Source organism: Pan paniscus, chromosome 20 (genome assembly GCF_029289425.2).
Source record: "Pan paniscus chromosome 20, NHGRI_mPanPan1-v2.0_pri, whole genome shotgun sequence".
Classification (NCBI taxonomy): domain Eukaryota; kingdom Metazoa; phylum Chordata; class Mammalia; order Primates; family Hominidae; genus Pan; species Pan paniscus.
In genome coordinates, this window is record NC_073269.2 from 74,143 (window position 1) to 146,231 (window position 72,089).

Here is a 72,089-nt window from a genome sequence, read left to right on the forward strand (position 1 = left end):
ATTTTGTTCTTGCTCATCATCAACTTTTTCAACATCCAGTGCACCATTTAGAACTTAGATGTAGTCAATACAGGTTTGTGGAATGAAAGAGGAAAAGAAAGAATTAATATTCCTTTAAATTAGGATGGCAAAGATCGTATATAGAAAATTGGCTAAGTTGTGGTCCATTCATGTTTGCTCCCAATTAAGGAGCACAGCTATGAAAAGGAAGGCTTCAAATTAATAACCAATAGATTTTTAAAAAAAGAAAACTGGCCAGGTACTGTGGCTTATGTCTGTAATATCAGCATGTTGGGAGGCCAAGGCAGGATTACTTGAGCCCAGAAATTCCAGACCAGCCTGAGAATTTGGCAAAACTCTGTCTCTACAAAAAATACAAAAATTAGCCAAGTTTGGTGGCATGTGCCTGTAGTACCAGCTACTTGGGAGGCTGAGGTGGAAGAATAGCTTGAGTCTGGGAGGTCAAGGCTGCAATGAGCTGTGATCGCACCACTGCACTCAAGCCTGGGTGGTAGAGTAAGACCCTGTCTCAAAAAAAAAAAAAAAAAAAGAAAAATCACTAAGCAAAATAAGACATGTGAAGGATCATGTCAAAGGTAAGAAAAATTAGGGGAACATTAAAAGCTTTCTTCCCAAGCCACTAAATCAACTTGACTAACAAAATTACCACTTGATTTAGCATTAGAAAATTACATTACATATCAAACATAAACCCATTAATCAAATACTAAAGAAATTTCTGAGTTAAATGGTATAATGTTAGCTTATGCCAGAGCTGACCTTGAAAGATTGTTCAAATATGGCTCAGTGTGATTGAAAGTTCTGCGTGAATATGTTTTCGGAAAGATCCAACAGCAACACCTTAGTGTATGTTTTTGAAATAAAATGTATCTGAGTAGCAGCAACGTTATCCATTTCTTCTAGGTCCTCCAATTTGTTGGCACAAAATTGTTCATAATAATCCCTTATGACCATTTTTATTTCTGAGGTATCTATTGCAATGTCTCCACTTTCATTTCTGATTTTATTTATTTGAGTCTGCTTTTTTTAGTGAATCTAGCTAGGAGTTTGTAGATTTTATTTTTTCAAAGAACCAACTTTTGATTTTATTTATATTTTCTATAGTTTTACTATACTACATTTTATTTGCTTCTGTTCTGATCTTCATTATTTCCTTCCTTTTGCTCACTTTGGGTTTAGTTTGTTCTTTCTTTAGCTCCTTGGGGCATAGTGTTAGTCTACTTATTTAGATCTTTTTCCTTTTTTAATCTAGGCATTTATTGCTATAAACTTCTCTCTTAGAACTGACTTTGCTGCATACTGTAGGTTTTGGTACATTGTGTTTCCATTGTCATTAATCTCAAAATATTTTTTAATTTCCCTCTTGATTTCTTCTTCGACCCATTAGTTCATTATAAGCATGTTGTTTAATTTCCACATATTTGTAAATTTTCCAAGATTCCTCCTGTTATTGATTTTTAGCTTCACACCATTGTGGTTGGAAACAATACTAGACATGATTTCAATCTTTTTGAATTTGTTAAGGTTTATTTTGTGGCCTAACATATGGTCTATCCTGGAGAATGTTCTATGTATGCTAGAGAAGAATGTATATTCTGCTGTTGTTGGATGAACGTAGGTCTGGTAGGTCCATTTGGTCTGAAGTATAGTTCAAATTTAGTGTTGTCTTGTTAATTTTTTGTCTGGTTGATCTCTCCATTGTTGCAAGTGGAGTACTGAAGTCCCCTATTAGTGTTATATTGCTGTATATTTCTTCCTTCATGTCCACTAATATTTGCTTTACATATTTAAGTGCTTCAATTTTGGATGCATATATGTTTACAATTGTTATGTCCTCTTGATAAGATGACCTCTTTATCATTAAATCATGACCTTCTTTGTCTCTTGGAACAGCTTTTTACTGGAAGTCTGTTTTATCTGATATAAGTATAGGCATCCCTGCTCTCTTTTGGTAACTGTCTGTTTTCATGGAATATCTCCTTCTATCCCTTTACTTTCAATATATGCCTATTCTTAAAGTTTAAAAATGGGTCTCTTGTAGGCAGCATCTAGTTGGATCTTGTTGTTGATCCACTCAGCCATTCTATATCTTTTGATTGGACAGTTGAACCCATGTACCAGCAAGGTTATTATTGATAGTAAAAGACTTACTCCTGCCATTTTGCTAATTGTTTTCTGGTTACTTTGTAGATAATTTGTTCTCTTCTTCCTCTATTGTTGTCTACCTTTGTGGTTTGGTGGTTTAGTTTTCTGCTTTGTGGTTACAATATTGTTTTTTAAATATTCAACATGAATACACTTTCTTGTTTGGATAACGTGTAAAACGTCTACAAGGAGGGATAGATAATAAGTTTTCCCTTCAGAATGCACTGCTTTGCCTGGGATGAGGAATAATTTATAATGGTAACTGTTGCTGGTTAAAATTGGCTCCTACCCACATTCATGCAAACTCAGCGTTCTAGATTAAAAGAGATTTAAGAGACTTGCCAAGCAAATGCATGGCATCCTTAGATGTATCCTGATTTGAATAAAACAGCTATAAATAATAATATTTTGGGGATTATTGAAAAATTTGACTATAGATTAGTTTTCAGGTGATATTGGAGAATTAATGTTATTATTGTTAGGTATGTTAGCACGGTCATGCAGCAATGTGTCTTTCTTTTTAAGAGATGCATACAAAAATATTTGGGTGTGAAATGTTCTTGTGCTGTAATTTGCTTTAAAATTCTTCAGAAAAAAAGATAAGCAAAATAGAAAAACAAGATAATGGGTACATGTTATCTATTTCGTATTCTCCCTGTTTTTTTGTTCAATTTTTAAAAGAAATTTACTCCATACATATATCCCACCCCCTCCACTAAGGACCCCCAAACTATAAAGTGCTGTGAATATAAGAAAAAGTGAAAGAATTCTATGATTCTGAGAGAAAGTCAACACTGTAGGAAAAAGAGAGCCCAGGATTTGGGCTAAAAATCATTAATCTCACCCTGAACAACCCTGTGGCCTTCAGCAGTTACTCAGCCTCTCAGGCCTTTGATTTGTTCATGTGTAAAATGAGGGTCATTGTCATTTAGACAACGACCTTCAGGGTATATTTTAATGTTAAAATTCAGAGTCCTTCCATATCAGATAAGCATCAACTATTCAATAGTTTATGCTGAAGAGCACAGGGGACCAAGAGACCACCCAAATGGGTTCATGAGCCCATCATGCCACTTCTTTGTTGGTTCACTTTGGGCACCTCACTAAATTTTTCTGAGCTAGGTCCTCTGCACCTTGCTTGTCTATCATCAAAGGGTCACTGTGAGACTATAATAATATAAGAGGAAAGAAATCGTGATTATTAAGGCATATGCTGAACCACATACCTCCATTGGCAACATTAAACTTCACTCCAAACTCTCCCCCTGGTCCTCCAGGGCAGTGGCTGGCTGTTAGAATGATTCCACCAGCTGCCTTGATCTTCCTGATAATGCAGGAGACCGCAAGTGTAGACAAGATGCCACTCTGTCCAATAATCAGTCGTCCAATCTAAACCATCCAAAAAAAAAAAATCAATCCAGTTGCTTGGGATTAAAGGCATTTCAACAGGAAAGTGCCCCAGGCTCTGTTAACATACAGCCAATCACTTGATAAAAGAAACAGAGTAGGCTTTAGATTAGGGGAGGCAGGGTAGGGGGAGCACTGACATTGTCTCTCCTATCTAATGTCTCTAAGACCATTTGGTGCACCTGCATCTAGTAGTCAATTATTAACCTGTAAATAGGATATGCCTCACTGATCTTCGGTCGTTTGAAACATCTGTTTCTGATAATCGAGGGGTTAGCTTGAATCACACAAGAAGTTCTTAGTTTGCTACTGACTCAGAAACTATGCATATGAACATGCTAGAGATTACAAGAAAAAAGAAATGGAGTGCTTCTCTGCTTCTTCTGCTTCCTGTAACTTAGAACAAGCTCAGAGAGCAAGGGTACTGATTTACTACAACCTCATCATCTGAAGGCATATTTTAACTGTAATCTTCAGGAATGACTTTTCTCCTGAAAGTAGGAATTCTCTTTCTGCTGTTAAGTGACAGCATGTGCTGGAGACATTGGAGAAATTACCCAGTCATGCTAAGCAGAGATCTGGAGGTCATCCATGGATGCAGCCAGATTCTTTCTAGAGCTACAAAACTGACTTTCTAAAAAGTCAGCAACACAGCGCTGAAGAACATTTATTGCTACACCTTGGTTTAAAATTGGATTCAATATCATCCAATCTAGTAGTTCTCAATATTTCTACAAAATAGAATCACTTATGAAGCTTTTTAAAATCCTAGTACTCAAACTGCATTCTAGACTGATGATATTGCAATCTCTGGGGTTGAGAGCCCAGCATTAGTAGTTTTAAAGCTCCACAGATGATCCCAATGTTCAGCCAAGCTCGGTAATAAAGCCCCCTTGTTACTAAAAGGGCTGGCAGCATGGGCATCACCTGCAAGCTTGATAGAAATGCAGAACCTCAGCTGGGCATGGTGGCTCCACCTAAAATTCCAGCACTTTGGGAGGCTGAGGTGGGCAGATCACTTGAGCTCCAGAGTTCGAGACCAGCCTGGCCAATGTGGTGAAACCCTATTTCTACTAAAAATACAAAAATTAGCTGAGCATGGTGGTGCACGCCTGTAGTCCCAGCTACTCCGGAGGCTGAGGTGGGAGAATTGCTTGAACCTGGGAGGCAGAGGGTGCAGTGAGCTAAGATGGCAACACGGCACTCCAGCCTTGGCTACAGAGTGAGACTCTGTCTGAAGGAAGGAAGGAAGGAAGGAAGGAAAGGAAGGAAGGAAGGAAGGAAGGAAAGAAAGAAAGGAAGGAAGGAAAGAAAGAAAGGGAAAGAAAGAAAGAGAAAGAAAAAGAAAGAGAAAGAGAAAGAAAAAAGAAAGAGAAAGAAAGAAAGAGAAAGAAAGAAATGCAGAACCTCAAGGCCCACCCAAGGCCTACCGAATAAGAACCTGTATTTTAATAAGATCCTCTCCTCTCTTCCCAGATAATTCATTTGATAAGTACTGATATAACCAACAAGCCAAAACAAACCTTAACATACAGTTCAACAACAAAGTTTCCCTGGCACCATCATTGCTAGAGGTCAGTCACTGACCAAATATAACAGTCAGCGAGATCAGGGGAAAAAAATTACAGAAGAGATCAAAACACACACACACACACACACACACACACACACACACACACACACACACAGAGAAAGAGAGAGAGAGCTCAAAAGCAAAGTGGCCTTGGGATGATTTAGTATGGAAATCCACAAGATCCCCAGGCTACATATTTTCAAGTAGAGGAGACAGATTATAAACAAATAAGCAATAATAATAATAGTTACTAGTGAGGTACATATTAGAAAGGAATTAGACTGCTGTTATAAAGGACATCAATTTTAATAATAATATAATAATAATAGCTAAGGGAGCTTAGATTTTATTCTAAGTACAACCAGAATCCATTGAAAGGTTTTAAACAGTGGAAGTGACCTGATTGCATTTTTAAACATCATGGGCTGAGCAGCCCAAATGGTCCTATTAAAAAGTAAGTCACATCAAGTCACTAAAACATTCCAATAGCTTTCCTTGTCCCCCACCAACCCAAAACAAAGCCAAAGTCTTCATTGTAGTCTACAAGGCCCTACATAATCTGACCTCCATCATGTACCATTCTCCATCGCCCTCCCGCCCTCCTTCTTCTGTTCCAGCCACAACGGAACAGAACAGCTATTCCTCAAACATACCAAACATGATCCTGCCTCAGGGCCCTTGCATTTTCTTTTTCCTCTGCTTACAATACTTTCCCAGATATTAACATACCTGCCTTCTACTGTCTTTTGGGTTTCTGTTTCAATGTAAGCTAATCAGAGATAGCATCCTTGACAGCCCTATATAATACTATAGCCAGAAGTCCCTAACTTTTCTATTGTTTCCTATTTCCTTCACCCTGCTATAATTTTCTGGGTCACATATGTTGCCTTTAACATTTTCCATATTATTTATTTTCCCACTGTATGTAAAGCCCAAGGACTTTTCACTGCTATATCCCAAGAACCTAAAATAAATCTGGCATGTGGTAAGCGTACAATAAATATTTGTTGAATTAATGAATGGAGAATAATGAATGCATGATGAATGGCTTCTCTGGGAGAAATACCTTGAATGGGGGCAAGAGCAGAAAGAGGAATATCAGATGGGAGACTCTTCAAGTCGAGTGTTGATAGAGTCTTGGACTAGGCTAGAGCCAACAGAAATGAAAATTAGTCATTTGGTTTGAGATACATTTTTGGAAGGAGGATGAACAGAATATGCAGGTGGACTGGAATATGGAAGAGAGGGGCTGTGGTAAACAGCCTCCAAAATGGCCCCAATGGTCCTTGCCTTTTGGCATTTTTGCCTTTTTGTGGTCCCCTCCCACACTGAACGTTGCAGATCTGGGTAATCAGTATATATTGCAGAAGTGATTGTGTGTGACTTCCATGGTGAGGCCGTAAATGGCATGGACACTTCTGCCCTGCTCTCTTGGACAGCTTATTTTGGGAGAGGCCAGCCGCCAAGTCATAAAGACACTCAAGAAGCCCTGTGAAGAGGAAGCAAGGCCTGCCAACAACAGCCAGCACCAGCTTTCCAGCCAAGGGATTGAGCCATCTCACAGTGGATCCTCCAGCCCCCACCAAGCCTTCATATGACCAAACCAATACCAACATGTAACTGTGACCTCATGTGAGTCCCCAAGCCAGAATATCCATCTCCTGTCTCAGAAATGATGAGAAATAATAAATATATGTGCTCACACATATTACCATCTAATTTTCTACATTATATGTTTATTTCCCCACTGTATATAAGATCCAAGGACTGTTTTTTTTTCACTGCTATATTCCAAGAACCTAGAACAAATCTGGCATATGGTAAGTATACAATAAATATCTGTTGAATTAATTAATGGGAAAAAATAAATGAATGATGAATGGCTGCTCTGGAAAAAAATACCTTGAAGAGTGGCAGGAGTGGAAAGAGGAGGATCAGATGGGAGGCTAACAGCCAGCACCACCTTGCCATCCAAGTGACTGAGCCATCATGCAGTGGATCCTCCAGCCCCCATCAAGCGCCAACTAAGCCACTAAGTTACATGGTAATTTCTTACACTGCAATAAATAACTAATACTGGACCAGTGAGAACAGGAGTCAAGAATAATCTCAGCTTTCTACCTTTAATAACTTAATGGATAGTGGTGCTATTAATCAAGTCAGGAAAGAGAAAGGACAATAATTACACCTATAGTATTACTCAAAGTCATGATAAATTATTTTCCATATGCTCTTGCTAAAATTTATGTAGTCATTCAACTCATTTTATTGAGTATCTACCATGAAACCGGCAATATGGAAGAACCTTCTGATATAGAACTGAATATAATTTAGTCACTGCCCTCAAGTAATAAGTCTGGAGAATCAAGAATCTGAAAAATGTTTGTAGCTTTTGTTCAAAATTTTCTCTCAGCCATTTAAAGGGAAAATTATGAAGATTGTATAGTGGTGAGAGACTGGGATAGCAGTCCACAAAAACTTAGGAAGCCCTTCCATAGCACAGAGTCAATGCTGAGGAACAGCTGCCCAGCCAGGGGCTACATTTTCCAACCCACCCTTGCATCTAGGTGTGGCCACATGGTGCATTTGGACAATGGGTGATAAACTAGTATGAGAATAAGAACAGAAGTAATGTGTGTTTCTTCTAGGCTGAGGATATCAGAAAACAGACATATCATCTCTACACTGCTTATTTCTCTTTCTACAGATTCAGTACAGATAATCATGTGGCTCTAGGCAATGCCAGAGTCACAAGAGGGAAGGAATCTGAGTCCCCATCCCATTTGGTAGACAATAGTCTTTGCCCACCAGGGACATCCTCATTGGACTATTGTGTGAGTGAGAAATAACATTCTATTGTTTTTAAGGCAATAAAAATTGCCTACATTTCAGGTTTATTTATTACAACCACCCACATTTTCTTAAGCAGTAGCGAAAGAAACAAACAATAGTTTAATGCCAAATCAAAAATGTCAAATGCAAAATTATTTCATGCTATTACCGTATAAAATTATGTCCACTTTGGGGCAAGGACTTAGAAAAATGCAGAAATAAACATGTAAAGTTATTAAGTAGGAACGATTATAGATACATTTTTATCTTATTAAATTTCAGTTATTTTTGAAAAGGTAATATACATTCTGTTTAAGAAGGTTAAAGTGAGTAATTACACTTGAATAAAGTTTCAACCTGAAATACTTTAGTTATAATTGGAGAATTAACAGAAGATTAAATTCTAGATATCTGGAAATTTTACCTATGTGAGATCTGCTCATTAACCCATCAATACCAGAGAGAAGAGGTATTGCTGGACATGGTCCTATCATCTGGGGGATAAGTACTGGAGGAGATGTGAAAGAGAAGGTGATGGGGCTTCTGAGGTAAGACATGGAAAATCGTGAAGATATTTGTGTCCCTTATGGACACTCACCAAATGGTGACCTAGGCAGAGGAGGATTTTAATAACAGGATGACCAGTTCTGTGGATGTCAATGAGTGGCTTTCCCCCAGCCATTCCTGTCATTGTCCAATGGGCTCATGAGCCAAGTGGCTGTTATGGTTTAGATGTTTGTCTCCTCCGAATCTCATATTGAAATGTAATCCTCAGTGTTAGCGGTGGGGCCCAGTGAGAGGTGTTTGGATCATGGGGGCGAGTCCCTCATGAATGGTTTAGCACCATGCCCTTGATGATAAATGTGTTCTCGCTCTGAGTTTACATGAGATCTGCTTGTTTAAAAGTATGTGGCACCTTCTCTTTTGTTCTCTTGCTCCCACTCTTGCTGTGTGATATGCCTGCTCCCACTTTGTCATCCGCCATGTGTAAAAGCTCCTGAGGCCTCACCAGAAGCCAAGGAGATGCGGGCGCCAGGCTTGTACAGCCTTCAGAACCATGAGCTAAGGAAACTTCTTTTCTTTGTAAATTACCCAGCCTCAGGTATTTCTTTATAGCAATGCAAGAATGCTGTAATACCGTGGCCGTGATGGCAGGGATGAAGGCTATGCATGGGCTCAACAACATGGACATTCACTCACCAAGGCTGACATGGCTATGGCCACTGCAGAGTGCCTACTCTACCAGCAGCAGGGACCAACACTGAGTCTCCTTATGGTACCATTCCCCAAATGATCAGCCAGCTACCTGGTGGTAGATTGGTTAATTTGGGCCATTTCCATCATGGAAGATGCAGCACTTTGTACTTACTAGAATAGACACAAAGAAGAGGAGATATGAAGACAGATGCAAAGATTGGAGTGATGCAGCCACACCCGGGAAGCCAAGGAATGTATTCTGCTGCCAGAAGCTGGAAGAGGCAGGGAGCAGATTCTCCCTAGAGCATCTACAGAGTGTGGCCATGCCGATACCTTGATTTTGACTTCTGGCCTCCAGAACTGTAAGAGAATAAAATTCTGTGATTTTAAACCACCAAATATGTGGTAATTTGTTATGGGAGTCCTAGGAAATGAATACAAAGTTTGTAATCTAATACGAAGTTTGTATTAGCTTCACAAGGCTGCTATAACAAATTGCCATAAACTTGGTGGCTAAAAGCAATTAAAATTTATTCCCTAACAGTTCTGGAGGCCAGAAGTTCAAAATCAAGGTGTCACTGGGGGTCTGCCTCATCGAAAGGCTCTAGGGGAGGATCCTCCCTTGCTTCTTCCAGTTTCTGTTGCCTCCACATATTTCCGAGCTTGTGTTCACATCACTCCAATCTCTGCCTCTGTTTTCACGTCACTTTCTTCTCTGCGTGTCTATGTCTTCTCTTCTGTTCACCCTCTCTCTACCAATTAGCCCAGGATAAATGCCATCAGAAAAGGTATGGCTTTCAAGATCTAGTCATTGATAAAAAGAAATATAACTTTTGGAAGCCCTTTTGTATAAAGAAAAAGCACTCAACTTGAAGTTAAAAGGCATAGGTATGAGTCTTGACTCTACCCCCTGACATAGGATCAATCATTTAATTTCTCTGAGGCTCTGCGTCTTTATCTGAAAAGCCAAGGAAGAAGAGTGTTGTTAAAATCCACCGAAGATCAGATTCTATAAACAAAAACCCTTTGTTAAATTAACCATGACACAAATTATTCTATTGTCTTCCCTGAATCCCACAACCCCCTCCAACATTTAAAATTCATCTTTAGATAGCAGATTATCCCTTAAAGTACCATTTTACTCTCTGAAAAAGTCCTAGAAATACTACCCTCTGTCAATGCAGCAGACCGCTACCTTGCAAGGAAAAGATGGTCTACTTACATAATTATCCTTAGTTATGTTTACAGCATTGAAGCAGGCAATATCTGACTTTCATTCCTGAGTGAAATCCAGACCAAAGCCCAGGGAGGACCAAGCCATGGCATTCTGTTGCTCCCCGCTGAACGTCCCACACCATAAGGTCTGGCTTTGGCTGGAAGAAGGGCAACCTCACCCAGTCCTCCAGAAGGTGCACACACCCAAGCGGATGCTACTGCCATTAAGGGGCATTTCCTTCAACTCCCACGTGGAAAAGGGGGCAAAGTGGACCCTAGTCCACTGTCACTCACACACACGTACAGATCCCAGGGTCCACACAGATACAGATCCCAGGGTCCACATCTATCACATATATGAACATTATCACACAGACCCCTGCAGACACATCTGTGAGGCATATGCATTCCCAAACACACAGACAGACTCATGATAAATTTGTTCCTACCCAGCTGTGACTTCTAAATGCTTGGGGAAACCAAGACATAGTAGAAAGGAGTGTGCAATTATCATTTCCCATGATGCCGTTACTTAAGAACTCTTTGTGTCCGTCCTTCTAATGGCACCAATGCCTCCCATCAAGCCTTAAACCTCACCTAAATTATGTCATTGGGCTTTTTCATCCATAAATGAGCATACCAGGTGCCAAGGGAATCAATATGCCCTTTCACATGCCTTAGACCAGTGTCCAAAGAAAGATAAAATGTTATTCTATAAAAGCTTTCTCCCAGCATTTCTATTCCTTTACATTTTGTGCCATATACAACTATGGTTTTTTAATGATCTTATTTCTGACAGCTGTTTTTCTTCAGAACATCAACAGCTTCTTTCCTAAATTAGTTTTAGTATGAGTTCCATTTCTAATTAGCTCAAATTAAAGTCCTAGAGAGCAGCGAGGTATTATTTAAACCCTCAGGCTAAAATTTCGGAGTAGGTGCAGAATGTTGACTCTAAATGAGTTCTTCCTGTGACATAACACGCATGAAAGCAGGATTTTTTTCATGTGTGAAATGTCTTAAATCAGACTTACCCTTTGTGATTCTCTTTTAGCTTTAAATGTCATTTAAGAAAAAAAAAAGAAAAGAAAATTAAGCATGACATTCCCCAATATCCTCTGCTCACTGTGTTATAATCCCTATCACTCCCCAAGTGAACTGGAGAGAGTGAAGACACAATGAACAGAAACTTCCCTGATGCTTCACAGAGGAAGTGTTCTCCAGGACCACACAGCCTCCACCATGTCCATCTACGAAGGGCTGTGGCAAGCCATATACACAAAGATGCCTGTTTCCTGTCTTCTCGGTTAAAAACAAAAACAAAACACTGGAAGGAAACCCAAAGCCAAGCTGCCATGGGTTGCAGAGTGCCAGCCGTGAAGTAGTGTTGTCCATGGGTAAACAGGAGATGGATAAGGGCAATTTCAAGAAATAACAAACTCGAGGCATGAATGTGGTTATCCAAACATCAAGGGACTCCTTCATTTGCATTTGGATAATTGTGCAGTTATATGATTTGTTACATGGAGACCTGATGGAAGTAAGAGAGCTCATCCTCAACTTCCTGTACCTCTGGAAGTCTTTACACACATGCTGGAGAGATAGATGAGAGATCATTAGCATCAAACCACCATGGATTTCATAATCAATTCCTAATATCTGAATAAGTGCAGAAAAGTCACAGGCATCTAGAAGTGTGGCCCAAGTCCTGTTCTTCAATCGGCCCACCCATTTCTCAAGATTTCATTGAGAAGATCAAGAAATCTCATCTTCCTTGGATGCAAAATGGAGGTGGTGAAAATTGGAAGTACGTCCTTCCTGGTAATGAGGCAATTTCAGTACATAGGAAGTGCTCTGAAATCTTTAAGGTATACAGTCTGACTCACTAGAACAAGAAAAGGCCCCACTTGTTGCCATTTTATGAGGTGACCACCCCAGCTGGATAAGAACTACAAGTGCCCATTGGGTCTACCTGGGTGTGGGTCAAGAAAGCAGAGTTGAGTGCCCTGAGGTAAGCTGAGATTTTGGTTTTCAATGGGAAAGAATGTAAGAATTGACTTCGCCACCTACTGCCTGGGTGACTTTGCACAAGATCCCAAATCCCTATGTATCTCGATTTTGTTATCTAAAAGATCACATGATGGAGGATGTAAGCAAGTAACACAGCCAAGACCCAGTTTACAGTGTCTAGTACCTAACAGACTCTTGACACGTTTCACTTGCCCTTGAGTCAATCTTTCCATGTCACTGAATATTCTTTCACAACACGATTTTAATGGATATAGTCGTCCATTGTTTAAATGTACCATTATTGACCAATGTAAAAATGTTCTTTTACCTCAAATTTTTATATGTAAAACAAAAACATGTTTGAGGACTAAACCCACACTGTAGTATAAATTAAACTGGATGTAGGCCAGGCATGGTGAGTCACACCTATAGTCCCAGCACTTTGGGAAACCAAGACAGGAGGATGGCTTGAAGCCAGGAGCTCAAGAGCAGCCTGGGCAATACAGCAAGACCTCATCTCTACAAAAAAATAAGAAAAACTAGCTGGCCATGGTGGCGTGCACCTGTAGTCCCAGCTTCTTGGGAGGCTGAGGTGGGAGGATCCACGGAGCCCAGGAGTTTAAGGCTGCAGTGAGCTTGGATAACGACTGCACTCCAGCCTGGATGACAGAACAAGAACCTGTTTCAAAAAAGAAAAAAGAAAAAAACCTAAAAACTAAAAACTGGATGTAGTTTGCTAATAACTAAACAGCAAATTAATTGTAACATGCTTACATATCAACGATGTCTTTCTTCTTTGATCATAAACCTGCTCACTAAGAAGCTGCTGAAGTCCATGGTAGTGACAGGTACATGTCTGCATCCTTGTCCTGACCTGCATGTTCTTTGATTGTCCCCATCTGTGTCTCCGACTGGCACTGCCGAACCGGCTTGCTACCTTATCAATGTTGTACTGAACCGGACTGCTAACTGATCAATGTTGTTGAGCTCACTGCACAAAGCTGTTCTTACAAGGTAGATTTCTGCCTGGAATAGTCATACTTACACTGTTTATATTCCTTACTCCTGACCCATCCAACGCAGCACAAGTTCTATTTATTGCCATAGAAACATAGGTCATTTGGAAACACCTCCTTCATTTCTATGGAATGTTCAAACATTTTCGACATTTTGGACTCTGTTCTAGCCTCTTGTTAAATATATCCAGAAAAGAGACAAAGCTTTATGGGGGGGCTATATGCACACATATGCTATAGAATAAGCTATCTAAATGTTTAAAAATACTTTCCATCTGGCTCCGCACCTTAATAGGTAGACAGAAATTAAGTATGTGTATATCTATCTGTATAGATACGTATAAATATATATCCCCAAAACAAAAACTCATTCTCTTACTTATACATAGGTAGAATATAGGTGAATATACATATACATTTACAGGTAGACCAAAAAAAACCCCTCAGCCTCTTTAGGGCCATGTGTTTTCTCTGAGTAATTGTCACAATTAATTAAAATACATGTGTATGCCTTTTTAGATAAATTCCATCAGACCAGTTTCTGTCTGGTTGGAAAATAATAACTGCCTATTTGCTAAGTGCCCCTGCCCCCATACTATGTTCCAGTGAACTAAAGACCTCTGGCAATCATAGATTTACAACTCAGCAAGATTAAACAATCTATTGTTATTTATGACATCCAAGCTGGATCTTCTGTATTATGTTCCACATTAGCATCTATCACTTTACATTTGGGAGATCCTGTCCAAAAAATGATTATGCCTCCTAACCAAACATTCAGCAGGGCTGCAGGAACAGGCCCCCTGAACAAACATCCTGCCAAAGTACTTTAAAGCACCGTGAGCTCCCACAGATGTGCATTTTCAGATGACTCAGCAGATTAGCGTGGAGTCTCTTAGCCTCTGCTTGGTCTGTTCCTTTCAGTGATCTCTCACATGGCCCAGTCCATTCGGTTTGAAAATCCTCATGAAATGAGCAGATTATGATCTGGCTTCAGTAGAGGGCCATGGGGTGGGCATGGAGGGGAGAGGGTTTGCTCTTAACACAGCCTGAGCCTCAGAAAGGTTTCAGATGGAAAAGCATGCCACTGACTCAGCTCATGCTTAACAGGAAATAATGCACAGACCACACCAAAAAAGCCCTTTATGTTGTGTGAAAGTCTATGCCGGAGCAGCTGCTGCCACCTCATGTACTGTGATAGAGTGTGCATGTGTGTGTTTGTGTGTGCATGAGTGTGAGTATGCACACAAATGTGTGCTGGGAGGGGGAGGAGATCACAACTTCCACAGTCGCCACCTCAGCCTTAGCTAGCAGCGTGGAGAATTGCCAAAAGTCAACAGGAAGCTGCACCAAAGCAACTGTGATCACCACATCAGCAGGCGCTTTCTGGTTAGTAAAGCTACTGGGACTGAAAAACACACACGATCTCGTCCTTCTTTTATTTTAATCAGAGCAAAATATTTTTATAATAATTGTGTTATATGAATAAATAATTCATAACGCTGTAACCCATTATCACATTCAATCCTCCCAACAACCCTAGAAGATATGTAGACAAGTATTATTACTTTCCCTATTTTTATAAATGAGGAAATAAACCCCAGGAGGCTAGGCGACTTCCCCACGGTCATAGAAGTTGCAAACAGTAGTATCATAATTCAAATCCAAAGCTTCTCCTTTTGTCTTTATCATTTTAATTTTGAAGGTAATGCATATGCATGTATGATCTTTTAAATCCAGAGATGTATATGGAATAGATAGGAAAAGGGACTCTCCTTCCCCATTATACACCCCCTCCACCCAAGCTATATACACTGTTGACTAGAGTATGTCCTTTCAATCCTATTTTCTATGGCTACATCATATACAGAAAAGCAGGATTACGTTACACACAATATTCCAGTCATTGCTGTTTTTCACCAACAAGCTATCATTCACATCTTTTTCATACTACATATAAATTTATATCCTTTATTTTAGTGGTGTATATTGTGCAGTTGTGTCATAAATTATGTACCTGTTCTCTGTTGAACATATAGATTTTTTCTGAGTTTTTCCTTAGCAAAATGCTGCAGTGAGTACCCTTGTACACAGATGTTTGTACATTTGTTCTAGAAAAATCTACAGTAAAGATTCTTAGATTAAGAGATTCCCAGGTTATTAGAAAACTACTCTATTAATTTAGATATATACTTCCAAATTGCCTGACCAAAAAGTTATGTCAATTTAACTTCTATGAACAGTATACAAACATGACAATTTTCCATCACCTACACCAACTCTGGGTAATTTCATCTTTTTTACAAGTTGATGGATTGTTTTAATTTATATTTCTCTGGTTATTAATAAGGTTGGCCACCTGTTCATGTGTCATTATTGATGATATTTGTATTGAATTGTTTGAATTTTCTTGATTTCAAAAAACGTTTTACATGTCATAGATATTAAATATTTGTTGTAAAACTCTCCTTCCAGTATTGTGTATGTGTTTGGTCAAGTAGAATAAACTCTCGTCCTCTGATTTCAGATTCCTTTCTCTTTCCATTAGAAATCCCTAAATGTAAAACTACATATTGATAGCTAAAAACCAGGATGTTTACTAGAGAAAAAGAATACAAAGGCAATAATTAAATATTATATTTATACAAAATACCTACTAGTACAAACTTAAAAAGAGAAAGTAAAAGTCAAATGCTTCTACGACTTCAGACTAAGAAAAAGAACTTTTGAGGTTGAATGTTCCTGAAATTTTTCTTTTCATACAACTACGGACATGACTTCAAAAGTTGATGTGACTAAAAATGGAAGATATGAAAGATATTTGAAGACTCAGAGAAGGTGGATTTTCATTTTAACAAGTCACATATATATTCTAGATATCCTCTTATTCATAACTAAGAGAGTCAAATCAGATGAAAGAATCTGAAAATTTCCCTTTGACTGTGTTAAGTAGAAGTAGTAGAGGCATATTGGCCAAATCTTGAGTGTTTGCAAATTGACTCTTAAGGCTATAGGCTGGCACAGGTCATTGAAGCCCTAGCTTTTTATCTTTAATTTTAAAATCCCCAAACAATTTATACTAATTTTTCTTCTCCATTATTTCCAAATAATCTTGTTTAAATGTTATTACAGTGCTTGCTCATGTTACTGTTGTCTAAAAGAAGGGTATCCGGGGCCTTAAAACTGAGAGGGTTAGGATTAATGATTCCAATACCTATGCTTGGACATCTCCAAAAGTGGGTTCCAACTTCTTGTCCTCAAGTCTGTATAGAAACTAGCAAACTTCCAGAGTTCACAAAAGGCTCCAAGAGAACAGATGTTTTATAGAAAATTCTTAGAGCAAGTTTCACACATAATGTTGCTGATGTGTGTCTGCCTTTTCAATAAACATCACTATGCTTTATCACAAGATTTAATAAAGCAGCTTAGTTAAAAATGCCATCTGGGTCTCTGGACACATTAAACAAAGCTTAAAATAACCACCCCAGCAACTGGGAGGACCCAGCTGTTCTCATAATCTGTCCCACTCCTTTTACTTCCCCATAAAAAGAGTGAATGAAGACCACAGACTAAAAGCATCCAGAAGGAACTGACACAAACAGGGAGATAGATGGAGCCAAGGGCTCCTGTAAGTTTGCTATTGCTCACATAACAGATTTGCTAATTCCACAACCTGCGGATGGTGATTAAGAACTGGAAGCAGAAAGAGGGAAGAGAGAATCATAGAAGGGCTCATTCAAGTTTTCTAATGTATCACAAACCTGTCCTCCCTAATGTCTGGATCATAGCAGCCCATTCCATTCTCCTATTCTGTAGTGAACTCCAATAGAAAATACAAAGCCATCACCACCCAGTTCTTTCTCCCTTCTAGAGATGAGATATTAGCCACCCAATCCCAGATTCTCAGATCCATTCCAGGAAAGAAGCCCTAGGTATTGAAGCACAGCTTTCCCTCCCTCCCTTCTTTCTTCCACCCCAAGATTTGTTCCCCAGATAGTTCTAGTAAATGCAAAACCAAGTATATTCTCATTCTTTAGAGCAACCAGCTTTTCATGGCCAACTGGAATCAAATACAACCTGCACAAACATCTATCTGGAGGACACTCCCAAGGCTCCTACTGAGCCAGCCTTCTGCATACCACTGCATTTCAGCTTCCTAGTTCACAAGACACTGAGACATTCTTGAATTCTGCAAGGTGCACTGTGTGTTAATATCTTTGCTGCTCATCATGTGGCCAATAAAGGGCATGACTAGTCAACAAATAAATTTTCTCTTGGCTAAAACTTGCAACAAAACTGTAAGCTGTTTACCAAGGGGCCCAATACAGGTTATATTCAATATATACAGTCAAATCATAACTATCTGAGATATATTCAGTTGACCATACACCTTTATATTTCAGTAAAAGGTCTTTACATTTCCCAGTGCTATCGATGTTACGAAGTGCTTTCATAAGCAGTGCTTCATCTGATTTCCAGGATAATTAAATGATCCTGTCATACCTGATTTTTAGATGAGGAAACAAATGGTTTCTGGGTATTTCAAGAGGCTAACGCATCTGCCCTCCAACTTGTATGTGAAAACCAAAAACAAAATTCCAAGGCCCCTCAACCATCTGAATGGACTTTGACTCTTTTGGTCAATATATGGCAGAGCTAGGAAAAGAAGGTGAGTCTTCCAGCTACTGATACAGGGTTTTTTCTGCCATACTCCATTACCTCCAAGGCTAAAGTCAGAAGAGGGTGTGGTTATCACAAGAAAAAATCTGGTTTGGATTTCCCAAATGTGTATGTAGTATTTGGTGATTTACCTTAATTTAACCTACAGTTCTTTTGGGTTGTAACAGTCTGACTCCATTTTTGAAAACAAAACAAAATCGATTTTAAATGCTGAATTATAGATCTTTGCTGTCAAGTATGGTAGCTACTAACCACTTATGGTTATTTGCATTTCTATTTTAATTAATTAAAATTCAGTAAAATGCAAAATTCAGTTCTTCAGTTGCTCTAGCCACATTTCAAGTGTTACAGTAGTCACATATGGCTAGTGGCTGGGACAATGCAGATTATAGAACAGTTCCATCATCAAAGAAACTTCTATTGAACAGTGCTATTATATAATGTCATCTCCAGAGAAAGAAGACTTTAGAAAAAGTCAGAAACGGCCGGGCGCAGTGGCTCACACGTGTAATCCCAGCACTTTGGGAGGCCAAGGCAGGCAGATCCCTTGAGGTCAGGAGTTCAAGACCAGCCTGGCCGACATGGTGAAACCCCGTCTCTAGTAAAACTACAAAAAATTAGCTAGGCGTGGTGGTGCATGTCTGTAACCCCAGCTACTCAGGAGGCTGAGTTGGGAGAATCACTGGAACCCAGGAGGCAGAAGTTGTAGTGAGCCAAGATTGTGCCACTGCACTCTAGCCTGGGTGACAGAGCAAGACTCCATCTCAAAAAAAAAAAAAAAGAAAAAGAAAAAGTCAGAAACATCTTGAGGCAGGCATAGTGCTGTCATCTGTCCAATATTGAAGATGATTTAAGAATAAGAAAGAAGAAGAGAACAAAGAAGAGAAAAAGAAGTTGCCTTAGGTGTACCTACCCAGAAAAGGACAAAGGCATTCTTGTAGTCATTGTGTTGTATTTTAGCTCTTAAACTTTTTAAGAGATTAGAATAATTTGACACATAGAAGATCTAAACCACTGAAGAGGCTCTGAAGCAGATAAAAGTAGAAAGAAAATAAAAAACTAATTAGTTAGAAACTAAGCTTAACCACAATTCGTTTAAACGATACTATTTACTCTTCACATGATTGGTTTTTCTTTTGCTTTATAGTATGACATAGTTTATATCTTTAAAGGGGAATTAAAATATTTCTGGGAATTTTTAAAAGTAAGTTCACACAGCCACATAAAAACTACAGAAACAGATAAAACCTGTCTTCTCATTTATTCCCTAATCCATTCAAATTAAATATAAAAATCCAAGCAGCCACAGTGATATTCAAAAAAGCAAAAGTGAGACAAAACAAAATTCATTTGTCACCTGTGGAGGTAGTTAACTCACCTAATCTTCACTCCAAATACCAGTAATTTTTAAAAGACAGAAATAAACATGTTCTGCCTTCCCGGAAGGAACTATGTTTCAGGGTAGCCAAATAACCCAATTGTGAAGAAAATGGTCTGCTTATAGAAAAATGCCAGCTAAAACATGTAGATAGAATTAGAGAATTAGAAATTCACCATTTTGAAACCCCTAATGAAATAATCAACTCAAGCAAGGATCATTAATAAATGCTAAAACAATCAAGTAACTACCGATACAGAATATAACTGAGTATACACATGGTACAAAGTTCACGTCACAGACTACTGGCTTGACCCAAGGGGGAATATAGCAGAGGAGATAGGCAGTGATCATCCTAACCTTGCGATCATCTCACAATCACTAATGATGGGATGTGAATACACATTATTGCCTATGAAATAGTCTTTAAAAAAAGAAGTTGAACCTGAATCTAACTAAACCTTGCAATGGGCTGAACGTGTATGTCTTCCCAAAATTAATATGTTGACATCCTAACCCCAAAGGTGTTGGTATTAAAAGGTGGGGCCTTTACGGGGTCATTAGATCATAAGGACAGAGGCTTCATGATTGGATTTAGTGCCCTTACAAAAGAGGCCCCAGAGAGCTAGCTAGTCTCTCCCACTATGTGAGGGCCCAGCAAGAAGGCCAATCTATGAACCAGAAAGTTGGTCCTAACCAGATATCAAAACCACATGCTCCTTGATCTTAAACTTGCTAGCCTCTAGAACTGTGAGAAATAAATTTCTGTTCCTTATAAGTCATCCAGTTTTTGGTATTTTGTTATAGCAGGCCTAAAAGCCTTTAGAACTAACTTCCAGTTAACCAGGAAAAAACAGAGTGAAAAGTTAAATGACACCATAAAAAGCAACCAGAAAATTCCAGAAGGGGAAATATTCTACAGGACAACTGACTAGTTTTTCAACAAGTCAATTTCACTAAATAAATACATAAACAAAGAGTATGGGTATTTTCCAGGTTAAAAAAGTCTTGAGCTAAATAATCAAATGCAATGTGTGTCCCTTCATTAGAAGAAACTAATTTGAACAAACCAGCCACAAAAGATATTTCAGGGAGAACAAGCTGGAAGGATCACTTGAGGCCAGGAGTTTGAGACCAGCCTGGGCAACGTAGTAAGACCTCCATCTCTACAAAAACAATAAATTAGCTGGGCATGGTGGTGTGCACCTATAGTCCTAGCTACTCAGGAAGCTGAGGCAGGAAGATCACTTGAGCCCAGGAGTTTGAGGCTGCAATGAGCTATGATTGTTTCACTGCACTTTAGGCTGTGTGAAAGAGCAAGACTTTGTCTCAAAAAATAAAAGAACATTTCATAATAACTGAGGAAATCTGAATGTGGACTGGGTAATAAATGATATAAAAAAGCCATTTTTTATTTTGTTTGAAAAGATGATTTTGTAACTATACAGGAAAATGTTCTTATTTTTTTAGAAATCTGTACTAAAGAATTTAGGGGTAAAATATCATTTTCTTTAATATACTTTCAAACACAAGCAAAAATAGTCATGACACAAATATAGCAAAATGTTTACAATCTATGTTCTATGCTTGCCTGTGAGTGCCATTAATCTCATCTCTCTGCTTTTCTGAAAGTTTGAAAATTTCAAAGTTTTATAATAAATTTTTTTACATCCCATAATTTTATAATAATTTTTTTAAAGTTTGAAGCAAATCAACAACTATAGCTTCAAAAATATCCTGACCCACAATAAACATTGAACAGGGTATATTTCTCCCATTTCCTAAAAAAGTTGGCCCAGGAAGGAGCATGAGAGCTGCCATAGCTCTCCCAAGGCTCATTATTCTCCATCACTCCATGGGAAATCCCAAAATAAATTTTTTAGAAAGTTGTTTAAATTTATAATGTTTTTGATTCTATAATAATTTTATAATAAAATAATTGTAAAATGTTTTTGATTTTATATTTTTAATTTATAAAAATTTTTATACATGTTTATGTTTGAAATGTCTATTTCAAACTTTATGAGATATTAAAATATAAGTAATATAGTTCATCATTTTAGAAATGCCATGCTTTTCTTCTCCAGCAATTACATAATCAAAGAGTAACTGTAGTTTTTCCTAGAACATTGCTTTGTAGGATGGGCATGGTGGTTCATTACACTTTAGGAGGCCAAGGCAGACAGATGTCTTGAGATCAGGAGTTTGAGACTAGACTGGGCAACACAGAGAAACCCTATGAGTAGTAAAAACACAAAAATCAGCTGTGCGTAGTGGTGTGCACCTATATCCCCAGCTACTCAGGAAGCTGAGGTGGGAAGATCACCTGAATCTGGGGGGGTCAAGGCTACAGTGAGCCAAGACTGTACCATTGCACTCCAGCCTGGGCAACAAAGTGAGACCCTGTCTCAAAAAAAATGAAATTTAATTGAAAAAAAGAAAATTGCTTTGTAAAATTAACTTTTTCAATCAAAACCAAGATTTTTCAGATATAGAGAATGCAGCCCACTGGTCAGATTTGTCAGTTCAAAGAGAATAAATTCTAGTTTCCTATTTTTCTAGCCTGCTTATGATTATCCAATAGGATATCAAAAAAGACCAAAGCCTTTGGGATCCATGTTCAGTATTCCTGAGTCTAACTCAGGATGCCAAATCAGGAGACAAGCACATTCTCATCAATTTTCAATCATTCGAGACCAATTTTGCTTATAATTATCCAGTTCTTTTAGACCACCTTTCTCCTGAAGGCAGCCTTATGGCTATTCACTTCACTTTAGCATAAGCCCCCAAGAAGGTGAACAAAATGAGGAAACGATTGGTTAAAGTTGGCGTTTGAAATTCTGAAACATGTCCACCATTCCCTTCACCCATGCCCGCCCCTCTTAGAAGTAGTACTTTCAGATTATTTAAGAGTCGATGCTTCTATGTGGATTTTGTCATCTGTCCTTTATAACAGCTAGTAGGTTTAATTTGACTCTATTTTAAGCATATATTGACCTATGCTAATTATCTGTTAAAATAAATTCCACTCTTAGAATTAATAAAGTGTGTTTGTCATGGAAGACCCATTGAAGTAAGAAGCTGAGGAGCCCTTATGGTAAAGTGGGACAAGAAATAATAAGACATAATAATTTTCCCATGCAAATCAACAACCGTAGCTTCAAAAATATCCTGACCCACAACAAGTATTGGACAGGCCATGTTTCTCTCACTCCCTAAAAAATTGGCTCGAGAAGGAGTATGAGAGCTCCCATAGCTCTCCCAAGGCTCATTATTCTCCATCACTCCACAGGAACAGCCTGTCAGAGAAGACTGAAAGACCATTTGTCAACCTCTCGTCAACTCCCTGATTCTAGCCAAACTTCATCAATCTCAAGTGAGGAGACAGAGAGAAATCAAACCCCATATATCCAGCATCATTGTCTACTGGAGTCAAAAATCACAATTCTACTACCCACCCCAACACCACTGGCCCTGTTTCTCCCAATTGCTTTTTATTGTGTTTTTTAAAAAATCCTCTTTCCCCATCCCTGCAACACTGAGAAGGAGGAATTATAGTAGATAAATATGAAGCATGGAGATCCTTTAAAAATGTTTTTAATAATAAATGAGAAAATGAAAAGGAGAGGGTTGGGAAGGAAGGAGGGAATTCAAATGCCAGGGAAATGTTCAGTTTCGCCTTTAAAGATGTTAACACTCATTTATACATCTGCAAGACACTCCCCTTAAAGAAAAGTTCTATGAGTGTGGGTCTGGTTGCATGAATAAGGATAAAATTACTTTTTTAAACGATGTTTCCCACATATCATTCAGAGACCCCTGAAGTTAGGTATCCCTCTTGTAGATGTCCTTGAGATGCTGCTGGACCTGGGAAAGAGGAAACTGGGATACGGGTCTATGCCAAAACTATGTCTAGTTATAGGACAGAGAGGAAAGGGGCAGAGGGAGAAAAACCCGAAGTCTGAGAATCTGGATTGCAGAACACTACCGAGGTCGTGGGAGAAGGGAGAGAAAACAAGGATGAAAAGCGAAAGGGGAAGAGGCATGAAATGTTATCAAATGTCACAAGGCATTTGGAGAGAAGTTGGGAATTGCATTAAGAAAACCACTGCAAATCTCGTTTCAGACCATTTAGAGATATGCCCCCTGGGAACTGCGAGCTCAGGCTGTTTAGCATCAAACAAATGGATCCACTCCATCCCTACCCTAATTAAATAAATCATTCAGTAATTCCACTGGGTTAAAGAACCAAAATATTAAAAACCTTCAGGGCCTACTCTTGCCAAATATGTCAGGGATCGTGTTTGTGTGTGTGTGTGTGTGTGTGTGTGTGTGTGTGTTCTGAGACACCACTACTGTTAAATAGGCAGAGCTAAGACTTAGGGGACTGGCAGATTATTGCAAAAAGGGAACGGGGCAGAGGGACTATGTTGTGAGCCTGGGAAAGAAGTTTGTGTGGGGACTGTGGGCAGTGAACGCGTTGGGAACAATACGGAAAACTGGGAGCTGCCTTGGAATCTACAGGGCCGGGTAGGAGAATGTCCGAAAGAAAAATGAGCAGGTGTGGGATGTGTGCAGAGTCGGAGAAGAGTCCAGGGCGCCCAGAGTGGCTCCAGGAACGACGGACACCCCTCAAGGCTTTTGGGGGCGGTGGGTACTAATAGAACCCAGTGTCCGGGGTATGCCGGGGAGGCTGCGAGCACGGCGGGAGTGGGGCGCTGGAGGGTGAGGACGCGGGAGTGAGGAAGCAAAGCCGGGGCCGGGCAGGGGCCTCCCAGCTGGGCCCGGAGGCAGCAGGGGGACAAGGGCTAGGAGAGGGCATGGCGGCGGCGCGGCTGGAAGCGAGGGGCATCCGGACACTCACCCTGTTGGCCGTGGCCATCTGCACCATGATCTCGATGGCCGTCCTGCTAAAGTACCTGCCGTCGCTTCCCACCACCGTGGTGCAGCCCCGACGGTCGCGCAGGTCGATGGACGACAGCACGCTCTGGATGAAGTTGGGCAGGTAGTTGCGCTGGCCCTCCAAGAGGCCGGTAGGTCGCTGCAGACCCCCGCCGCCAGCCGGCCGCCGGTCCTCGTAGGGCGCGGTGGGCACTGTCAGCACCGGGATGGGGCTCCCCTCCGTGGCGCATCCTGGCCGGTCCTGCTGTGGCTCCCAGGGCCGGAGGGAATCTGCAGCCTACCGGGGGCCTCCGCCAGCCTGGCCGCGCGCTGGGACTCTGCCTCTAGTCTGGGCCCCCTCTCCGGCAGGTCGGCACCCTGCGCCCTGTGCCCGCCCGCCTGGGGACCGCCCGCCCCTCCTCTCCGTGCGGCCGCTCGCTGACTCCCTCGGCGGAGATTGCTTCTGCCTTCCTGTAAACTTTTCTCCCGCCCACCTTCTCCGCTGCCAGACCGCCCGAGGTGCCCTCAGTTTCTCCCCAATTTGGACTCACTTTCGGGGTGTCTCAAAAGCCTGATTCCAGGGCCTGCTAGCCCGACCCCGGTGACGCCTGCACCCGCGCCTGGCCCCAGCCTTCACGCGCGATCGCCGCCCTCCGGGGCACACCCTCCGTCAGAAAACAGCCGGCGTGCGGCGAGACTTTGGGCAGAGTCCGGGTTCCTCTCCGGCGCCAGGCCCGTCTCCCTGTCTCCCTGGGAGTGCGCAGCCTACACGCACCAGTTTCTCTTTAGAACAAGCACGGGGAGGGATTTGGGAGGGGGCTGAAACCTTTTGCCATCAGTGAACAGCCTCAGCCAAAAATAACCCTGGAAAGGCGAGCTAAGAATGGTTATCTCCTGCCAGCGCTGAAATCGGAGGCTGGGCGCTGCGTGTGGGGTGTGTGTGTGTGTGTGTGTGTACCCTCCCACCCCGACCTTTGTTGAAGGGAATCAGCACTGTCAGACTTCAATCCAACAGGACCCACTCGAGCCATCCACACTTTCCCCAGCCTCCTCCAAAACAGCACACTTGCCGGTATGGACAATTCTTTTTTTTTTTTTTTTCACTTGTTTGTTTGTTGTGGTGGTTGCAACAGCAGCAACACAGACGACACATATTTCCCTATTCTTCTCGCCCTTCTCACCCTCCCTACCCAGCTCCTGCCTTAGAAACAGGCTTGGCCTACACTGTATCTGTCCACACTGCCTGAACTCTTCCCTGAATTAATCGTTTTCAATAGGAGGGGGCTAAATCCCTTATTAATGCCCTACCAGGAGTGAATGAATAAAGCCAAGTTAAAGGGGAACTGGGTACCACATACTGTGCTAGGTTCCTTTGCATGTATCCTTTCATTCTGCTGCAGCTAAAGATGTTCTGCCTCCTCTCCATAAAACGCACCCAAACTCCAAAACCAGGAAATTCTCCATAGAAAATAGGAGTGAAGAGAGAAAAGACTAACAGGATAAACCCCAAAGCAGGAAGAAAGTTTTGTCTCCCACTTCGCTCAAGGAATTTTTGGACCCACCAAGGCTACTGTCCTGAAAGACCCTGCTGCTTCTCCTTCCCCAAATATTGTCCACTTCCTGAGAGTAAGGCTGACTTGCCGCAGGCTTATAAAGTGTTTGGTCACAGTAAGACAACTGTGAGTAATAACACACATTGTATACTGTTTTGCAATTGATAAAAGGCTTTGCATCTGTTTTTTCTTTGGAGGCTGAAGAAAAGAAGAATGGTATTCACGCAGTTCCCATTTTACAGATGAAAACAAGAGGACTTTTTCTGTGAAGTCAGGAAAGTGGTTACAATGGTACTTTCCGCCTGTCCGAATTATGTATTGCCCCTCCCCTTTCTATCAATAACATTGAAGTGTGATGGGACAACCACTGAAGCCGTCAGTTGAAACCTGCTGGGACTTTTTAGCCATTCTCTTCAACATAAAGAATGGGTGTTTTTGGAGGGGGTGAGAGGAATGGGGAAATGTTGTCAAAGAGTACAATGTTTTAGTTGAGACAGGAAGAATACATTTTGTTGAGATCTACAGCACAGCATGGTGACTGTAGTTAACAATGAAGTATTGTGTATTTCAAAATTGCTAAGACAATAAATTTCAAATGTTCTCACCACAAAAAAGATAGGTTTTGAGGTGATGAATCTATTAATTCTCTGGATTTAATTATTCCACAATGTATACATATATCATAACATCACATTATACCTCCGTAAATACATACAATTTTAATTTGTCAATTAACATTTTTTTAAAAGAATAGTGTGGCCAATTGGGGAGGTAGTTTTTTTTTTTTTTTTTCCTCTAGTCTCTACTCAGTCTCCAAGATCCCATTCCCCATAAAGTTCCTGTCACCCAGGTGGAGTGCAGTGGCACAATCATGGCTTACTGCACCCTCTCCCTCTTGGGCTCAAGCGATCCTCCCGCCTACAGGTACATGCCACCACGCCCAGCTAATTTTTGTAGTTTTTGTAGACATGGGGTTTCACCATGTTGCCTAGGCTGGTCTTGAACTCCTCAGCTCAATCAATCTGCCCACTTTAGCCTCCCACAGTGCTGGGATTACAGGTGGGAGCCACCAAGCCCAACCCATAAAGTTTCTAACTTTTTATCTCCCTGGGAGTGCACAGCCTACACACACCAGTTTCTCTTTAGAACATACTTAAGAGTCTTGGCTTAGCATCCAACAGACAGAACTTTAACACTTCTACGGATCTGTGCACCTGTCTATGGTGTGGGGTTTTTAAGATCTCTTTCTAATGACACTTTACTTTGCAAAGCAGGACAGTTTCATTCCCAGAAGAGCAGGTATGGTAAATCCTTTGTTCCAGTAACGAAGACAATGATCCAAACCCTAAGCCTCAGAGAAGCCCAGAAACCCTCCAGGCCTCCATCTCAATGCTCCTAGCACCTGCCCCTCCCTTGACATCAACATCATTCTCCCCTCTCACAGCCCAGCTCCTTCCACAGACCCAGGGATTAGGCACCAGCACCTCAGACTAGATTTTAGAGAATTACCATTCAAGAGGCAATCCTCTTCCCTTGGTTCCAATTTCAATGTTCTCAAAGACTGGAACAGGGCTAGTTGGAGGCAATGTGCCCCATCGCATAGCCAGAAAGAAACTTACAGTGAAAAGGAGAACAATTCTTCCAAAGTAAGGGGGTGCTGATCCCCAGAGGGAGGACAGATGGGCAACCAAACAGTAACCGGGCCAAAACATGCTTCACACTCACTGATCAAGGATTTCTAAAACCACTTTTCTTTTCTCTGAATTTATATAGGACTTTGTATCACTCATAAAGGAATGTCTTATAGGCTGATAACACCTTTCTATTCATGCTTATACTTAACATTTAGGCTAGGATAATTTCCTGACCTCAGTGTCCTCACTATAAGATGGGAATTATTATAATCCCTACCTCATAAATTGTTGGGAGGATTAAAATACTTAGTAAAGTGCCTGACTAATAGAAAGACATTCAATAAATGTTAGCTATTCATGGTGTCATCATCATTATATTTACCATTATTACTAATCTCCTGTATTGCAAGAATTACAGTTTATATTTTTGTAGACCATCACTGTAGCTAAAGGGTCTTTGGGCCATAGGTGATATTCCATAAAGGTTGGTTAAATTGATCTGTGGTTTTTGACTATGGAAACTCAGAACTCCCTCAAAATGTACAAAACAGATTTACCTGCTAAATAAATCTCTTCAAAGCTGACCCCAGGTTTAATTGAATTAATTCCAATGAATTTGTCACAATGATGGAGAAAGGAAACTTAGAGGGCCCCACAGTGGTTTGCTGGTAAAATGAGAAGTTTGGATTAGATCAATGTTTCCCAAAATATTTTCCTCAGAATGTTAGTGCCCCTCGAATCCTGCACAAAGGAACAGTTGCATGACCAAGTAGCTTTTAAAACTCCTGTACACTCTACTCCCATTCTTCACAATGCACACTTTCATATTAAAAGTTCTGAGAGGTCCTCAACAGAAGACATCACTTAACTTTTTTTTTTCTTTAAGACAGATTCTCACTCTGTCACCCAGGCTGGAGTACAGTGGCCACCACTCCTGGCCTAAACATTTTTTAACCTGGTGCTTCCCAATCTAAACTCACAGGGACCAGTTTTCTTAATGAAAGAGAATCAGACTAGCTTGTAACCATAGCTGGTGACACTCCCCTGCCCCATTCCTTGTATGTCCTCAGTGGACTAGGTCAGGAATAAATAAATTTTCCTGATTCTCAAGGGCTGGTCACTCCTTTGCACTGAGCTCAAAGCTTCTCTGTAGCATGGGTCACAATGAATGGTAGCCCTGATAGCCTAGAGTAGCCTTTCAGCCTTCTCTGAGCCTCTAAAGACTGAGGATCCTTGGCATGAAATAGGAGCAACTGATACACCCTTGCTTCCCCTGGGAACTCTCTTGCTCTCAAAAAGGCATCAGCCATCATCTCCATCTAGAGAATATACTAGCTGACTCAGCTTGACCAGCCTGTCCCAAAATGAGAATCTGGGTAAAATAAGCATTGAAATACTTCATTCCTTGTAGATTCACAAAACATATTAGCATATTAAAGACTATGAAGTTCTGCAGGAAAAAAAAAACCTATTTAACTTTAATCCAACATTGCCAAGTTTTATTTGACCATGGAAGATTTTTCCAAAACACTTACAAACAGATCAAGGACATTAATCTTTCATGAAACACTAGATCCCCAGGGTCCTCTCCAGCTACATCATTCTGTGATTTTCTTTTTTATTTATGATGCATTAAAAGATTAATCTCTATCAGACTTCCATTTAGAAATTCACCAGAATGTGCAAAGGCAGCAGGTAAAATTGCTGAAGGGTATTATAAAAATACCCTCCAGTGATTTTTGAAACTTAAACGGAAATATTTATATAACTATATATTTCAGTTTGTATATTATATATATATGTATATACAAACATATATATGTGTGTATATATATTGGTGTATGTATATCTATATCTATGTATATATGGCATTATATCCATTTTACAGATGCAGAAACTGAGCTTTAGAGGGGGTGAGCAATTGGTCCAAAGCCACACAGCACACAGGTAGTCATTGATAAAGGTAAAAACAAGAGTTGAAGCCTGAGGTGTAAGGACACAGAGACAAGTACACAAATGTTTACAAGTTACACATATGACACGTGCCTTTAACATGAATTTCTTGAACATTCATTTAGAGGCCTTACAATGAAGACATCAGAGTGGCAGCAAGTTCTGTTGGAATCAGGGGAGCGTGTTCTTCTATAATCCCCTGGCTAACAGGAAAGCAGACTGATTTGGCCCATGGTAGTTATACACTCCCATTGAGTCAGGGGCCACTTCTATGCACAAAGGAGGTGCTAAAATATGCTGTTGACTCATTGCCTCTAAGAGCAGAAGAAATGCCAAAAGTATAGGACAAGAGGCAGAAAAGCACATGGAAAAATGTCATAGGGCAGTCCTCTGAGGAAGTGTTAGATCCCTTTGAAATCTGTCCAAACACTTTCTTGTGCTGGGGAAAGTCAATTACATATTTCAAGCAACCCCACATGTCATACGAGTAACTTGTACGTGTTTGTGTACTCGTGTCTGTGAACTTACATCTCAGACTTCAACTTCTCGCTCCCCACCCTTATCAGTGACTGCCTGCATGGCCTTGGGCAAGTTGCTTTCCCTCTTCAAAGCTCAGTTTCTGCATCTATAAAATGGACATAATGCTACCTACCTCATGGGGTTAGTGATCACATTTAAGGAGCTAATATGTGGAAATTGCTTACACAGTACCTATCACATAATAAGGGTTTAATAAGTGTTTGATGTAATTGTTTTGATTATTACTACTATTACTAAAATAATAATTACTATAATAATAACGATTCTTATTCTCTATATTAGTATTATCTTTGAAAATGGGCATGGATTATGTCTATGTAACACTTTTGGCACAATATCTAGCATTATATCACACACAAATTACAGAATTCATGTTATTAAGGATGAAAAAATATTTTTACTGAACCTTCAATTCTTCGTAAGTAACTGCAAAAGAAGCCATTATCCCAACACATGAAATAAAAAAAAAATTCAGTTCCTCTGGAGTTTGTTTTTGGAGGTAGCCACAGGATACCTAAATTTTTTTTCTTTTCAGAGAGACCGAGGGGCTCACTAGGTTGACCAGGCTGGTCTTGAACTCCTGGTCTCAAGCCATCCTCCCACCTCAGCCTCCCAAAATGCTGGGATTACATGCATGAGCCACCACATCCAGCCTACCTAAAATATTGAATGCTGTTAATAAATCTCCTGAGGCCAGCATAAGAAGGTGATGGGCAAAACTAATGCAGGTATGTTTTTCTGGCTTTTTCATGTATTGGGCCAAACTTTGAAAAGCACTTACTATTAATGGCTAACTTGCAAAATTTGTGATTTATTAAAAGCAGATTTTAATTGTTTTACCTAAAAATAATAGGCCTCTGATCTGCCAAAGATGAAGATTTAATTTCTAGGTGTTCCCCACAATACCTAGAAACGTCAGTGGAATCGATTATTAAACACTTTAGAACTATTCTCATCAAAGTTCTTTAATATATAATACAGCAAAAGAAAAGTTTCTTTTCTAAAGGCTTCTCTATACTTTTTTTAATAGTTGAATTTCATTTCTGAAGGCTCCTAAAAAGAATAGAATTTAGATCTTTATTAAAGAGGAAATATATTTTCCATGTTTAATTTAAATTACATTCCATCAGTCATTTGCAATCTTAGCCTACAGGGAATTTTTTTTTTGGTAGTTTTTATGTTTGAGCTTTAGGAGGGGATTCCCAATAATCTCTATATAAATATTTCTAATCTCTATATAAATATTTTAACATTTCAATGTAAATTAGTTTTTTAAAGCTATTTTATCCATAAAAATAATAAATTTGCATGGCTGAGGGTGAAATAATGTGTTACCAGGACCCCTCAGTTTTGGAGGTTGTGAGTAGATCCCATCTTCATGTTCCTCCAGCCCAGCCCAAGCCTGGCTCAGGGCCTCCTCCCCCATTTGTCAGGAACCACCATCCCCAGGTATTCTATGTGCCCTGCCTGACCAGTGTTCTCCATCAGAGTTTACCAATCTTTTGTTCATTCCCTCAGAGCACAGCTAAGCAAGAGTACACTAATTTGAAAATTAACTCAAGCAAATAGAGGAACAATATCCCCAACACATTGCATTTTAACATAGGGTTTCCTGGACACACTGTTTCAACCCAAGAGTTGGGCTAATAGTAGGAGTTCCATCTGCTAAAATACGGCTGTCAGCTTCAGAGGGAAATTCATGAACGTCTTCGTAGTTTGTTTTTACGTTTCACTTGGCACTGTTTCTAAAATTTCCTCTGAAGCCAAAAAATAAGTTATTTCCCAGCACACTGGGCACTTTTCATTTATCATTGGATTGATTTTTGTAACTTGCAGTAGGAGCTGAAATCGACCAGGAGGTTCTTATCCAACAGACAGCAGCAAAACTCTTTGTGTATCTGCGTTCCTTTCAACAAGCGTGACTTCCTCAATGGCATCATTCGTGAGCGTAACACAGAGCTCAGCAATAACGTTTCTTCACTAACCCTACCAGGTATCCAACATAGGATGTTACTTCCTTTCACTGTTTTCCGACTCCTGGCAGATATTAATCATTGGGATTTGGGAACAAGGAAATAGAATTTCTGAGAATGCTTGGGAATTCCCAAATTCATATGATTTTCATAACACCTCACTTACAAGTTTGTGAAAAATAATAAGTGACTATAATAACAAGCAAATAGTCGTTTTTTTCTGTAACAGGATTATATGAAAAGTTTTAGTAGTCTTCTGTTTTAAAAAGATATGATAACAAATGATGATTTATTATTATTATGAGCCAACATATTGTAACAAGATTATAAAATCCAATAGCATTAATAGAGAAAACATTAAAAAGAAATGAATATTATCACAAAATAAATGCTAAAGAAAAGTCCTTTAAAGATTGAAAGGTAACACCACAAATACTTAATGCTTTAATCGTTGTTTACATGACATTGTTAAACAAGGCATCAATCATCCCCTCCAATACCATTTAAATAACATAACATTCTGATCTCCTGGCAAGATGAATAGCACTAGAAAGAAGCAACTGTCAAAATTGCCGATTTAAGGGCATATTTTGTTTCTAAAACGTGGCATTTCTTAGAAAACCTCTCATAGGATTTGTAAAACATATACTATGCCTATGAACACATTAATATTTATTTGCAGAAATGGCTCACTGTTAGCAGTGGACAAGGCCATGAACACACACTTGTAACACAGCAACAGATACAAGAAAGTCTGACTGAGGCTCCTTTACTGCTCCTGTCCTGTTCACCTTAACTTTCATCTCCACATGTCAGTGCTTCCTCATCTTGCTTGACTTGAAGTCAGTGCATTTCTTCAAGCCAGTAAGTTCTCTATACTGACTATTAAGCTGTAATTTTCACAGGAAAATTAGAATGTTCCTTCCCATTTTCCTAATTTCTCAACTGATTTTTCTCAGAATTCAGAATCCATAAATATTGAAATGCCAGGAGAGAATTATCAAATGGAAATGCTGTTCCCTTCGTCCATTTTCAGAAGAAACCGTAGGATAGTGTTATCCTTCTCTTCTCCAATTTTTTTTTTCCTGCAAACTTATGGTTATCACCTCTTTAAGTGAGTAGCTCATAATTTTGCCTCCCCTGCAAATGGTCCCAAAACAGTGAAGTGGGTCCTCTTTAGCTGTGTCTTTAGTACATAATCCTGCATTTCTGACCATATGCAGGGAGTGTGACCCAGGGAAGGATCCCTGACTCAATGGGATGTCTCTTGCTGTCTCTAGAATTTGAACACCGGAACCCAGACGTACAGAGGCTGGGAGCCATCGTGGTGTGCTATATTGATGACGGCAGCAGTGGGTGGTGTGGGGGCAGTTAATTGACAGCTACCTGTTGCTGACATCCCAGGAACTGCCTGAACCTCCTCTTTCCTAGTCATAAGATATCTAAGATTCTGCAGTATTCTTCATTAAATCCTAGCATGGTTTAAGCTAGCCAGAATTAGGTTCTGTTGCTTTCAATCAACAGAACCTTAGCTAATACGTTGTTATTTCCTGCTCTTTGTTCCTTTAATTTTCCAGGAAAAGAAGGGAAAATGGCTTACTGGTTTTAAAAAGAGACAAGGGACAACATACCATTTATGCAAAATTTAGAAGCACTCAAAGGAAACTCTGGAAAATTCCTGAGACATACATAGGTAGGATCAGCATAAAACTTGAACAGTGTATCTAGATCATGGTTGCCATGGTTGCCTTGACACAATGAACATCTGTATCAAGATCATATTTTCTTGGTGGGACAGAGAGAAGCACAAGGCGGGACTCACATTTACAGTAATCCTTGTTTTCCAGGGACCATACAACCCAGTTTGTCCAGAGCTGTTCATCTTAAGTTTGTTATCCCACCATAATTATAAATAGAACCTCCTTTTTCTCTCAAGAATATCCCACTTTGGATGATAATTTCTGTGACTACCCATTAAGAATATTTAATAACTATAGAAAACTGCTTCTCTATATTTTTTGTATGTTTGAAACATTTTATAACAGAAATATCTTTAAAGTTATCACCTACACAGAATATAGCTGCCAAATGCTCTTACTCTGCTATTCTAACCATGAATCCCTCTGGGGCCCCTTCCTCCTACGGCGCTTGTGAGGATGAAATGAAATAAGCTCTATGAAGTGCCCAACAGTGACCAACACTGAATAAAATACAGCCACCATAGGTGGCCTTCCCTTATGTTCACCAAACTCCTGATAAGTTATTCGGTGATGTTTTAATCTTAATATTTTATGTAGATTATACATTCATCTGATTCAAAATGCAAAAGGTACAAAAGCGTATATAGTTAAAAGTTTCCCAACCCACTACCATTTATCTCCCTGGAGGCAACTGTTTCCAGATTTTTGAATATCCTTAAAGAATATCATATGTATGGAAAAGAAAGATTATATATTTATATGCATCTGTGTATGCATTTTCCTATGAGAGGCTCACAAAGTCTCCTTGAAGAGATATCATTATTACAAATACCCCTCAATTTACAATAGGGTTATATTCCAATAAACTTATGAAAATATTGTAAGCTGAAAATGCATTTAATACACTTAACCTACTAAACATCATAGCTTAGCTCGGCCTACCTTAAACACTCACATTAACCTACAGTTAGGCAAAATCATCTAACAGAAAGCCCATTTTATAATAAAGTGGGCTTTGAATATCTCATGTAATATAATGAATACTGTACTGAAAGTGGAAAACAGAATGGTTGTATGAGTACTCAAAGTACAGCTTCTGCTGAATGTGTATTGCTTTCAAACTATCTTAAAGTTGAAAAATCGTAATTCAAAATATTCTAAGTCAGGGATTGTTTGTACTTCTACTTTACATGATGAAATTGAGCCTTGAAAAGATTAAGTGACTCGCCCAAGGTCACACTGGCAGTTAAATAGTGAAACTTGGATCCAAATTGTTCAGTCACTACATGTATTGTCTTGAAATTTGAAAAAGAGGAAGAGGAATTAAACTACTACATTGAAGGACTATTTTAGGCATAGAAGAAGCAGATGCCTTCATGTCCAAGTGATTGTGAAAAGCCCACTTGCCCCAAAATATGTCTCCTGGTCATATGAAATTCCACCATTTGAGATTTTTACCTGGGGATTTAGAGTAATCTGCTGTTTTCCTAGAGCTCCCCTAAAATAGAAATAGAAAATTGTGGAAGGCTAAATATATGCTAACATTGGAAAACTCATTTTCTCCCCTTCGTAAGGCAAGGTACTGAAGGAGGGGGCCCTACGGGCTGTGCAGGGACATCCTGGAGGCATGGGGAGAAGAAACTGAAAGGCAAGTTTGTATGGAACAAAGAATACCGATCTCAGGATTCTCCCTTGAACCTGCCCTAACTTTGTTCAAATAGACTTAGCCACTGACCTGCTGTCAAAAGGCCACAGCCAATCTGACTTGTTTTCAATATAATGATGAATATTGATTTGGTCCCTTCATCCAACATTCTCAGCTGGATCTTTTTTGACCAAGGATATACATTACTAGGTGAGTACAGGCAGTTAATTCTTCCACACGGGACTTCAGAGTTTCTGAGTTAACCAGAATCACCCACCTTAACATCTGCCAGTTTATACCCCAAGTCCTGACCAGTGCCCCCTACCTGCTATGCCTCATGTTTTCAATAGAGCATAAAATCAGAAATGAAAGATGAAACATCATAGCCAATATCACAGAAATACAAAGGATACTAGGAAACTGCTAGGTATAATTACACACTAACTAATTGGATCATCTAGAAGAAATGGATAAATTCCCAGACACATAAAACCTACCAAGATTGACTCATGAAGAAATTTAAAAATCTGAACAGACTAATAGCAAGCAAGGAGGTTGAATCCATAAGAAAATGTCTCCTATCAATGAAAAACCCAAAACCAGATGGCTTCCCAGATAAATTCTAACAAATATTTTAAGAAGAACGAATACCAGTCTTTCTCAAACTCTTCCAAAAAGCTGAAGTGGAGGGAATACTTCCAAACTCATCTTACAGGGCCAGCATTACCCTGATTCCAAAGCCAGACAAGAACACTACAAGAAAGGAAAATGACAGGCCAATATCCTTGATCTACATAGATGCAAAAATCCTCAACAAAATCCTAGCAAACCAAATTCAATAGCACATTGAAAGAATCATTCACCATGATCATGTCATGGTTCAACATAAGCAAATCAATACATATAATATACCATATTAGAAAAATAAAGGACAGAAACTATATGGCCATCACAATAGATATAGAAAAAGCTTTTGACAAAATTCGAAACCCTTTCATGGTGAAAAAAAAAAACACCCAACAGATCACGTATTGAGGGACTGTATCCCAACAAAATAAAGGCCATATATGACAAACCCGTAGCTAACACCATAATCAATGGTGAAAAGTTGAAACTTTTCCTCTACCATCAGGAACAAGACAAGGATGCCCACAGACACCACTTCTCAGGGTAATTAGGCAAAAGAAAGAAATAAAAGGCATCCTAATAGGAAAGGAAGAAGTGAAACTGTCTCTACTGACGGCATGATCTTGTTATATATAGAAAACCCTACAAACTTCACTAAAAAAAGGTTAGAACTCAACACAAAGAAGGGAACAATAGACACTGGGGGACTCCAAAGGTGGGAGGGAAGGATGGTGGGAGCAAGGGTTGAAAAACTACCTATCGATTACTATGCTCACTGTTTGGCTGGTGGGATCATTAGAAGCCCAAACCTCAGCACCATGCAATATACCTGTTTAAGAAACCTGTACATCTACCCTCCTGACTCTAAAATGAAACATGCAATATTTAAAAAACAAAAACAAATAAATACAATTTGAAAACTGTTAGAACTGAACTGATAGGTGAAATCAGTAAAGTTGTAGGATACAAAATCAACATATAGAGCCTTGAACACAGCAACATCCAGCTGTCTGACACGAAAGTCTCAGGGGAAAGAAAACCTCTATATGAACTCAGAAACAATGAGCTAAGTTGTGTTTATGTCTGAAAGGATGTTAAGAACTTCATTCATGTTACATCAGAGCCAACAGAAAGAACCAACAGGAAAACTGTACCCAACAAACAGAAATGACAAGATGAAGGGAAAGCAGAGGTAAGGGCTTACCTTAGAAAGGGCAAGTGATTAGCTCAATATACAATACAATGTTTGCTCCTGAGCCAAAAATCTGTACAATAATTTGGATATTACTTGCACAACCAGAAAAATCAGCCACTCATTAGGAAAATGTGTTTCTGTGTAAGTCTTAGGACTCAGCTATCTATAATAATATGAAAAGACAATATTTTCATCCAAAATGAGTATTTTTGTTTGTCTTGGCTTGTTATTCTAACGTCAACAGCCTCTAAATAAACTGTTGAAGTACATGATATAACCACCTCTTTCTCCATCTTTCCCATTGCTCCCATAGGGTTTCAGTTGTGCAATTTCACCATTAGCAAAGCTTTTTGCTGAAATCTGGCTTTTCAAAGGGAGAGTATCCAGAAACAGAAGATGCTGATCTGGGAGGCTCTTCCTAATAGAACTGCTGCTTCAGTTTAACTTGAAAAAGCCCACACCCAGTTCCTAATGACAAACATCTGAACACTGGGTCTTCCCCTGAGCAAGACCATGCTATGCCTCCTGCTCGCTCTGTTCTATAAGCAACCCACAGATTGCTCCCTGTGAAGAGGAGCCTGCAAGGGGAGCAGCATTCCACCAGACCCTGATTTAGCAAGATATTTCCGTATCATTCCCCCAACCAGCTGGAAGTCCTCCACTGCTCTTGTGTAAAAATCTAACTCATCTCGCTGAATTTCCTGATTTAAAGGTCTAATTCATTTCACCAAAAGTGTGACAGAAGGAAACCAAGTACACCATCTCTCTCTTACCAAACCAAAGCTATTGCATGTGCATTCTGGGGGGAAAACATGGTCCAAATATGTTATGGAGGGGGTGCCAGCCCAGTGTCATCCTCTTACTATTGCCATAGGATCTTGGCTGATGGCATCAGAGGAAAAACAAGTTTATCAATTACTTTCAACCATTAAGCTCACTCCTCCATGAAAAATAAGTCACAAGTCCAATGTCTCTTATTAAAATAAGCACTGAAAAATATAAAGGAGTCACAGTTTTAAAATGGGACACACGTTCTCTAAGCAGTGAACCATGTTAGAGGTGCACTGTTTACATTGTATAAAGTCCCCTGGAGCTAGGGTTAGGAAGCGCATCTGTTCTTTGGTGTTCTGGGATGAAGGAGAAAGGAAAATGTGCTGCCAGAAGTGAGTGGGAAGGAGCCCATGAGATAAAGGAAGTAAATCCATTTGCTGATTGCAATAATAATGGTAATACACGAAGCTATACATACATACATACATACATGCATGCAAATTTTCACACTTTTTTAAAAAAAGAACTTAAGGCTTCCACTCATGTAATCAGCCCTTGTGAACTCTCCTGATTAGCTGCAAGGAAAATCTTCCTTTCTCCTCTTTCTTGCACCATCCTGGGCTCCCTTTTGACTTGTTTTTTTTTTTTTTTTAACTTACAAACGATCAGCTCATATTCTACCCCTCCCGCCCCCTCTCTCTCTATACGGCTCATTTACATTGGCAGCTGTCGTGCTGCTGGGCATCCTCAAACCCACAAGTTTCCCTTTAATGTTTGAGCAGACAAACATGATCATGCACTAGGCATCACTGTGCCACTCAAAATGCTTTTTTGTTTTTTTTATTGCATCTGAGAGAAATCTCAAGGTTGCAAACCTGGAGTCAGAATTGTCTCCATGTGTCTCAGTGGGAAGAGTATCGTGTGAAGAAACAAGTTGATTCTACTAATCAAAAGGAATTTTTTTTGATATCAGGTCATCCTCCGAATGAATTTATATTACCGAGTGGAGGGTCACATGAAGAAAATGGTCAAACAGCACCACCTAGAGCAAGAGCTGAGAAGTGCAGTGGAGCCGGGCTGTGTCAGGAAAGAAAAGCAAGCTGGGGCCTGGCTCAGCGCTCTCCCCTCTGCTCCTGTCTGCACGGAAAGATTAGGATGACAGTGGCAGGAAGCCTGTGCACCTAGTATGCATCACTTGAAGGGAACACACAGATTCCAGTAAACAGTTGGAAGGAAATGTTAATACCAGGCTCTGCTAAACAATATGAAATGACTCCTAGATGAGACAAGCGACTTTCATCAAAGTTTCCTGATACCTGAAAAGACAGCCCAGGGGATCCTGCACTACATGTGGTGTATGTAAATTAAGCGGGTTTTTTTCCCCTTTGTAATCAAGGCTCATACACAAACAAAATCACACTTTAGAAACGGCCTATTTCAACTTGTAACTAGCTTGCTTTCAGGGGCTCCAGGTCAAAAAGAAATAGAGCACAAAGACGCTTTCTCTTTAGGGATCATACACAAATTCACTCTGTCCGTTTCTTTCCCACATGGAGTAACAAAGCCGTCAGACCTCTCCATCCACACATCGGGTCCTTCCTGATTAAAGTGAGATAAATCACAGCCCTCTCTCTCCAGATGGCAGGCGACAAGAGGGGGATGCTTGCCTCAAGAAGTCCTCCCCATCCCTCTGCATTCATGCAAGCCCGTGCGGAGAGATGCAAGAAATTACGGATGCATTTTAATTCCCCAGACACTGCAATTAAAAATGGAAATTTTTTGGCCACGGCTGTTGGCTCACGCCTGTAATCCCAGCAATTCCAGAGGCCGAGGTCGGCGGATCACCTGGGGTCAGGAGTTCGAGACCAGCCTGGCCAACATGGTGAAACCCTGTCTCTACTAAAAATACAAAAATTAGCTAGGAATGGTGGTGGGCGCCTGTAGTCCCAGCTACTCGGGAGGATGAGGCAGGAGAATCACTTGAACCCGGGAGGCAAAGTTTGCAGTGAGCCAAGATCGCACCACTGCACTCCACTCTGGGTCACAAAGGAAGACTTCATCTCAAAAAATGTTTTTAAAAAATGGAAGTGTTGTTCTTTCATTTGTAAATGTGTTTTGGTAAAAGAGGGGCAGTTTAAGCAACCCTTTCTATTGTCTACATTGTTAAAATTCATCCGACATGGACTCTTGACTCCGTTTTGCCTGGGCAGACCCAATTCAAGCATTTACAACAGCTATAACCTCCTCAAATCAAAAAGAGGAATCAGCATTATTTCTAAGTTCAAATAAGGTCTTGTTTTATTTCATTTTTATTTTTGAATGCAGCCATTCCTCCAGGTGCTGTCATCAGGTAAGATTGTCAGTCTTGATTAGGTAAAGGTATTATTACAAAATGCAATTCTTAAAAATTCAGTGTCTAACTACACTTTTAATAAGGCTTTCCCCCTCCCCTATGTATTCTCCCTTAGACACCCCTTCTCAAATTTAAAATCACAGAAACTAAAATATGATGCCTAAAGAGAGCCTAGCGACTGCCCAGTCCTCTCATTTGATGAGTGGGAGTACTGAAGCCCAGAGGAGGTCAAGTAATTTGTTCCCAATGTCTTAGAGAAGAAGAAAATGACCAGCTGGGAAATCCCACTCATGTCAAGGCAGAGGCACAGGGCCACAGACTGTGGTTGAATTGTGCCACACTCCTACATCCTTCTTTAGGAATCACAGAACATTCCTGTGTTGAGTCGGAGTCACTGACTTCCTTTTCAGGCTGATTGAGTTCTGTCCTTACAGGCTGCGACAAGAAGTTTTGGTATTATGCTACACCAAGACCATTTATCTAGTTCAAGAAATGAGCACAGTCCTTAGAGCCCAGCAACTTTCCCCATGTCCAGTAAATATAGCTTCTCCATTAGAAGCTGTCAGAATGGAGCCTTCTGGCTCATCTTGATTTTGATTTGTGCAAGAATGAATGGTTGTGCTAAGACAGCTTTCCTAGCTGATAGAGAAACTTTTTTCTCATAATCTATAAAAAAATTAAATTAGAACTTTTTTCTCATAATCTGAGAAAAAATATTAAATTAAATCTGGCTCATCTTGATTATGATTTGTGCAAGAATGAATGGTTGTGCTAAGACAGCTTTCCTAGCTGATAGTGAGCAAAACTTTTTTCTCATAATCTATAAAAAAATATTAAATTAGAAGCATAGAGTTTATTTCATGACTTTTATCTTCCTGCAATTTTCTTGTGGGCATAAATGATTTGTTTTTATCCTGCCTGCCCCCCAATCCCTTTTCCAAGAGACTAAAAGAGTATCTAGTGCAAAGTAGAGACTCAAATATTTTTTAATAAACAGTGATCCCAGCCACCCAGTGCATGTTGCCAAATGCCAACCCCATAAATGATCAAACACATCATCTCATTCAGCCAATCAAAATCAAGTGCTACCTATTTTTTTAAGTTTTCATAGCCCTTGGGCATCTGCTTTCTCAGCATTTCCCAAACTTGAGTCATTCTCATCCTGCCTTTCTAATTTTGCTCTCTCAATTACCTCTACTATTATTTATTTCATATATTTTTAAATAACCCCACTTTTGAAACTTAAATACATGCCTTTTAAAAGGAAGCTTTCTTACTACTATACATCAAAAGCCATTATTACTTGTTCTAAGTACTCATAACAACATGTTCACAACTATTAAAATTTACTAATGTGCATCCACATACTCTCTAAATTCATGGAGCATCTGCACACACTTTAAGAAACAATTCTGTATTACTCACTCAAATTTCTTGACATCCTTCTGAGGCAGGACAAACCTTGGGCCCAAAGAATTGAGGTAGGAGTCCAAGCAAGTTGCCAGCCACATAAAGGCAAACCTTGGCTCGGAAGTCAGGACTACCAGCCCCTAGGTTATGGTTCATGCACTTTCCTCTGCTCTCCAGAACCTCCTATCTCCAAGTGTAGTTAGCAACCCAGATGCAGCAGCATCCTCTAGAGACTTGTTAAAAATGCAGAAGCTCAGGCTACACCCCAGGCCTATGCAGACTGAATCTGCATTTTAACAAGGTCCAGGTAATTCACGTGCACATTAAGTTTGAAAAGGCCTGGTCTAGATCAGCGGTTCTCTAACTTAGCAGCACATTAGAACCATCTGTAGAGACTTTAAAAATACCAGTGCCTGGGCTTCACCTCCCAGAGAATCTGACTTAAGTGTCTGGGGTTTGCCCTGAGTCTAGGTATTTTTAAAAACTCCCCAGTTTATACAAAGCTGGCAGGGCCGGGCACAGTGGCTCATGCCTAGAATCCCAGCACTTCGTGAGGCTAAAGTGGGCAAATTGCTTGAGTCCAGGAGTTTGAGACTAGCCTGGGCTAAAACCCCATCTCTATAAAAAAAAATACAAAAAGTAGTTGGGCATGGTGGTGGCACATACCTGTAGTCCCGGCTACTCAGGAGGCTGAGTCCTCACTTGAACACAGGAGGTCACGGTCTGGTCAACAGAGCAAGACCCTGTATCAAAACAAACAAACAAGCAAACAAAAAATGCTAGCAGCTTACCAGCTAGGGAGGCCTGTAGAGCCAAGTTTTCCAAATGGGGCTACATTAGTTGTTCCAGAACTTTAGCTGCATCAAAACCACCTGGATGGCTTGTTCAGCTACAGAGGGTCTGGCCATGCCCCTAGAGTTTCCAGCTGAGGGTCTGGAATGAGGCCCGATGATTTGCATTTCTAACAATCTCCAGGTGATGCTGATGCTGTGGGTCCAGGGACCACATTTTGAGAATCTATGCTAAATGAATCGGAGAAGACCAAAGCTCAAACATATTCCAAGAACTTTTCAAGGCCCACCTGCAAGTTGTAGTGGAAGTAAGCATCTAAGGGTGCAAAAAAGTTTCACTGTAGACTAAGGCCTTTTACCTGAGCTCTCAAATGTTCACATTTCTCTTATCAACCTAAATAACAAACAGAGAGAGGCTCTCCACAAGAAAAAGATATTCGTTTGGAAACAGAGCCTTGCAATAGAAACAGGCAAGCCAGAGTAAACTATAAGCATATTCACGGAGGTAAAGGAAGACAAAAGAAAAAATGAGGAAGATTATATGATCATTTGGAAATGATTATCCTTGGCTACAAAGATCAATAACAAAGGTGATGCCAGGCCCAGGTTGGACAGGCAGTTGTTGGGCAAATATCCTTCACAAGCATTGTTGTGTGCAAAGTTGCAATGGGCTTTGTGCAAGATTGTGTTTTTTGCAGTCTTCTGTGATAGGTTTTTGTTATCAGGCATAGAAGCCCAAGAATCCTTTATTGCATGGCCTTCCCTGGCTCTATTTGTCAGGGTTTTGGTTAGGGGAGGGGTATTTTTAACACTCTCAATGTAAAATATGCCATAAGGTAGGTACCCCAATTGCTTGTTTTGTCTTCATAAAATAACTTTTCCACCCGAACAAAGTCTACACATAAATTGTAAAAATATCCTGGCATGCAGTCCCTGGAAAAGTCTGGAGTCATTCTCGGGGTTCCCACCCAGGTGGGCAAGCGTAGCCACCACAGATAAACACAAAGTAGGGGTCCCCGCTGGGGTTAGGCGGCAGGCAGTGGCCCTGGTTCTGATATTTGGCTGAAAACACAGCTCCTCTTTGTCACCCTCAGGACATTTCAGCTATTTCCTAGATAATAATCTCACTTCACCCTGCACAAAACAGGCACATGATCATGTCACTCTGACCTGGTTTGAGTCCAAGGAGACTTTTGTTTTTAAAATTATTTAGGTTAGTAGTTAAAATATGAATTTTGGGCCAGGAGTGGTGGCCCATGCCTATAATCCCAGCACTTCGTGAGGCCAAAGTGGGCAGATTGCTTGAGTCCAGGAGTTTGAGATTAGCCTGGGCTAAAACCCCATCCCTACAAAAAAAAAATACAAAAAGTAGTTTGGCATGGTGGTGGCACATACCTGTAGTCCCGGCTACTCAGGAGGCTGAGTCCTCGCTTGAACACAGGAGGTCACGGTCTGGTCAACAGAGCAAGACCCTGTATCAAAACAAAGAAACAAACAAACAAAAAATGCTAGCAGCTTACCAGCTAGGGAGGCCTGTAGAGCCAAGTTTTCCAAATGGGGCTACATTAGTTGTTCCAGAACTTTAGCTGCAACAAAACCACCTGGATGGCTTGTTCAGCTACAGAGGGTCTGGCCATGCCCCTAAAGTTTCCAGCTGAGGGTCTGGAATGAGGCCCGATGATTTGCATTTCTAACAATCTCCAGGTGATGCTGATGCTGTGGGTCCAGGGACCACATTTTGAGAATCTATGCTAAATGAATCGGAGAAGACCAAAGCTCAAACATATTCCAAGAACTTTTCAAGGCCCACCTGCAAGTTGTAGTGGAAGTAAGCATCTAAGGGTGCAAAAAAGTTTCACTGTAGACTAAGGCCTTTTACCTGAGCTCTCAAATGTTCACATTTCTCTTATCAACCTAAATAACAAACAGAGAGAGGCTCTCCACAAGAAAAAGATATTCGTTTGGAAACAGAGCCTTGCAATAGAAACAGGCAAGCCAGAGTAAACTATATGCATATTCACGGAGGTAAAGGAAGACAAAAGAAAAAATGAGGAAGATTATATGATCATTCGGAAATGATTATCCTTGGCTACAAAGATCAATAACAAAGGTGATGCCAGGCCCAGGTTGGACAGGCAGTTGTTGGGCAAATATCCTTCACAAGCATTGTTGTGTGCAAAGTTGCAATGGGCTTTGTGCAAGATTGTGTTTTTTGCAGTCTTCTGTGATAGGTTTTTGTTATCAGGCATAGAAGCCCAAGAATCCTTTATTGCATGGCCTTCCCTGGCTCTATTTGTCAGGGTTTTGGTTAGGGGAGGGGTATTTTTAACACTCTCAATGTAAAATATGCCATAAGGTAGGTACCCCAATTGCTTGTTTTGTCTTCATAAAATAACTTTTCCACCCGAACAAAGTCTACACATAAATTGTAAAAATATCCTGGCATGCAGTCCCTGGAAAAGTCTGGAGTCATTCTCGGGGTTCCCACCCAGGTGGGCAAGCGTAGCCACCACAGATAAACACAAAGTAGGGGTCCCCGCTGGGGTTAGGCGGCAGGCAGTGGCCCTGGTTCTGATATTTGGCTGAAAACACAGCTCCTCTTTGTCACCCTCAGGACATTTCAGCTATTTCCTAGATAATAATCTCACTTCACCCTGCACAAAACAGGCACATGATCATGTCACTCTGACCTGGTTTGAGTCCAAGGAGACTTTTGTTTTTAAAATTATTTAGGTTAGTAGTTAAAATATGAATTTTGGGCCAGGAGTGGTGGCCCATGCCTATAATCCCAGCACTTCGTGAGGCCAAAGTGGGCAGATTGCTTGAGTCCAGGAGTTTGAGATTAGCCTGGGCTAAAACCCCATCCCTACAAAAAAAAAATACAAAAAGTAGTTTGGCATGGTGGTGGCACATACCTGTAGTCCCGGCTACTCAGGAGGCTGAGTCCTCGCTTGAACACAGGAGGTCACGGTCTGGTCAACAGAGCAAGACCCTGTATCAAAACAAAGAAACAAACAAACAAAAAATGCTAGCAGCTTACCAGCTAGGGAGGCCTGTAGAGCCAAGTTTTCCAAATGGGGCTACATTAGTTGTTCCAGAACTTTAGCTGCAACAAAACCACCTGGATGGCTTGTTCAGCTACAGAGGGTCTGGCCATGCCCCTAAAGTTTCCAGCTGAGGGTCTGGAATGAGGCCCGATGATTTGCATTTCTAACAATCTCCAGGTGATGCTGATGCTGTGGGTCCAGGGACCACATTTTGAGAATCTATGCTAAATGAATCGGAGAAGACCAAAGCTCAAACTTATTCCAAGAACTTTTCAAGGCCCACCTGCAAGTTGTAGTGGAAGTAAGCATCTAAGGGTGCAAAAAAGTTTCACTGTAGACTAAGGCCTTTTACCTGAGCTCTCAAATGTTCCCATTTCTCTTATCAACCTAAATAACAAACAGAGAGAGGCTCTCCACAAGAAAAAGATATTCGTTTGGAAACAGAGCCTTGCAATAGAAACAGGCAAGCCAGAGTAAACTATATGCATATTCACGGAGGTAAAGGAAGACAAAAGAAAAAATGAGGAAGATTATATGATCATTCGGAAATGATTATCCTTGGCTACAAAGATCAATAACAAAGGTGATGCCAGGCCCAGGTTGGACAGGCAGTTGTTGGGCAAATATCCTTCACAAGCATTGTTGTGTGCAAAGTTGCAATGGGCTTTGTGCAAGATTGTGTTTTTTGCAGTCTTCTGTGATAAGATTTTGTTATCAGGCATACAAGCCCAAGAATCCTTTTTTCGCATGACCTTCCCTGGCTCTATATGTCAGGGTTTGGTTAGGGGAGGGGTATTTTTAACACTCTCAATGTAAAAAATGCCATGAGGTAGGTACCCAATGACTTGTTTCGTCTTCATGAAATAACTTTTCATAAAAGCTCTGTAAACTTGGAAATATCTACACCACTTTCTGTATAAACGTGGAAATATCTACACCGCTATCTCTGAAAATGTGTAAACATTTACAAGGCTATCTGAATAAACATGGAACTATTAACACCGCCGTCTCTATAAACATGGAAATATCTACACCGCTATCTCTATAAACATGGAAATATTCACACCGCAATCTGTATAAACATGGAAATATGTAAACAGCTATCTCTATAAACATGGAAATATCTGCACTGCTATCTCTATAAACATGGAAATATCTACTCCGCTATCTGTACTAACATGGAAATATCTACAAAGCTGTCTCTATAAACATGGAAATATCTACACCTCTATCTGTATAAACATGGAAATATCTACACCGCTGTCTCTATAAACATGGAAATATCAACAACGCTATCTCTATAAACATGCAAATATCTACATCGCTGTCTCTATAAACATGGAAATATCTACACCGCTATCTCTATAAACATGGAAATATCTACACCGCTGTCTGTAGAAACATGGAAATATCTACACCGCTATCTCTATAAACGTGGAAATATCTACACCGCTCTCTCTATAAACATGGAAATATCTACACCATCATCTCTATAAATATGGAAATATATACACAGACATCTGTATAAACATGGAAATATCCACACCGCTATCTCTATAAACATGGAAATATCTACACCGCTGTCTCTAGAAACATGGAAATATCTTCACCGCTATATCTATAAACGTGGAAATATCTACACCGCTATCTCTATAAACATGGAAATATCTACACCGCTATTTCTATAAACATGGAAATATCTACACCGCTGTCTCTAGAAACATGGAAATATCTACACCACTATATCTATAAACGTGGGAACATCTAGACGGCTATTTCTATAAGTCTGGAAATACCTACACCGCTATAAGTATAAATGTGGAAATATCTACACCTCTATATGTATAAACATGGAAATATCTACACCGCTATCTCTATAAACGTGGAAATATCTACAGCACAATCTGTATAAACGTAGAAATATCTATACCACTATCTAAACTTGGAATTATCTACACCGCTATCTCTATAAACGTGGAAATATCTACACCACTATTTCTATAAGCGTGGAAATATGTACACTGCGATCTGCATAAACGTGGAAATATCTACACCGCTATCTGTATAAACATGGAAATATCTACATGGCTATCTCTATAAACGTGGAAATATCTACACCGCTATCTGTACAAACGTGGAAATATCTACACCGCTATCTGTGTAAACGTGGAAATATCTACACCGTTATCTCTTTTAACGTGGAAATATCTACAAGCCTTTCTGTATAAACGTGGAAATATCTACACCGCTATCTCTGTAAATGTGTAAACATTTAAACCACTATCTGTATAAACATGGAAATATGTACACCGCTATCTCTATAAACATGGAAATATCTACACTGTCATCTGTATAAAGATGGAAGTATCTACAGCAAGAGCTGTATCAATATGGAAATATCTACACCGCCATCTGTAAAAACATGGAAATATCTACACAGTCATCTGTATAAACAAGGAAATAACTACACCTCCAAAAATGTAAACATGGAAATATCCACACTGCCATCTGTATACACATGGAAATATCTACACAGCCATCAGTATAAACATGGAAAAATCTACCCAGCTATCTCTGTAAACGTGGAAATATCTACACCGCTATCTGTATAAACATGGAAATATCTACACCACTATCTGTATAAACAAGGAAATATCTACACGACTATCTGTACAAACCTGGAAATGTAAACACCGCTATCTGTATAAACATGAAAATATCTACACCGCCATCTGTATAAACATGGAATTATCTACACCACTATGTGTATAAACAAGGAAATATCCACACGACTATCCGTACAAACCTGGAAATATATACACTGCTATCTGTATAAACATGAAAATATCTACACCGACATCTGTATAAACATGGAAATATATCCAGCACTATCTGTATAAACAGGGAAATATCTACACCGCTATCTGTATAAACATAGAAATATCAACACCAAGATCTGTATAAACATGGAAATATCTACACCGCTATATGTATAAACATGGAAATACCTAAACTGCTATCTTTATAAACTTGGAAATATCTACACCGTGATCTGTATATATATGGAAATATCTACACCGTTATCTCTATAAACATGGAAATGTCTACACCGCTATCTGTATAAACATGGAAATATCTACACGGCTATCTCTATAAACATGGAAATATCTAAACCACCATCTCTATAAAAATGGAAATAATTACACAGTCATCTGTATAAACCTGGAAGTATCTCCAACACCATCTGTATAAACATGGAAATATCTACACCGCCATCTGTATAAACATGGAAATATCTCCACCGCTCTCTGTATAAACATGGAATTATCTACCCGGCTATGTGCAAAAACATGGAAACATCTACACCGCTATCTGTGTAAACATGACAATATCTACACCGCTATCTGTGTAAACATGGAAACATCTACACTGCTAACTGTATAAACATGGAAATATATACAACGCTATCTGTATAAACATGCAAATATCTACAACGATATCTGTGTAACATGGAAATATCTACACCGCTATCTGTGTAAACATGGAAATATATACACCACTATGTGTGTAAAGATGTAAATAACTACACCGCAATCTGTGCCAAGGTGGAAATATCTACACCACTATCTGTGTAAAGATGGAAATATCTACACCACAATCTGTGCAAAGATGGAAATATCTTCATCGCTATCTGTGTAAACATGGTAATATCTACACCGCTATCTCTATAAACATGGAAATATATACACCGCCATCTGTATAAACATCGAAATAGCTACACAGTCGTCTGTATGAACATGGAAATATCTACACCACTGTCTGTTTAAACATGGAAATATCTACACTGCAATCTGTATAAACATGGAAATATCTACAGAGCGATCTCTATAAACTTGTCAATATTTACACCGCTATCTGTATAAACATGGAAATAACCACACCGCTATCTGTATAAACATGGAAATATCTACACCGCCATCTGTAAAAACATGGAAATATCTACACAGTCATCTTTATAAACATGGAAATATCTCCACCGCTATCTGTATAAACATGGAAACATCTACACCACTCTCTGAATAAACATGCAAATATCTACAACGCTATCTGTGTAAACATGGAAATATCTACACCGCTATCTGAGTAAACATGGAAATTTCTACACCGCTATGTGTGTAAAGATGGAAATATATACAGCGAAATCTGTGCAAAAATGGAAATATCTACACCACTATCTGTGTAAAAATGGAAATATTTACACCGCAATCTCTTCAAAGATGGAAATATCTACACCGATATCTCTGTAATCATGGTAATATCTACACCGCTATCTGTATAAACATGGAAATATCTACACCGCCATCTGTATAAACATGGAAATATCTACACCACCATCTGAATAAACATTGAAATATCTACACTGCTATCTGTATAAAATGGAAATATGAACACCGCTATCTCTGAAACATGGAAATATCTACACCGCTATCTGTATAAACATGGAAATATCTCCACCGCTATCTGTATAACCATGGAAACATCTACACCACTATCTGTATAAACATGGAAATATCTACACCGCTATCTGTATAAACATGGAAATACCTTCAACGCTATCTGTGTAAACAGGGAAATACCTACACAGCTATCTGAGTAAACATGGAAATATCTACACCGATATATGTGTAAAGTTGGAAATATCTACACCGCAATCTGTGCAAAGATGGAAATATCTACACTGCAATCTCTATAAACATGGAAATACCTCCACCGCTCTCTGTATAAATATGAATATAGCTACATCGCTATCTCTATAAACATGGAAATATCTACACCGCCATCTGTATGAACATGGAAATATCTACACAGTCATCTGTATATGCATGGAAATATCTACACAAGCATCTCTGTAAACATGGAAATATCTACACTGCCATCTGTATACACATGAAAATATCTACACAGCCATCAGTATAAACATGGAAACATCTGCACCGCTATCTCTATACACATGGAAATACCTACACCGCAATCTCTGTAAACATGAAAATATCTACAACGCAGTCTCTATAAACATGGAAATAACTACACCGCCATATCTATAAACGTGAAAATATCTACACCGCCATCTCCATAAACATGGAACTATCTAAACCGCCATCAGTGTAAACATGGAAATATTTACACCACTATCTGTATAAACATGGAAATATCTACGCTGCCATCTGTATAAAGATGGAAATAGCTACACTGCGAGCTTTATAAACATGGAAATATTTACTCCGCAATCTTTAAAAACACGGAAATACCAACACCACTATCTGTATAAACATGGAAATATCTACATCGCTATCTGTATAAACATAGAAATATCTTCACCACTTTCTCTATAAACGTGGAAATACACACACCGCCATCTCTATAAATATGGAATTATCTACACCTCTATCTCTATAAACATAGAAGTATCAACACCGCAATCTCTATAAACATGGAAATATCTACACCCCCATCTGAATAAACATGTAAATATCTACACCGATATCTGTATAAACATGGAAATAACTACACCACCATCTGTATAAACATGGAAATAGCTACACAGTCATCTGTATAAACATGGAAATATCTACACCACTCTGTTTAACATGGAAATATCTACACTGCAATGTGTATAAACATGGAAATATTTACAGAGCGATCTCAATAAAGATGTCAATATCTACACCGCTATCTGTATAAACATGGATATAGCCACACCGCCATCTGTATAAACATGGAAAGATGTACACCGCTATCTGTATAAACATGCAAATATCTACAACGCTATCTGTGTAAACACGGAAATATCTACACCGCTATCTGTGTAAACATGGAAATATCTACACCGCTATCTGTGTAAAGATGCAAATATCTACAGCGAAATCTGTGCAAAAATGGAAATATCTACACCACCATCTGGGTAAAAATGGAAATATTTACACCGCAATCTCTGCAAATATGGAAATATCTACACCGATATCTGTGTAAACATGGTAATATCTACACCGCTATCTGTATAAACATGGAAATATCTACACTGCTATCTGTATAAACATGGAAATACCTACACCGCTGTCTGTATAAACATGGAAATATCTACACTGCTATCTGTATATACATGGACATATCTACACCGCCGTCTGTATAAACATGGAAATATCTACACCGCCATATGAATAAACATTGAAATATCTACACTGCTATCTCTATAAAATGGAAGTGTGTACACCGCTAACTCTATAAACATGGAAATATCTACACCGCTATCTGTATAAACATGGAAATATCTCCACCGCTATCTGTATAAACATGGAAACATCTACACCGCTATCTGTATAAACATGGAAATATCTACACCACTATCTGTATAAACATGGAAATACCTTCAATGCTATCTGTGTAAACATGGAAATAACTACACATCTATCTGTGTAAACATGGAAATATCTACACCGCTACATGTCTAAAGATGGAAATATCTACACCGCCATCTCTTTAAAAATGAAAATATCTACACTGCCATCTCCATAAACATGGAACTATCTACACCTCCATCTTTATAAACATAGAAGTATCTACACCTCCATCTGGATAAACATGGAAATATCTGCACCGCCATCTGTATAATCATGGAAATATCTACACCGCGAGCTCTATAAACATGGAAATATCTACACTGCTATCTGAATAAAGCTGGAAATATCAACACCGCTATCTGTATAAACATGGAAATATCTCAGCCGCTATATCTATAAACATGGAAATATCTAAACCGCCATCTGCAGAAAGATGGAAATATCTACACCGCAATCTGCATAAACATGGAAATATCTACACCGCTACCTGTATAAACATGGAAATCTCTACGCCGCTATCTGTGTGAGCATGGAAATATCTACACCGCGATCTGTGTAAACATGTATTATCTATACCGCTATTTGTATAAACATGGAAATATCTGCACCGGTATATCTATAAACATGGAAATATCTACACCGCCATCGGTATAATCATGGAAATAACTACACAGTCATCTGAATAAACATGGAAATATCTACAACACCATCTGTATAAACATGGAAATATCTACACCGCCATCTGTATAAACATGGAAATACCTACACAGCCATCTGTATAAACATGGAAATATCTACACCGCTATCCCTATAAACGGGGAAATAACAACACCGCTATCTTTATAAACATGGAAATAACTACACCGCTATCTGTATAAACATGGAAATATCTACACCGCTATCTTTGTAATCATGGAAATATCTTCATCGCTATCTCTACAAACATGGAAATATCTACACTGCCATCTCTATAAACCTGGAAATATCTACACCGCCATCTCTATAAACATGGAAATATCTACACCGCGATCTGTATAAACATGGACATATCTACAGCGCCATCTCTATAAACATTGAAATATCTACACTGCCATCTGTAAAAACATGAAAATATCTACACAGTCATCAGAATAAACATGGAAATATCTACACCACCATATGTATAAACATGGAAATACCTACAATACCATCTGTATACACATGGAAATATCTACACAGACATCTGTATAATTATGGAAGTATCTACACCGCCAGCTGTATAAACATGGAAATATCTACACTGCCATCTGTAGAAAGATGGAAATATCTACACCGCTATCTCTATGAATATGGAAATATCTACACCGCCGTCTCTATAAACGAAAATATCTACACTGCCATCTCCATAAAGATGGAAGTATCTAGTCTGCCATGTGTATAAACACGGAAATAACTACACCACCATCTGAATAAACACAGAAATATCTACAATGCCATCTGTAGAAAGATGGAAATATCTACACCGCAATTTGGGTAAACCTGGAAATATCTACACCGATATCTGTAAAAACATGGAAATATCTACACCGCTATCTTTATAAACATGGAAATATCTACACCACGATCTGTATAAACATGGAAGTATCTACACCGCGATGTGTATAAACTTGGAAATATCTACACTGCTATCTCTATAAACATGGAAATATCTACACCACCATCTCTATAAACATGGAAATATCTACACCCCCATCTGTATAAATATGGAAATATCTACACCTCCATCTGTATAAACATGGAAATATCTACACTGCCGTCTGTATAAAGATGGAAATAACTGCATCCCGAGCTGTATAAACATGGAAATATCTGCACTGCTATCTCTATATACAGGGAAATACCAACACCACTATCTGTATAAACGTGGAAATATCTACACCACGATCTGTATAAACATGGAAATATCTACAAGTCTCTCTGTATAAACATGGAAATAAATACACCGCTATCTGTATAAACATGGAAATATCTATACCGCCCTCTGAATAAACATGGAAATATCTACACTGCTATCTCTATCAATATGGAAATTTATACACCGCTATCTCTATATTCATGGAAATATCTATGCCGCCATGTGTATAAACATGGAAATATCTATACAGTCCTCTGTATAAACATAGAAATATCCGCACCACCATCTCTATAATCATGGAAATATCTAGACTGCCATCTGTATAAACATGGAAATATGTACACAGCCATCTGCATAAACATGGAAATAACTACACCGCTATCTCTATACAAATGGAAATAATTACACAGCTATCTCTATAAACATGGAAATATCTACACAGCCATCTCTATAAACCTGGAAATATCCACACTGACATATTTTTAAACAAGAAAATATCTACACCGGCATCTCCGTAAACATGGAACTATCTACACCACAATCTGTGTAAAAATGGAAATATCTACACCGCTATCTGTATAAACATGGACATATCTACACTGCCATCTGTATAAAGATGGAAATATCTACACCGTGAGCAGTATAACCATGGAAATATCTTCACCGCTATCTGTATAAACATGGAAATACCAACACAGCCATCTGTATAAACATGGAAATATCTACACCGCTATCTGTATAAATATGGAAATATCCACACCACTATCCCTATAAACATGGAAATGTCTACACCGCTATCTGTATAAACATGGAAATATCTACATGGCTATCTCTATAAATATGGAAATATCAACAACGCTATCTGCATAAACACGGAAATATCTACACCGCTATCTGCATAAACATGGAAATACCTACATCGTTATCTGCACAAACATGGAAATATCTCCACCGCTATCTCTATGAACATGGAAATATCTCCACCGCTATCTCAATAAACTTGGAAATATCTGCACTGCTTTCTTTATAAACATGGAAATATCTAATCCACTATCTGTATAAAAATGGATATATCTGCACTTCCATCTGAATAAACCTCGTAATACCCACACCGCTATCTGTATAAACATGGAAATATCTGCACCACCATCTGAATAAACATACAAATATTTACACCGCTATCTTTATAAATATGGAAATATCTTCACCGCTATCTCTGTAAACATGGAAATAACTACACTGCTATCTTTATAAATATGGAAATATCTTCACCGCTATCTCTGTAAACATGGAAATATCTACACCGCTACCTGTATAAACATGGACATGTCTACACCGCTATCTCTATAAACATGGAAATATCTACACCGCTACCTGCATAAACTTCGAAATATCTACACCACCATCTCTAGAAACATGGAAATATCTACAACGCTACCTCTATAAACATGGAAATAGCCAGACTGCTATCTGCATAAACATGGAAATATCTACACTGCCATCTGTATACTCATGGAAATATCTACAAAGTCATCTGTATAAAGATGGAAATATCTACACCGTTATTTGTGTAAATATGGAAATATCTACACCGCTATCTGTATAAAAGTGGAAATATCTACACCACAATCTGTGGAAATATGGAAATATCTACACATCTATCTCTGTAAATATGGAAATATCTACTCCACTATCTATATAAACATGGATATATCTACACCGATGTCTGTATAAACATGGAAATATCTACACCACGATCTGTATAAAATGGGATATATCTACACCGCTATCTGTATAAACATGGAAACATCTACACCGCTATCTGTATAAACATGGAAATATCTACACCGCTATCTGTATAAATATGGAAATATCTACACCGTGGTCTCTATAAACATGGAAATGTCTACACCGTTATCTGTATAAACATGGAAATATCTACATGGCTATTTCTATAAATATGGAAATATCTACACCGCCATCTGTATAAACATGGAAATAAATACACAGTTAACTGTTTAAACATAGAAATATCCACACCAATATCTGTATAAACACGGAAATATCTACACTGCCATCTGTATAAACATGGAAATATCTACACAGCTATCTCTATAAACATGGAAATATCTACATCGCTATCTGAATAAACATGGAAATAGCTAAACCGCTATCTGTATAAACCTGGAAATATCTACAACGCCATCTGTAAAAATATGGAAATATCTACACCTCTACCTGTATAAACATGCAAGTATCTACACCGCTATCTGTATAAACATGGAAATATCTACACCGCTATCTGTATAAACTTGGAAATATCTACACCGCCGTCTGTGTAAAGATGGAAATATCTCCACGGCCATCTGTATAAACATGGAAAGATCTCCACCGCTTTCTGTATAAACCTGGAAATATCTACAACGCTATCTGTTTAAACATGGAAATATCTACAACACTATCTGTGTAAACATGGAAATATCTTCACAGCTATCTGTGTAAACATGGAAATATGTACACCGCTATCTGCGTAAAGATGGAAATATCTACACCGCAATCTGTGCAAATATGGAAATATCTACACCGCTATCTCTGTAAACATGGAGATATCTACACCGCTATCTGTATAAACATGGAAAAATCTACACCACTATCTGTATAAACATGGAAATATCTACACCACTATCAGTATAAACATGTAAATATCTACACTGGCATCTGTGTAAACATGGAAATATCTACACAGCCATCTCTATAAACCTGGAAATATCTACACTGCTATCTCAATAAACATGGAAATAGCCACACCGCTATCTGTATAAACATGGAAATAGGTACACCGCCATCTGTATAAACATGGAAATATCTACACAGCTATCTGTACAAATATGGAAATATGTACACCACGATCTCCATAAATATGGAAATATCTACACCACTATCTCTATAAACATGGAAATATCTAGAAAACTATCTGTGTTAACATGGAAATATCTTCACCGCTATCTGTATAAACATGGAAATATTTACAAGGCTATCTCTATAAAAATGGAAATATCTTCACCGCCATCTGTATAAACATGGAAATATCCACACAGTCATATGTATGTACATGGAAATATCTACACCACCATCTCTATAAACATGGAAATATCTACACTGCCATCTGTATAAACATGGAAATATCTACACGGCTATCTCTACAAACTTAGAAATATCTACACCGCCCTCTCTATAAACATGGAAGTATCTGCACCGCCGTCAGCATAAACATGGAATTAACTGCACCGCAGTCTTTATAAATATGGAATTATCTACACCGTCATCTCTGTAAACATAGAAATATCTACACTGCCATCTGTAGAAAGATGGAAGTATCTTCACCGAGATCTGCATAAACATGGAAATATCTACACCTCTACCTGTATAAACATGGAAATATCTACACAGCTATCTGTATAAATATGGAAATATCTACACCGCTATCTCTATGAACATGGAAATGTGTACACAGCTATCTGTATAAACATGGAAATATATACATGGCTATCTCTATAAACATGGAAATATCTACATCGCCATCTGTATACACATGGAAATACCTACACAGTCATCTGTATAAACATGGAAATATCTACACCACTATCTGTATAAACATGGAATATCTACATGGCCGTCAGTATAAACATGGAAATATCAACACTGCCATCTCTATACACATGGTAATATCTACACTGCTATTTGTATATACATGGAAATAGCCACACCATTATCTGTATAAACATGTTAATATTTACACCACCATCTGTAAAAACATGGAAATATCTATAATGTCATCTGTATAAACGTGGAAATATCTACACCTCAGTCTGTAAAAACATGGAAATATCTACAATGCCATCTGTAAAAACATGGAAATATGTACACTGCCATCTGTATGAACATGGAAATATCTACAATGCTATCTCTATAAACATGGAAATAACTACACCGCCATCTGTATAAACATGGAAATATCTACACCGCTTTCTGTAGAAACAAGGAAATAACTACACCGCTCTCTGTATAAACTTGGAAATATCTACACCGCCATCTGTATAAACATGGAAATATCTCCACCGCTATCTGTGTAAACATGGAAATATGTACACCGCTATCTGTGTAACGATGGAAATATCTACACTGCAATCTGTGCAAATATGGAAATATCTACACCGCTATCTCTGTAAAAATGGAAATATCTACACCGCTATCTGTATAAACATGGAAATATCTACAATGCTATCTGTATAAACATGGAAATATCAACACCGTTATCTGTATAAACATGGAAATATCTACACCGCTATCTGTATAAATATGGAAATATCTACACTGACATCTCTATAAACATGGAATTGTCTAAATCACTATCTGTATAAAAATGGAAATATCTACACAGTCATCTGTATAAACATGTAAATATCTTCACCTCCATCTGTATAAACATAGAAATATCTACACTGCCATCTGTATAAACATGGAAATATCTACACAGCCATCTGTATAAACATGGAAATATCTACACCACTATCTGCGTAAAGATGGAAATATCTACACCACAATCTGTGCATAGATGGAAATATCTACAACGCTATCTGTATAAACATGGAAATAACTGCACTGGTATCTGTATAAACAAGGAAATATCTACACCGCTATCTCCATAAACATGGAAATACGTACACCGCAATCTGTATAAACATGGAAATATCTGCACCATTATCTGTATAAACATGGAAATATCTACACCGCTATCTGTATAAACATGGAAATATCTACAAGGCTATCTGTATAAACATGGAAATACCTACACCGCTATCTGTGTAAATATGGATATAACTACACCGCTATCACTATAAACATGGAAATGGCTACACCGCTCTCTGTATAAACATTGAAATATCTACATGGCTATCTCTATAAACATGGAAATATCTAAAACGCCGTCTGTATAAACATAGAAATACCTACACTGCTATCTGTATAAACATGGAAATAGTCACACCGCTATCTGTATAAACATGGAAATATCTACACCGCCATCTGTAAAAACATGAAAATATCTACACAGTCTTCTGTATAAACCTGGAAATATCTACAACTCCATCTGTAGAAACCTGGAAATATCTACACGGCCATCTCTACACATGGAAATATCTACACTGCCATCTGTATAAACATGGAAATACCTACAACGCTATCTCTAAAAACATGGAAATACATACACAGGTATCTGTATAAACATGGAAATATCTACAACGCTATCTGTAGAAACATGGAAATATCTACACCGCTATCTGTAAAAACTTGGAAATACCTACACCTCCAATTGTATAAACATGGAAATACCTACACTGCCACCTGTATACACATGGAAATATCTACACTGCCATGTGTATAAACTTGGAAATATCTACACCGTTATCTCTATAAGCATGGAAATTCCTAAACCGCTATCTGTATAAACATGGAAGTATCTACTTTGCTATCTGTATAAACATGGAAATTTCTACAACACCATCTGTATAAACATGGAAATACATACACAGTCATCTGTATAAACATGGAAATATCTACACCTCTCTCTGTATAAACATGGAAATATCTACACCGCCATCTATATAAACATGGAAATATCTCCACCGTTATCTGTATAAACATGGAAATATCTACATCGATATCTGTATAAGCATGGAAATATCTCCACCGCAATCGGTATAAACATGGAAATATCTACACCGCTGTCTTTATAAACGTGGAAATATCTACACCGCTATCTGTATAAACATGGAAAAACCACAACGCTATCTGTATAAACATGGAAATATCTAAACCGCTATCTGTATAAATATGGAAATATCTACACCATGATCTCTATAAATATGGAAGTATTTACACTGCTATCTGTATAAACATGGAAACGTCTTCAAAATTATCTGTGTTAACATGGAAATATCTAAACTGCTATGTGTGTAAACATGGAAATATGTACACCACTGTCTGTATAAACCTGGAAATATCTACAATGCTATCTGTGTAAACATGGAAACACCTAAATTGCTATCTGTGTAAAGATGGAAATATCTAAACCGCAATAAGTGCAAAGATGGAAATATCTACAACGCTATCTCTATAAACATGGAATTATCTGCACCGCTATCTGTGTAAACATGAAAAGATCCACACCGCTATCTGTATAAACATGGAAATATTTAAAAGGCTATCTCTATAAATATGGAAATATCTAAACCGCCATCTGTATAAACATGGAAATATCTACACAGTCATCTGTATATACATGGAAATATCTACAGCACCATCTCTATAAACATGGAAATATCTACACTGCCATCTGTATAAACATGGAAATATCTACACTGCAATCTCTATAAACTTAGAAATATTTACACCGCCATGTCTACAAACATGGAAATATCTACACCGCCATCAGCATAAACATGGAAATAACTACACCGCCGTCTGTACAAATATGGAATTTTCTACACCGCCATCTCTATAAACCTAGAAATATCTACACTGCCATCTGTAGGAAGATGGAAATATCTTCACCGAGATCTGCATAAACATGGAAATATCTACAACTCTACCTGTATAAACATGGAAATACCTACACAGCTATATGTATAAATATGGAAATATCTACACCGCTATCTGTAGAAACATGGAAATAACTACACCGCTATCTGCATAAACTTGGAGATATCTACACCGCCATCAGTATAAACATGGAAATATCTCCACAGCTATCTGTGTAAACATGGAAATATCAACACAGCTATCTGTATAAATATGGAAATATCTACACTGATATCTCTATGAACATGGAAATGTCTACACCACTGTCTGTATAAACATGGAAATATCTACATGGCTATCTCTATGAACATGGAAATATCTTCACCGATATCTCTATGAACATGGAAATGTCTACACTGCTGTCTGTATAAACATGGAAATATCTATACCACCATCTGTAAAAACATGGAAATATCTACACCGCTATCTGTATAATCATGAAAATATCTACACAGCTATCTTTATAAACACGGAAATATCTGCACCGCTATCTGTATAAGCATGGAAATATCTACACCACGATCTCCATAAATATGGAAATATCTACACCTCTATCTGTAATAACATGGAAGTATCTACACCGCTATCTGTATTAACATGGAAATATCTGCCAAACTATCTGTGTTAACATGGAAATATCTTCACCGCTGTCTGTATAAACATGGAAATATCTTCACCTCTATCTGTATAAACACGGAAATATCTACACAGTCATCTGTATATACATGGAAATATCTGCAACACCATCTCTATAAACCTGGAAATATCTACACTGCCATCTGTATAAACATGGAAATATCTACACAGCCATCTCTATAAACATGGAAATATCTACAACGCTATCTCTATAAACTTGTAAATAGCCACACAGATATCTGTATAAACATGGAATTATGTACACCGAAATCTGTAAAAACATGGAAATATCTCCAGAGTCATCTGTATGAACATAGAAATATCTACAGCTCCATCTGTATAAACATGGAAATATCTACACTGCAATCTGTATACTCATGGAAATATCTACACAGCTATCTGTATAAACATGGAAATATATATACCGCTATCTCTATCAACATGGAAATGCCTACACCGCAATCTGTATAAACATGGAAATATCTACACCAGTATCTCTATAAATATGGAAATACCTACACAGCCCTCTCTATAAACATGGAATTATCTGCACCGCTATCTCTATAAACTTAGAAATATCCACACCCCCATCTCTATAAACATGGAAATATCTACACCGCCATCTGCATAAACAGGGAAATATCTACACCGGTATCTCTATAAACATGTATATATCTTCAACGCCATCTGTATAAACTTAGAAATATTTACACTGCCATCTGTAGAAAGATGGAAATGGATACACCGTGATCTGTATAAACATAGAAATATCTACACCGCTATCTGTATAAACATGGAAATATCTACACTGCTATCTGTATAAAGTTGGAAATATCTACACTGCCATTTGTATAAACATGGAAATGTCTCCACCGGTATCTGTATAAACATGGAAATATCTACACCACTATCTGTATAATCAAGGAAATATCTACAATGCTATCTGTCTAAACATGGAAATACCTCGACCGCTACCTCTATAAACATGGAAATAGCCAGACTGCTATCTGCATAAACATGGAAATATCTACACTGCCATCTGTATACTCATGGAAATATCTACAAAGTCATCTGTATAAAGATGGAAATATCTACACCGTTATTTGTGTAAATATGGAAATATCTACACCGCTATCTGTATAAAAGTGGAAATATCTACACCACAATCTGTGGAAATATGGAAATATCTACACATCTATCTCTGTAAATATGGAAATATCTACTCCACTATCTATATAAACATGGATATATCTACACCGATGTCTGTATAAACATGGAAATATCTACACCACGATCTGTATAAAATGGGATATATCTACACCGCTATCTGTATAAACATGGAAACATCTACACCGCTATCTGTATAAACATGGAAATATCTACACCGCTATCTGTATAAATATGGAAATATCTACACCGTGGTCTCTATAAACATGGAAATGTCTACACCGTTATCTGTATAAACATGGAAATATCTACATGGCTATTTCTATAAATATGGAAATATCTACACCGCCATCTGTATAAACATGGAAATAAATACACAGTTAACTGTTTAAACATAGAAATATCCACACCAATATCTGTATAAACACGGAAATATCTACACTGCCATCTGTATAAACATGGAAATATCTACACAGCTATCTCTATAAACATGGAAATATCTACATCGCTATCTGAATAAACATGGAAATAGCTAAACCGCTATCTGTATAAACCTGGAAATATCTACAACGCCATCTGTAAAAATATGGAAATATCTACACCTCTACCTGTATAAACATGCAAGTATCTACACCGCTATCTGTATAAACATGGAAATATCTACACCGCTATCTGTATAAACTTGGAAATATCTACACCGCCGTCTGTGTAAAGATGGAAATATCTCCACGGCCATCTGTATAAACATGGAAAGATCTCCACCGCTTTCTGTATAAACCTGGAAATATCTACAACGCTATCTGTTTAAACATGGAAATATCTACAACACTATCTGTGTAAACATGGAAATATCTTCACAGCTATCTGTGTAAACATGGAAATATGTACACCGCTATCTGCGTAAAGATGGAAATATCTACACCGCAATCTGTGCAAATATGGAAATATCTACACCGCTATCTCTGTAAACATGGAGATATCTACACCGCTATCTGTATAAACATGGAAAAATCTACACCACTATCTGTATAAACATGGAAATATCTACACCACTATCAGTATAAACATGTAAATATCTACACTGGCATCTGTGTAAACATGGAAATATCTACACAGCCATCTCTATAAACCTGGAAATATCTACACTGCTATCTCAATAAACATGGAAATAGCCACACCGCTATCTGTATAAACATGGAAATAGGTACACCGCCATCTGTATAAACATGGAAATATCTACACCGCTATCTGTACAAATATGGAAATATGTACACCACGATCTCCATAAATATGGAAATATCTACACCACTATCTCTATAAACATGGAAATATCTAGAAAACTATCTGTGTTAACATGGAAATATCTTCACCGCTATCTGTATAAACATGGAAATATTTACAAGGCTATCTCTATAAAAATGGAAATATCTTCACCGCCATCTGTATAAACATGGAAATATCCACACAGTCATATGTATGTACATGGAAATATCTACACCACCATCTCTATAAACATGGAAATATCTACACTGCCATCTGTATAAACATGGAAATATCTACACGGCTATCTCTACAAACTTAGAAATATCTACACCGCCCTCTCTATAAACATGGAAGTATCTGCACCGCCATCAGCATAAACATGGAATTAACTGCACCGCAGTCTTTATAAATATGGAATTATCTACACCGTCATCTCTGTAAACATAGAAATATCTACACTGCCATCTGTAGAAAGATGGAAGTATCTTCACCGAGATCTGCATAAACATGGAAATATCTACACCTCTACCTGTATAAACATGGAAATATCTACACAGCTATCTGTATAAATATGGAAATATCTACACCGCTATCTCTATGAACATGGAAATGTGTACACAGCTATCTGTATAAACATGGAAATATATACATGGCTATCTCTATAAACATGGAAATATCTACATCGCCATCTGTATACACATGGAAATACCTACACAGTCATCTGTATAAACATGGAAATATCTACACCACTATCTGTATAAACATGGAATATCTACATGGCCGTCAGTATAAACATGGAAATATCAACACTGCCATCTCTATACACATGGTAATATCTACACTGCTATTTGTATATACATGGAAATAGCCACACCATTATCTGTATAAACATGTTAATATTTACACCACCATCTGTAAAAACATGGAAATATCTATAATGTCATCTGTATAAACGTGGAAATATCTACACCTCAGTCTGTAAAAACATGGAAATATCTACAATGCCATCTGTAAAAACATGGAAATATGTACACTGCCATCTGTATGAACATGGAAATATCTACAATGCTATCTCTATAAACATGGAAATAACTACACCGCCATCTGTATAAACATGGAAATATCTACACCGCTTTCTGTAGAAACAAGGAAATAACTACACCGCTCTCTGTATAAACTTGGAAATATCTACACCGCCATCTGTATAAACATGGAAATATCTCCACCGCTATCTGTGTAAACATGGAAATATGTACACCGCTATCTGTGTAACGATGGAAATATCTACACTGCAATCTGTGCAAATATGGAAATATCTACACCGCTATCTCTGTAAAAATGGAAATATCTACACCGCTATCTGTATAAACATGGAAATATCTACACTGCTATCTGTATAAACATGGAAATATCAACACCGTTATCTGTATAAACATGGAAATATCTACACCGCTATCTGTATAAATATGGAAATATCTACACTGACATCTCTATAAACATGGAATTGTCTAAATCACTATCTGTATAAAAATGGAAATATCTACACAGTCATCTGTATAAACATGTAAATATCTTCACCTCCATCTGTATAAACATAGAAATATCTACACTGCCATCTGTATAAACATGGAAATATCTACACAGCCATCTGTATAAACATGGAAATATCTACACCACTATCTGCGTAAAGATGGAAATATCTACACCACAATCTGTGCATAGATGGAAATATCTACAACGCTATCTGTATAAACATGGAAATAACTGCACTGGTATCTGTATAAACAAGGAAATATCTACACCGCTATCTCCATAAACATGGAAATACGTACACCGCAATCTGTATAAACATGGAAATATCTGCACCATTATCTGTATAAACATGGAAATATCTACACCGCTATCTGTATAAACATGGAAATATCTACAAGGCTATCTGTATAAACATGGAAATACCTACACCGCTATCTGTGTAAATATGGATATAACTACACCGCTATCACTATAAACATGGAAATGGCTACACCGCTCTCTGTATAAACATTGAAATATCTACATGGCTATCTCTATAAACATGGAAATATCTAAAACGCCGTCTGTATAAACATAGAAATACCTACACTGCTATCTGTATAAACATGGAAATAGTCACACCGCTATCTGTATAAACATGGAAATATCTACACCGCCATCTGTAAAAACATGAAAATATCTACACAGTCTTCTGTATAAACCTGGAAATATCTACAACTCCATCTGTAGAAACCTGGAAATATCTACACGGCCATCTCTACACATGGAAATATCTACACTGCCATCTGTATAAACATGGAAATACCTACAACGCTATCTCTAAAAACATGGAAATACATACACAGGTATCTGTATAAACATGGAAATATCTACAACGCTATCTGTAGAAACATGGAAATATCTACACCGCTATCTGTAAAAACTTGGAAATACCTACACCTCCAATTGTATAAACATGGAAATACCTACACTGCCACCTGTATACACATGGAAATATCTACACTGCCATGTGTATAAACTTGGAAATATCTACACCGTTATCTCTATAAGCATGGAAATTCCTAAACCGCTATCTGTATAAACATGGAAGTATCTACTTTGCTATCTGTATAAACATGGAAATTTCTACAACACCATCTGTATAAACATGGAAATACATACACAGTCATCTGTATAAACATGGAAATATCTACACCTCTCTCTGTATAAACATGGAAATATCTACACCGCCATCTATATAAACATGGAAATATCTCCACCGTTATCTGTATAAACATGGAAATATCTACATCGATATCTGTATAAGCATGGAAATATCTCCACCGCAATCGGTATAAACATGGAAATATCTACACCGCTGTCTTTATAAACGTGGAAATATCTACACCGCTATCTGTATAAACATGGAAAAACCACAACGCTATCTGTATAAACATGGAAATATCTAAACCGCTATCTGTATAAATATGGAAATATCTACACCATGATCTCTATAAATATGGAAGTATTTACACTGCTATCTGTATAAACATGGAAACGTCTTCAAAATTATCTGTGTTAACATGGAAATATCTAAACTGCTATGTGTGTAAACATGGAAATATGTACACCACTGTCTGTATAAACCTGGAAATATCTACAATGCTATCTGTGTAAACATGGAAACACCTAAATTGCTATCTGTGTAAAGATGGAAATATCTAAACCGCAATAAGTGCAAAGATGGAAATATCTACAACGCTATCTCTATAAACATGGAATTATCTGCACCGCTATCTGTGTAAACATGAAAAGATCCACACCGCTATCTGTATAAACATGGAAATATTTAAAAGGCTATCTCTATAAATATGGAAATATCTAAACCGCCATCTGTATAAACATGGAAATATCTACACAGTCATCTGTATATACATGGAAATATCTACAGCACCATCTCTATAAACATGGAAATATCTACACTGCCATCTGTATAAACATGGAAATATCTACACTGCAATCTCTATAAACTTAGAAATATTTACACCGCCATGTCTACAAACATGGAAATATCTACACCGCCATCAGCATAAACATGGAAATAACTACACCGCCGTCTGTACAAATATGGAATTTTCTACACCGCCATCTCTATAAACCTAGAAATATCTACACTGCCATCTGTAGGAAGATGGAAATATCTTCACCGAGATCTGCATAAACATGGAAATATCTACAACTCTACCTGTATAAACATGGAAATACCTACACAGCTATATGTATAAATATGGAAATATCTACACCGCTATCTGTAGAAACATGGAAATAACTACACCGCTATCTGCATAAACTTGGAGATATCTACACCGCCATCAGTATAAACATGGAAATATCTCCACAGCTATCTGTGTAAACATGGAAATATCAACACAGCTATCTGTATAAATATGGAAATATCTACACTGATATCTCTATGAACATGGAAATGTCAACACCACTGTCTGTATAAACATGGAAATATCTACATGGCTATCTCTATGAACATGGAAATATCTTCACCGATATCTCTATGAACATGGAAATGTCTACACTGCTATCTGTATAAACATGGAAATATCTATACCGCCATCTGTAAAAACATGGAAATATCTACACCGCTATCTGTATAATCATGAAAATATCTACACAGCTATCTTTATAAACACGGAAATATCTGCACCGCTATCTGTATAAGCATGGAAATATCTACACCACGATCTCCATAAATATGGAAATATCTACACCTCTATCTGTAATAACATGGAAGTATCTACACCGCTATCTGTATTAACATGGAAATATCTGCCAAACTATCTGTGTTAACATGGAAATATCTTCACCGCTGTCTGTATAAACATGGAAATATCTTCACCTCTATCTGTATAAACACGGAAATATCTACACAGTCATCTGTATATACATGGAAATATCTGCAACACCATCTCTATAAACCTGGAAATATCTACACTGCCATCTGTATAAACATGGAAATATCTACACAGCCATCTCTATAAACATGGAAATATCTACAACGCTATCTCTATAAACTTGTAAATAGCCACACAGATATCTGTATAAACATGGAATTATGTACACCGAAATCTGTAAAAACATGGAAATATCTCCAGAGTCATCTGTATGAACATAGAAATATCTACAGCTCCATCTGTATAAACATGGAAATATCTACACTGCAATCTGTATACTCATGGAAATATCTACACAGCTATCTGTATAAACATGGAAATATATATACCGCTATCTCTATCAACATGGAAATGCCTACACCGCAATCTGTATAAACATGGAAATATCTACACCAGTATCTCTATAAATATGGAAATACCTACACAGCCCTCTCTATAAACATGGAATTATCTGCACCGCTATCTCTATAAACTTAGAAATATCCACACCCCCATCTCTATAAACATGGAAATATCTACACCGCCATCTGCATAAACAGGGAAATATCTACACCGGTATCTCTATAAACATGTATATATCTTCAACGCCATCTGTATAAACTTAGAAATATTTACACTGCCATCTGTAGAAAGATGGAAATGGATACACCGTGATCTGTATAAACATAGAAATATCTACACCGCTATCTGTATAAACATGGAAATATCTACACTGCTATCTGTATAAAGTTGGAAATATCTACACTGCCATTTGTATAAACATGGAAATGTCTCCACCGGTATCTGTATAAACATGGAAATATCTACACCACTATCTGTATAATCAAGGAAATATCTACAATGCTATCTGTCTAAACATGGAAATACCTCGACCGCTACCTCTATAAACATGGAAATAGCCAGACTGCTATCTGCATAAACATGGAAATATCTACACTGCCATCTGTATACTCATGGAAATATCTACAAAGTCATCTGTATAAAGATGGAAATATCTACACCGTTATTTGTGTAAATATGGAAATATCTACACCGCTATCTGTATAAAAGTGGAAATATCTACACCACAATCTGTGGAAATATGGAAATATCTACACATCTATCTCTGTAAATATGGAAATATCTACTCCACTATCTATATAAACATGGATATATCTACACCGATGTCTGTATAAACATGGAAATATCTACACCACGATCTGTATAAAATGGGATATATCTACACCGCTATCTGTATAAACATGGAAACATCTACACCGCTATCTGTATAAACATGGAAATATCTACACCGCTATCTGTATAAATATGGAAATATCTACACCGTGGTCTCTATAAACATGGAAATGTCTACACCGTTATCTGTATAAACATGGAAATATCTACATGGCTATTTCTATAAATATGGAAATATCTACACCGCCATCTGTATAAACATGGAAATAAATACACAGTTAACTGTTTAAACATAGAAATATCCACACCAATATCTGTATAAACACGGAAATATCTACACTGCCATCTGTATAAACATGGAAATATCTACACAGCTATCTCTATAAACATGGAAATATCTACATCGCTATCTGAATAAACATGGAAATAGCTAAACCGCTATCTGTATAAACCTGGAAATATCTACAACGCCATCTGTAAAAATATGGAAATATCTACACCTCTACCTGTATAAACATGCAAGTATCTACACCGCTATCTGTATAAACATGGAAATATCTACACCGCTATCTGTATAAACTTGGAAATATCTACACCGCCGTCTGTGTAAAGATGGAAATATCTCCACGGCCATCTGTATAAACATGGAAAGATCTCCACCGCTTTCTGTATAAACCTGGAAATATCTACAACGCTATCTGTTTAAACATGGAAATATCTACAACACTATCTGTGTAAACATGGAAATATCTTCACAGCTATCTGTGTAAACATGGAAATATGTACACCGCTATCTGCGTAAAGATGGAAATATCTACACCGCAATCTGTGCAAATATGGAAATATCTACACCGCTATCTCTGTAAACATGGAGATATCTACACCGCTACCTGTATAAACATGGAAAAATCTACACCACTATCTGTATAAACATGGAAATATCTACACCACTATCAGTATAAACATGTAAATATCTACACTGGCATCTGTGTAAACATGGAAATATCTACACAGCCATCTCTATAAACCTGGAAATATCTACACTGCTATCTCAATAAACATGGAAATAGCCACACCGCTATCTGTATAAACATGGAAATAGGTACACCGCCATCTGTATAAACATGGAAATATCTACACAGCTATCTGTACAAATATGGAAATATGTACACCACGATCTCCATAAATATGGAAATATCTACACCACTATCTCTATAAACATGGAAATATCTAGAAAACTATCTGTGTTAACATGGAAATATCTTCACCGCTATCTGTATAAACATGGAAATATTTACAAGGCTATCTCTATAAAAATGGAAATATCTTCACCGCCATCTGTATAAACATGGAAATATCCACACAGTCATATGTATGTACATGGAAATATCTACACCACCATCTCTATAAACATGGAAATATCTACACTGCCATCTGTATAAACATGGAAATATCTACACGGCTATCTCTACAAACTTAGAAATATCTACACCGCCCTCTCTATAAACATGGAAGTATCTGCACCGCCGTCAGCATAAACATGGAATTAACTGCACCGCAGTCTTTATAAATATGGAATTATCTACACCGTCATCTCTGTAAACATAGAAATATCTACACTGCCATCTGTAGAAAGATGGAAGTATCTTCACCGAGATCTGCATAAACATGGAAATATCTACACCTCTACCTGTATAAACATGGAAATATCTACACAGCTATCTGTATAAATATGGAAATATCTACACCGCTATCTCTATGAACATGGAAATGTGTACACAGCTATCTGTATAAACATGGAAATATATACATGGCTATCTCTATAAACATGGAAATATCTACATCGCCATCTGTATACACATGGAAATACCTACACAGTCATCTGTATAAACATGGAAATATCTACACCACTATCTGTATAAACATGGAATATCTACATGGCCGTCAGTATAAACATGGAAATATCAACACTGCCATCTCTATACACATGGTAATATCTACACTGCTATTTGTATATACATGGAAATAGCCACACCATTATCTGTATAAACGTGTTAATATTTACACCACCATCTGTAAAAACATGGAAATATCTATAATGTCATCTGTATAAACGTGGAAATATCTACACCTCAGTCTGTAAAAACATGGAAATATCTACAATGCCATCTGTAAAAACATGGAAATATGTACACTGCCATCTGTATGAACATGGAAATATCTACAATGCTATCTCTATAAACATGGAAATAACTACACCGCCATCTGTATAAACATGGAAATATCTACACCGCTTTCTGTAGAAACAAGGAAATAACTACACCGCTCTCTGTATAAACTTGGAAATATCTACACCGCCATCTGTATAAACATGGAAATATCTCCACCGCTATCTGTGTAAACATGGAAATATGTACACCGCTATCTGTGTAACGATGGAAATATCTACACTGCAATCTGTGCAAATATGGAAATATCTACACCGCTATCTCTGTAAAAATGGAAATATCTACACCGCTATCTGTATAAACATGGAAATATCTACACTGCTATCTGTATAAACATGGAAATATCAACACCGTTATCTGTATAAACATGGAAATATCTACACCGCTATCTGTATAAATATGGAAATATCTACACTGACATCTCTATAAACATGGAATTGTCTAAATCACTATCTGTATAAAAATGGAAATATCTACACAGTCATCTGTATAAACATGTAAATATCTTCACCTCCATCTGTATAAACATAGAAATATCTACACTGCCATCTGTATAAACATGGAAATATCTACACAGCCATCTGTATAAACATGGAAATATCTACACCACTATCTGCGTAAAGATGGAAATATCTACACCACAATCTGTGCATAGATGGAAATATCTAC

At 38.3% G+C, this 72,089-nt stretch overlaps 1 protein-coding gene across 1 annotated transcript; it reads right to left on the reverse strand.

Moving 5' to 3' along the window:
- Positions 1-3,175: 3,175 nt before the first annotated feature.
- Positions 3,176-35,477, reverse strand: LOC129394731 (phosphoglucomutase-like protein 5; the record flags this gene model as incomplete). The annotated part of the gene is made up of 4 exons (XM_055103666.2): positions 3,176-3,555; positions 24,336-24,643; positions 25,915-26,103; positions 35,441-35,477. Coding segments are annotated over 4 exons (756 nt in total), but the record flags the coding sequence as incomplete, so codon positions are not given.
- Positions 35,478-72,089: the final 36,612 nt, after the last annotated feature.